This window comes from Babylonia areolata, chromosome 26, assembly GCF_041734735.1.
Source record: "Babylonia areolata isolate BAREFJ2019XMU chromosome 26, ASM4173473v1, whole genome shotgun sequence".
NCBI classification, from domain to species: domain Eukaryota; kingdom Metazoa; phylum Mollusca; class Gastropoda; order Neogastropoda; family Buccinidae; genus Babylonia; species Babylonia areolata.
Window position 1 is genome coordinate 31,049,206 of NC_134901.1, and position 64,350 is coordinate 31,113,555.

At 44.5% G+C, this 64,350-nt stretch overlaps 1 protein-coding gene across 8 annotated transcripts; it reads right to left on the minus strand.

Annotated features, from left to right (window-relative positions):
* Positions 1 to 5,394: 5,394 nt before the first annotated feature.
* LOC143300639 (transient receptor potential cation channel subfamily A member 1-like) lies at positions 5,395 to 32,858 on the minus strand. 8 transcript variants are annotated; one of them, XM_076614446.1, is made up of 7 exons: positions 32,749 to 32,831; positions 31,646 to 31,757; positions 21,006 to 21,156; positions 18,752 to 18,957; positions 15,919 to 16,002; positions 14,139 to 15,197; positions 5,395 to 9,875 (listed from the first exon to the last, which is right to left on the minus strand). In XM_076614446.1, the coding sequence occupies exons 3-7, from the start codon at positions 21,112 to 21,114 to the stop codon at positions 9,417 to 9,419; spliced, it is 1,917 nt and encodes a 638-aa protein (XP_076470561.1). In that variant the 5' UTR covers positions 21,115 to 21,156; positions 31,646 to 31,757; positions 32,749 to 32,831; the 3' UTR covers positions 5,395 to 9,416. The 8 variants fall into 8 exon arrangements, with proteins under 8 accessions (XP_076470561.1, XP_076470558.1, XP_076470560.1 ...); XM_076614443.1 differs by having other exon boundaries at positions 32,668 to 32,825; XM_076614445.1 differs by having other exon boundaries at positions 31,631 to 31,757; positions 32,668 to 32,825.
* Between the last annotated feature and the right edge of the window lie 31,492 nt (positions 32,859 to 64,350).

Consider the following 64,350-nt stretch of genomic DNA (forward strand, 5'->3'; position numbering starts at 1 on the left):
AAGGGGCAAGGGACAGACCAAATGGGAGGGCAGAGAACTGGAACACTCTGTCCCTCCACACGAACCTCAGGTACCGGCGGAATGCCGGGTGGATGAGGATATGGAAATAAGCATCTTTCAGATCGATGGACGTCGCCCAATCTCCCCGTTGCATGGTCTCCCGAATCTGTGCCTGTGTGTCCATCTTGAATTTCATCTTGGGGAGGAATCTGTTGAGGGGGGACAAGTCCAGGACTGGTCTCCACCCTCCGGAGACTTTTGGAATCACGAACAACCGGCCGTAAAAACCGGGGCCCGGGTCCGAGAGTTGAGATATCGCCCCTATGAGGAGTAGGTGCGATATCTCTTTCTCTAAGACGCTCTCCTGCTCCATCGAGCTGGGCACATAAGGAGGAGGAGTGGATCTTAGAGGGGGGCGGTCCCCCACCCAAGGGAGCATGTACCCCGACTCTAGCACCGACACAATCCAGTCGTTGAGTCCCAGAGCACGCCACTGATGCGCGTGCCGGGACAAGTTTCCTACTTGGAGGGGCTGAACGACTGGCGGTGCTGAATCGGGGCCCAGTCATTGGGGGTGCTGCCTTCTGGCCTTGGGCATGGCCGGACGGCTTGGACGGCCATGAGGTGGTTTGTTCCTCTGCCGCTGATTCTGAGCACGCCGCTTTGGCTTAGGAGGCGAGGTATATGGAGGAGCCCTGGTGGCGGGTCTCTTCAAAGGCATAGAACCCTGGCGCCCCTGGGAGGATTGGGCTAAATATGAGGCCACCTCCCGGTTTGTCTCTGCCCTGTGGCTGACAAAATGCGGCGCATACTGGCCGAAGAGGGAGTGCTGCTGTGCTGGGATGGACCGCAGAGCAGCCCTCTCCTCTACTGGAATGTTAGAGAGGCGGAGAACAGCATCCCGCCGCGCTAGCACCGTATTGAAGTGAAGGCTGGTAGCTGCGTCTGCAGCTGCCGTGAGACCAGATGCTACTCGATTGCCAAAAGTGTTTAACCTCGGGTCTGAGAAGAGGCCAGGCAGGCCAGAGGAAGGAGAATCCGTGTCCTGATGAACTGGACGTCGTTCCCACAGCTCATTGGCTCTGTGGAGGAACGCGTCAAAGAAGGTATAAGCCGTGGACACCTCGAGGAGGCAGCGGCGGGCCAGTTTGTCCCACTCTGCAAATGTCTTAAAGGGAAGAGTAGCTGAGGTGGGGAAGGTGGTGCGCTGTGAGACCAACATCCTGTCCTGCGCGGAGGGCTCTGCTTCCCTGTAGGCAGGGTGGTCCTGTGTGTACCAGGACCACACTCCTCCCTTGGAGGGATCTTTAAGGAACTTGCCTGGGGCAAAAGCGCCCGGGGCAGAGAGTGACTCCCTGCCTGGAGGAGGGATGGAAGCAGCACCCCTGACGGTGCGGGCTGGCTTATTAAGCCACTCCTGAGCCATTTCTGGCACTCTGAGTCGCCTTGTGGTTCTGGAGTTAGAGTCACCTGACCGTAGGAGGGTTAAGGGTGACAAAGTTGCCTGAGGGACTGATTCAGCATGTGTGACCCTATTGGGGAGGGTCAGTTCGAGCTCGGCAAAGTCCGAGTTTGGTTCAGGCTGGTCCCTAGGGAGGCGTGGGCTCCATCTGTTGCACTGGGATGGGGGCGAAGAGTGCTCATCTGCTTGTTCGTCCTCATCCGAAGACAGGGGCTGTCCTTCTTGTTCACAGTCCATCCCCTGCTGGGTGCCATCCCAAGTGGATGTAGCCACGGGGGCGTCCTGTGGGCTGTGGTCAGCCCAGCGGGATGAGCTGGGGCGATCCCGAGCAGGGACCCTGGTCTCCTCTGTTATGTCCTTGACACCTGAAGAGGGTGGGGAGTGTGTGGACCGTAGGTCCAACCATGCTTGGGATGGTGGGTGCCACACCTTCTCAGAGAGAGCGTCCCTGGACGCCAAAGGGACCCACGAGTGCTGTGAGGGGACGAACACCCACTCATCTCCTTTTAGGACCGAGGGCTGGGTAGGTGGGAACAGCAGGCTCCCACAGGCTGAGCGGGGTCCCTCAGCTGCCGTCGGTCCTGAAAAGGAAGCCGTAGTGACCGTGGCGGTCACCTGCGTGCTGACAGAGGACCGATTCGAGGCTGTAGTGTTAACACTGGTCGAGGAGCTCGACCTGCCCAACGAAGAGTCAATCCCTCTTGTCGGGGCTGTGTGTGTCACTCTGTGGTCTGTGCTGGGTTGGGTCCGGTGGGGAGCGGACCAGGGGTTAGTCCCTGGTCCTCCCGGGAACCCAGCATGCACCATAGGTGCACCCCAGTACGGGTAGAATGGGGGATACCACCCGTGGGCACCAGCCATCCCGTGACCCCAGCCCCAAGGGTCACTGGTGCCTTGACCTCGTTGAAGGGAAAAACCTGGCCAAGTCGGAGGGAGGTCAGGTCCGACTTGGGTGTCAGACAGGCCGAAAGGCCGGCGGTCTGACTGCCCGGAACCGCCTGACACGCGCGGGACTCCCCCAGCAGGGGAGACCGGCCGGATAGCGGGGAGACCTGCAGAGCAGGTTGCCACGCGCCCAGAATCCCCTCCCGTGGGGAGACTGGGGTGGCTTGGCCCGGGGTGGGCTAAGTGGAGGTCCCCCCCCGGAACCAACTGTTTTTCTCCCCCAGGAGGAGGTGGGGGAGGGGGGTCGACCGAGAAGGGAGGAGGGGAAACAGCACTGGGGCCCCTGAGGGCCGTCTCCGTGTGGGGACCCGGGTAACGGCGGGGGGCGGCCTCCCCTTGGGAGTCCGCACCCAGCCGCGAGTTCCCACCACCAAGAGAGGACGTGCTACTCCCCCTTCCACCCGCCTCGCGCTGGGACACTTCGGGAGGTGACGCTCGAATCCCTTTCCCCCCGGTCCCCTTCATGACCGTTTTATCGGGACGAGCGTCCCCTCCGCGATCAGCGTCTGCAGACGCATCGCCGCGGTCCCTATCGGGAGAAATCATGAGCTCCAGGCCTGGGAGAGTCTCTTGGCGAGTATCTCTGCCAGCATCATGATCCCTGCCTTCGTAGGATGGCAAACGAGGCATGGTACCGCGCGTAAGCACCCAGCGAACAATACGATCCCCAACAGAGAAAGGAAAGACAGGATCGACTCAGAGGTAGAAAAATACGAAGAAATCGAGGGGGCCGAGTCGAAACGAGTACACAGAATGTAAGCACAATACACATGCAAGCCGCATATAACAAAATAAGGCCAAATGAAAACGCTTAATAGCCAAAAAAAGCGTTAGACGAGACAGAGCGAAAACCTGACAAGATGGCGTGGAGAGCCTTGGCCAAAGGAATGATTCAGCGCTTATAGCTGTTAGAGGCGTTTGATTGGCTAAGAGCGGGCCAGACTAAGAGGGGCGTCTTTTCACTGTTAGCCGCGCGAAATTTGGCCAAACAGAGCAAACCATAGGCCTAGTTTGCATCAGTTTGACATGGTACAGTATATGACACCAAATATGCATGTTAAAGATCCTGTAATCCATGTCAGCGTTCGGTGGGTTATGGAAACAAGTACATACCCAGCATGCACACCGTCGAAAACAGAGTATGGCTGCCTACATGGCAGTGTAAAAATGGTGATACACGTAAAAGCCCTCTCGTGTACATACAAGTGAATGTGGGAGTTGCAGCTCACCAATGAAGAAGAATTTCTCTCCCAAACCTTCACCCCTGCCCCTTTTCTCCATCAGTGACTATATTATATCTATTAATATAATAATGATGATAATAATAATAATAATAATAATATTAATGTACATTTATATAGTGCCCTTTCGATCTAAGGGCTCAGGGCACTTTACATGAAAAAAAAAACAAAAACAAATTACATAAATCATTCATGACCACTTTCTCAACCCACCCCACCCCCTTCCCCCAACTCTCCCTTTCCCACTCTTCATACATCCAAAGTGAGCCGACATGGGTGGTGCTGGAGAACAAGGAAGCAGAGGGTGCTTATAGATAGGTTTTAAAAAGATGAGTTTTTAGTGATAAGCGAAAAGCAGAAATAGAATCCGATGCACAGACATGATGAGGAAGGTTGTTCCAGATGTGAGGAGCAGCAAAGAAGAAAGAATGTTCACCATAGGTTCTTGTATTGACACGAAGTTTCAAAAGGTAACAGTCAAGGAAGAGCGGAGATCTGTTACGGAAGTGTAAACACTGATAAGGTCAGAAAGATATGTAGGTCCTGTGGAGTGGAAAGCAGAATAGCAGAGACACGCAACTTTGTATTTAATTCTCATTTCAATGGGGAGCCAATGTAGAGTGAGGAGAAATGTGGTAAGTACACGGGACTCTGAGAGTCAGATGGGCAGCATTGTTTTGGAGTTTTTAAATTTGCTGAAGAATATTATGTGAACAGCGTATGAGAAGAGAATTATTGTAGTCGATTCATGACAGCACAAAAGCAGAAATAAGATTTTTAGTAGTTTCAGCAGAAAGGTACTGACAGATAAGAGTTGATGCAACAAAGTTCACAATTGACTATGCATTATCAGATTTACTACCTAAGCATGCATGCTGAGGTTTGAGTCAAGAATGACTCCAAGGTTCCTTGCTTTTTTAGAAAACTGAACTGTGGCATCACCAACTACAATACAGGCAGGAAAAGAAGTAGATGTGGGCATTCTTGCAGAGGAAATAATCATAGCTTCAGTTATTTTGTTTCTGGACATCTTATATTAGACACTTTAATGGTCAATTTATTTTTCCATTTGAGTTTGTATAATTAACTTTTCTATTATCATCACGATCATTATTGTTGTTATTATAACTATCTCTTTTTTTTCTTTTTTTCTGATTGCACATTTTTCTTTTCTTTTTTCATTCATTAATTTGTTTAGCTGCTGTTATCATCATCATTATACTGCTTCTGCAGGCAGCTGTACACATAGACAAGTGCTGATAGATAAATATTTTATGTTGAAAGGAAAACTTCTCAGTGTGTGTGTGTGTGTTTCACTATGTCTGTTGAAAGGTCTGTCAATCTCTCTCCCCTGTGTCTGTCTACCTGTCTCTCTGTTTCTCTCTCTCAGGATATTAGGGCGCGGGGGTCTGAGTTAGACTGGCTGTGTGTCAAATGTATAACATTAACAAGAGATTTTAAATCTAAATTTTACAATAATTTTCTTAACTCATTTAGCTCTCAACGCCACACCAACTAATGCTATAAGCATGATTCATTGCAATGGTCCAGTGTTTCCCATAAAGATCAAATGTAAGGTTCCCAGGGATGTTTTTTTGTTGTTTTTTTTGGGTTTTTTTAGGGGTTGGGGTTTCAGGGGACGGGGGGGTCCTTCCAGGATTTTAAAGGGTCCCCATATCAAATTAAAAAATAAGAACAAAAAACTTACAATCACACACACACAAAACAACCCCACAAGACAATGCCTTGTCAAATTGAAGATTTTTCTTGCTCTCAATCTGTCAGCCTGTTCTTGGTTTCCACTGTACATGAACTTTCATTTTATCTCATTGTGAACTGTCACTTTATCTCAACTAGTCTCTCTGTTCAAATAGAATTATAAACTTCACTGTCACTTGCTTTCATTCATGAAGCCTTTCTGCTGCTTTTAACCCTTTCGCTGCCAGGAAAATAAGATTTAAGTGAAATCTATTTGCCAGGGTTTTTTCACAAAAAACGGGTATAAATTTTCAAAAAATTCTGTGCTCTTTGTTATTGGAGAAAGACCCATAAAAGTATATATTTTCTGAAAGGGAAATGAATAAAGAATACAAAACACATGATGTTTTCCCATTTTATGCATTTTAAGTGACATGCTGTTGTTTTGAAATCAGTGTTTTGTTTTTTGTCACATTTTCAACTTGTTCATTACAAACATTAGTCTGGTAATTTGCACAAAAATATCATTTTCTGGACAAATGGATATCTGCACACACAAAATCATACTAGAACAACCACAATATAAAAAAAATGAAAAAGAAATAGATGCATTGTGACTTCTGCAAGTGATAATATGGATGTGAGGCCACGCCCCCTCAGTCTCCACCCCCCTCCTCTTCACCCCTCTCACACTGTCACTTCATCCAGTTATCATCAGACCGCGTTGGCTGAGTGCCAAGAAAATAGCTCATATGGTGTCCTGCTAAAAATTCGGTGACCTGTCGTCTGCTAGAGTTGAACAGCCGCATCACTCACTGATAGTTGTATCTTGGCCACTCTCTTGATTGCTCCCTTTATTTTCTATCAAATCGTCCTATAAATGTTCACCAGTCTCCTCCTTCGAATTTATGCTCCAATTCTTTCTGAGCATCAGCTAAAGAAAGTAATCTTGGTTGATTTAGTTCGCCACGAGCGCATGTCTTGAGCACGGAGTCAGTCCGACATTTTGTTGAGCGAGCGAGGAGAGGAGCCAGGCAAAGACTGCGGCCAGTAACCCAACCAAAACGTTCAAATAAAGGACTGCCTTATGACGCAGATGGTGTTTCTAGCTATGAATAGAATCCAGAAAGATTCCCCAAGCTAAAGCTACCAGCATTTTTGTCAACGAACTGAATGCAAAGCAGGGAAAAATCAGAATATTTCGATGACGAGTTATCTCGTCATTGTGGCAGCGAAGCATACATGCTTGCCATGACAAGTTATCTCGTCATGCAGGCAGCCTAGGGGTTAATTAGTCAAGACAACTGGTTTTTGGAAACATGCGTGAGTGGCTTCAGAACATTTTACAGAAAATCTATATGACAGAAACAAATAAATTGGAACAGCTTACTTCCAAAGATGAAATATTTCCTATCATGAGCAAATTGGATAAAAGTACAAATGAAGCTGGGAGGGGTGATGGGACAACACTACAAACTGTCAGCCCAATATATTAAGTACTCTCTCTCTCACATACACACACACAAAATGCATAGAATAATATGGTTAAGCATCATTTACCTACTTTGCATCAGTACAGGTTTGTGTGTGTGTGTGGAAAGGGAGATTGAGGGACAAGAGGGGAGGGGAAGGGGTATAAGGTTATGTCATTTGCATGCTATGATGATTTTATTTGTTTGGGTTCATTCAATGACTGCACAGGCATGTGTGTGTTTGAGAGAGACAGACAGAGACAAAGACAGAGATGAAATAAACTGAACATGCATTTGACAGCGGTAGAAGCTAAATTTAACCCTATCTTACTCTCAATGTAAAAAGATAATTACAGACTAAAAATACAACATAATAAAAGGCAGCAATATATCAAGAATTTAATCATGCATGGACAGGCTGCCACACTGACAGAGTTGTCATTAATTGAGTAATGCTACTGACAATGGCGCCACTGATATGCAGTGATACAATAAGTAGTGCTATCAACGTGTAGTGCTACTGAACATAGTGGTAATGGCACATAGCACTATTGACATGTGGCACTATTGAATGCAGTGATAACAGTTATGCAGTGCTACTGACACATAGTGCTGACACATAGCACTTTTAAATGACACATTGTGATCCCAACACACACCCTCAACTGAGCAACATAATCTAAATTGAAAACAAAGGCCATACTTAGCTGTGCTGGGCCTTTGTGGCATCCAACTGGATAACTTTGAGCTTACCTCACCACTAACTAGTCATTCCATAAATCTAGCTCCTTCCAATCAATGAACTGTGCATTGAGTTTCTTTATCCCTCAGGTTGCCAGTATCTAATAACAGCCATCCTAAGATTATTTATTTTTTAATCATGTTGTTTCATATGCTGGTGTTTTTACTGTTGGAGAGTTAATGTTACACCTTTCTTTCCACTGTCCCTCAGAACTCCCAGTTTATTCAAGAGTAACACAGTTATAGTGTTTTTAGTCAAGCTATAATCATAATGTGTTTAGTCTTCTTACAAAAAGATGACTTAATAAAACAAAAGAAACAACTTGAGCTGTCTTCATATGTCCCTAGCCTGAGTGTGAATCCTTTTACACCTACATCTATTACCCCTATTCCTCTATATCGCTACTCAACCTAATACTTTTCAAATACACCCAGTCTAAACCACTACATAAATAAAGGAATATTCAACAAAACGTTATAGCAAATGAGAATGAAGTGGTAAATATCCCCAAGAAGAATTCAAGCACTGTCACATGGGCATTTTGTGTGTAGATTGTGTGAAGTGATGGCTTAGTGGTAACCCTTCTGCCTTGGAAGTGAGAGAATCTGGGTGCATGAGTTCAAATCCCACCCTAAGCAATATTTCTGTCCCTCCACTAGACCTTGAGTGGTGGTCTGAATGCTAGTCACTCAGGTTAGATGATCAACTTAAGTCCCATGTGTAGCATGCAATCAATGCATGTGAAAAGATCCACAGCAATGAAAGGGTTGTCCTAGCAAAATTCTGTAGAAAAATCCACTGTGCAGGCAGAAAAAATGGTGATGTTGCATATTGTAGAAACATATTCTCACCAGGGAGAGCAGCCCAAATTCCATACATGGAAATCTGTTGTGAGAAAAAGTAGTATAAGACAATATGATAATGTCTGTGTAGTATTCTCCTGTGATGATCACTGGCTTAGTTGGATTAATATCAGTTTCTTGGTTAAAATTGTAACGTACATGTCACATTCTGGTAATTATAATACTATTCTTATACTTTCCTGTCAGACTTACTATGGCATAGTGCAACATGACAACTGAATCATCTCAGTCACACTTTGTCAAAGTACACAGATATTAAGGAATGTCATTTAATGTCAGTGTTTGGGCTTCACACAAATGCATCATTTAATTATGTTTGTGTCAATACCAAACCCAGGATAGTCTTTGCACTATGTATGCCCATTTACTATCCTTATGAGTTATTGGTGTTGCACTTATGACATTTATTTGTTTGCATCTTTTATTTTAAGGCATTGTCTTCTTATCCTTGTTACTTTTGAAGTGACTATTCAAAATAAAACAACAGAAATAACTTGTCAGGGCTGTATGTTAATCCATATTCCTCTACATCACTTTACCTAAGCCTATTCTAAACCCCTTGTATAAACCATTACATAAAAAATAAATATAAATAAAAGCATGGAGGGACAAATGGAGGGAGGAACATGAGAAAACCATTCCATAATCATTAGAACTGCAACATCCATTCCAAAAGCAATACATAAATGAATACATAAAAAATGAGGAGGGATTGAGGGAAGGAGGAACATCACAAAAGAATTCCACAATCATTTAAATAAATAATGAATGGAATTATTCAAATGCATATAAATGGACGGAACTCCTCAATTCAAATCCCTATAACTTCAAAAAGAATTTTTAAGTGATGTTCCATGCACATGAGTGTATTTGTGCCATCATGTAGGTGTATGTCTGTGTGTGTATGCATGTGAACAAATGTGTGTGTGAGAATAACATGTATGTCCATGTACATAGATTCAATAAGAGTTACAGTAAGGGATCAGTCTCAGCCTACAAACTGTCTTTGTAGAAGAGTTTGCCAATCATCTTTTCCGGCAAGGGAAGGCCCAACATTAAAGCAAAGGGTGGATCCCCATGTCGAAACACTTGTCGCACTGCCTCTAGACTCAGCTGCTCAAGGGACTGTGTATTACAAACCTTGTCTTTCAAAAGCTCAAACAACTCTTTGTCATTTCTCACAATGTACGGGATGTTATCATCATCATCATCATCATCACTGTCATCATCATCACTTTCATCCAAGTCTTGGTGATGGATAGCTGGAGAAGTGTGGAGATCAGCTACATCAGTTGAGTTGAAAAGGTATTCCTCCTTGGAGACATCACAGCCTGCATTCACCAAGAAAACAGCAAAGTCCCTCATTTCTGCCTCCAAAGCTTCTCTAAGAGGACTCGCCTTCCCCTCCTCCTCCTCCCACTCTTCAGCTTCGTACCTGAAGTTGCTGTCGCCCTGCACAGAGAGTGAGTCAGAATCAATGTAAAACTCTTCTTCTGAAATATGGGATAATCTCAATGGAAAAGGACTCTGACTCAGATGTATATCCAGGTCATAAACCCATCTGAACAGTCAACTTATTTGTATTGTTACAAAAGCACTTCTCAAAAAAGCATGAGATCTGCCAGAGAAAAGTGCTCTCCCAGTGAATTCTGAGGACTCAGGAGTAAACAGAACATTAATTCAAGACACAAAAAAACTAAAGACATACAAAAAAAAGAAAGCAAAATGTCTTGTGATGGACAAAATTGAGGATTCTGAATCTGGACTCATTTTTCCATTAATTCTTATTGCATATAACTAGCTGGGCATTTCAAAGTTGAAATAACATACAAAACAGTCTATATTTCCACCTCCATAGGTAATCCATGTAGAGTGGTGGCCTAGTTTTAACACATCTGCATAGGAAGCAAGAGAATCTGAATATACTGGTGATACTTCAATACTTGCCATGATTTTCTCCCTCTCAGACCTTCAGTGGTGGCCTGGATGCTAGTCATTGAGATGAGATGATAAACAGACCTCATGTGTAGCATATACTTTTTCCCTTCTTTTCGTCTCTACTGCCCCACCATCCACACAGTTCCTGAGGCATTATTCCCACTCTGATCATTCTTAGTCCTCCATAAACAGCCACACCCAGGTTCATCTGTCGCAGTCTCAGTGCGTGTAGCCCACAAGGAACTACTGATGTTAAGTCGACAAGAGGTCACACACCAGAGAAGACCCTGTACTACTGCCAAGTAACTTCAGTGTTGTTCAGCAGTGCCTGTTCTGATTTAACAAACACAGGACACCACCTACTAACTCTCTACTGAAGACAATAATAGCTCAGTCACGGAGCCAGACTGAGTGAGCATCCCCCCAGAGTGGAAACTGCCATGACGACCCTCAAAAAGCTCCCCATGAATCTGCCAACTCTGAAGACCTTAACCCGGAGAGCGCGATGAGCCACGATCGTGGCTTTCCTGGTAAAGTGCGATGGGCCACGATCGTGGCTCTGTTTACATAAGGTCTGACATCATACGGCTATACTCGGCAGCCTTCGTAAAACTGCCTCGTTCTGGTGTTACTGCCTCCCTGCTTGTGTTTGCACAAACTTTGACCGAGTTTATAAGTCCAGATCTTCGTATTTTTTGTAAACAATGAGTGACACTGAAGTTGACAAAGCTCAGGAAATGAGTGACCTTGTCACTAGTGATGATTCGTTTGCTGACAGGGATTCTGGTGAAAACGGCTTTGTTATTTTGACACTTGGACATGCTGGCTTGCTTGTTGTTCATTCAGTTTTGTGTCTCCAGCCACAAAAACTGGGGGGTGGGTGATGGGGGTGGGGAGGGGTGGTAAAGTGGGTTAGGCATGGATCTATTGCGATTTCTTGACCAAATCAAGCTAGAAAACTGGAAATTATTTTATTTAAAGCATTCTTGCTGCTTTTGAAAGCAAGAATGCTGCTTTTGAAAGCAACATGAGCTAAAAGAAAACATTTATTTCTGTTTTTGCCTGTGATTGCATAAAGTATTGTAGATGTGCGTGTGCATGGCGTCGGTGGGTGTGTCTCAAATAAATAATACAATGCTTATAATTTTATTGTTTCAGTTATATTCATATCATGATTCTGCAGCCAGAACATTTTTTGTACAGTTTAATTCCAATTTTGAGATTTTGACTCTGTAAAAGATGTGAAAATACCTATAAACATTGTGGTTGACGTTTTTGGAAAACAAGTGTGCAAAATTTGTTAATTATATCCTATGGAATATCTCCAACTACATACAAGGTACAGCCTTTTTCTTACTTTTATCTGATTCTTCATTCACTCTACATTCCAAAAATGTATAGGTTTACCTATTTATTCTTACTGATAAGCATACAAATGCCCCAAATCAGAGCACAGGTAGCGGAGGCAAACTATCCCTTTGTTTTAAGCATGATTTTTGTAAGTATGTTTTATTATATCCAGCACTTTGAGGGTTAACAAATCTCACTCCAAGCACTGAAGTGGAGGAGGATCAAAACTGAGGTAACCATAAAGCATGGCATGAAAGGCCACAAAACTTCAGACAATCATATATATATATATATATATAACTGATGATGAAGGAGGAGAAGGATGGCGATGCTGCTATGGAAGTCCATTTTAGGTGTGGGACTAGTTGACAAGGATGTAACCTATGCTTCCTTTCATAATGATATATCAGTGGTGTACCACGCACTCAGCACATGTCAAAGAACCCACAGCAACACGAGAGATGGCAAAACTTCACAGTGAAATCCATCGTAATATACATGTGTCACACACACACATATTTGTGCGTGTGTGTTTGTGTGTGTGTGTGTGTGTGTGTGTGTGTGTAAGCAACTGAAGCCTGAAAACTAAGGCAGATCTCAGTCGGCTCTATCCAGGTAGCTGCCTGTTATACAAATGACTCCCATGTTTGTAAGTATTTGGAGCTTGGTCCCTGACCATTACCAAGGACAGGATCACAACTCAAGAAGACAGGTAAGTGGACAACTGTCCTTACAACAAAAAACATGTTCAGTCAACAAAAAAGGTCAATCACATACTCAGAAGCCTGTACAGTCAAACTTTGTGACACCTAAGTGCTTTCCCCTTCAGACTAAAATCTGCTGTGCATACCGTTTTGCCTCCTTTACAAACAAGCCAATCATCTGGTCAGTGACACAAAATTTTTTTTTTAAATCTCAAACACGTTTACCATACTCTGCAGTTACATTAGCCCTGGGTTTCATGTCTTCTTCTTCTTCTTCTTCTTTGCGTTCGACAGCTACGCAGTCAGGGTCGAAGTCCGAGGGATGCCACTAACTCGGACGTCTGGTGAAGATCGGCTGCCGTCCCCCAAAGCTTGGTGTTGAGGTCAGCACCCCCAGGCCAGGACTGCTGCTGCATCTTCTCATACAAGGGGCAGTCTTGGAGAATATGGGACGGGGTCTGGTCAGCCTGGCCGCAATTACATAGGGATGTGGCTGCCACTCCAATCCTCTTCAGGTGTGCTCGGAGGCCGCAGTGTCCTGTGCGAAGGTGGTAGATGGTAGTCTGGTGTCTTCTCTCCAGTGTCCTGATGGGGTCTTGGTGTGCCTGGTAGCCTCCGTTCAGGGTGACCCAGCCTCTTCGGAATCTGGGGTTTCATGTAAAATCCAGAAATACAGGCTGTTGTCCATTCCGCAGCAGTGCTCAATGAAAGCATCAGCTCACTGACGTCCATGGCCATGCCCTTTTCCATGCGCTCTGAATGACCATTGACCTCTTGCCTACACCACTTCTCTCCATTTCAAGAGAGATTCATCTCCATTGTCATCCCTATCCATAATCATTTGTGCAACCTGCATTTTTAATCAAATCATTATGAAAAACAAAGGGCTCTTCCTCCTCATGTAGAAGATAATTATGAATATTATTTTCATAAACAGATACATCAAGCAAACTATAAACTGCATTCAGTCTTTTTGTGTTCACAGAACCAAACTCAGATGAAAGAAAAGTAGTAGTGGATGAGTGCCACGTGTGGGTGGCTTTACTGCACTGGGAAAGCACTTCCTCTGCATCATCAGCTGTTGGCTAATAGGCATGGAATGGGGTAAAGCATTTTGTTTTTTGGTTTTTTTCTTTATAAAAAAAAACAACATCTATGCACCCAGATCATCCTTCGCATAAGAAAATCTGCTAGGGTCTACAAAGACATAAATTGCTACATATGCCAGTTGCCAACTGATGCAAGTTTGTTTGCCCCTTAAATCTTGAATACATACAATGTTATGCTTGGGCAGGCAATCTATTACTCTACCACTTTCATTAGTTTTAATTCGTAACTTGTGAATTTTAAGTATGAATTCAAACAAATAAGTGCATGCTGCACATGGGTCCTCAACTTATCATCTCATCTCAATGACTAGCATCCAGACCACTACTCAAGGTCCAGTGGAGGGGGATAAATTACTGGGGAGTGTGGGATTCAAACCAGTGCACTCAGATTCTCTAACTTCCCAGGCAGATGCATTACCTCAATGCCATCACTCCGCATCAATTCAGATGCTACAATTTTTTCACACCCTTAAACCCCAAGTTCAGGTGAACTGCGATCACATTCACTTTAAATTCTCCATCATATGCAATTTTGTTTCAATTCCATATGATGACAGGCCAGAAATTATGATGCATGTTGTTCACACATTACAGCATTAACACACAAAACATACCTTTGAATGAGCACCATTAATATCAGCACCTGCTGCCAAAAGCAGCTTAGCCATTTGGATATGCCCCGTCCTGGCAGCGATGGCTAAAGGTAAAGCATTCAACTCCCCAGGTACATTGGGATCAGCGCCATGCTCCAGCAAGACACGGACCACATCCAGATTCTCCCAGCACAAAGCTTCATGCAGTGCCTGGTTTCCATGGTGACTGGACTGATGAAGAGAGCAGCCATGTTCCAAGAGCCTGGTGGTAATTTCGGCAGCATGTTTGGTACATCTGCACACCTCATGAAGAAGAAACTGGCCCCCTAATCCGAGGCCTTTATCAAGCACATCAGGGCTCCTGTTCAAGATATACAAGGCAATGTCTCCTGCCCCACTCAGCAAGGCCACATGCAGCACTGAGCGTCCAAGCTCATCACAACTGTTGATGTCAGCACCAAACTCACATAGAGCTGCCACCATCTGCATGTTACCTATTGATACAGCAATATGCAGTGGCGTCAGGGAACTTTCCCGTGAGTGTACACCCAACACGGAGCGGTGCTGTAGCGGCATATAGCCTGCTGTGCTGGGAGGAGCTCCCTTCTTCAGAAGGTGGACCACTAACTCTGTATTATCAGCAGCACAGGCCAGTAACAGAGCAGTTTGACCACGGTTATTCTGCAGATCTACAGCTGCCCCCAAAGCCATCAAACATTGTGTCATTTTATCATGTTTCTCCCTCACTGCCAGATGCAAGGCTGTGTCCCCTGTGTATTTCACACGTTGATTCAACTCTCGCTTGAGTCCCACAGATGTAGAAATGGGACCAGGTGTTGACGAGGAGTTTTGCTTCTTTGTGAGTTGTAATTCACGCAGTGTTTCCTCTGTCCTGATGGGAGTTGGGTAGAGGAGACTGAGACTGTGGCAATTGCCCAAAGTGGCAACAATGTGTAGTGGGGCATGACCTGCTAGGTTCTTGAGGAAGCGGAAACCTTCACAGCGAGCCAGGATCATTGTGATGTCATGTTGTCCATGCAGCAAGGCCACATGCAGGGCTGAGTTGCCTATGCTGTTGCTCTTGACATACACAGACATGTGCACAATTATCATATATTCACATGGTGCAACTGTAAATGCACAGATACAAATGTATGTACAATACTATTACAATTTCTATTGTACCAATTCTTTAATATTCAAGTCTTATAACCAGCCTCTTTTGCTTGTTTGTCTGGCCTGCATCTCCCTCATATGCACATAACATGTACCCATATACTCCACAATTTCTCCCATGCACATAGATCTGTAGATAAATGACAGTAGATGATAGTCAGTCATGTCTGACTATGACCATCAGAACAGCAGAGAAGGCAACTCCTGTCCCAACTATCTGGGCTAGAATTTGATTATAATGGAAAGTGTCTTGCCCAAGTTACATCCCCACTCTCTTGGCCAAGAGGGTTTTAAGACAGTCGGCATTCCAAAAGGCCAACCAGCCCCCAAGTCTGCAGCACTAGGAGCCAGTGCAATCTTGTCTCCTAGTTTGAGAGTCATAGTCCTTCACAAAAGACTAAGCTGTAAAGGACTTCCCACTGCAATGGAGAAACCATTGACCATACTGCTCTCACTTTGCTGTTGGTCCAACAGAAAGCTTATGTCAATCTGTGATATAAGCTGAGCATTCACTGTTCAACACGCACACACATGGACAGGAACCTATGTTGTATGATTTTTATTTCATATAATGTTTGTTATTCAATAAAGTGGAAAGAAAAGGGCAACAATCACACAGCCTTACCTGTGTGATTTTACATCGAGCATCCTGCACCAAGGTTTCCACAACTTTGCTCAGACTTGCCATCACTGCGCTGCACAATGGTGGCTGACACATACACACACAAAATTAAAGATGTTTTTATCCAATTAATACCTTTCGGTCATGGATAAAGAAAGTAAATGGGGATTCAAACCAATGAAACAGCGCAACAGAATATGGTTAACACAAACAGAAATTACAAAAGCATTCAGTCTTGGTTGAGAGCTCACTTTCAAATCAAGACTGATTTATACATTTATAAACACAATCTTTACTTAATCATTGTGATAAATGTATCAAGCATACGCAGGCACACACAGAGACGCTAACCCCTGTCAAGTGTTTGTAGGGTATAGGGTCAATCAGGAAATTTGGTTGGAACATTTTTAATTTGGTAGAGACACTCAGACTCCAAGCCACATCACCAAACGTACATTTCATCTACAATGCCTACAATGAGCATGTGAGTTCCCCAAAATGGAGGGCACGATGCATGGACATTTTTCAGTGTATGTTTGGCGAAACTTCAGATCTTTACAGCTGACACATCTGTGGCACTATGTCGCTTCTCTGGTCTTTGTTTGTCTTGTTTCTCACAATCGGAATCCAAGGCTGAATTTCTCTGTTTCCAGCCGCTTGTTCCTTCCTTGCACTCAACAGCTTAATCCACCAGGCACAGATGCTATTTGACCGAGATGCAACTTGACTCAGTCACATTCGCTCTTGTTTGGGCTAACGATCAAGCTGATCAGTCCACTCAATGCCGTTTCAATGTAAACACGCACGTGATTAGCTGAGCATCATCACTGAGACCAAGGTTATCAGTGACTGCCCTGGCCTCGTGACCGATAGGGTTAGAGCGTCTGGGTAATGTTACAACAGCAAAACATGTAACCATGCTATGTAGTTGAAAATGAACTCATCAGAACAATTCTGACATTTGTGAAATATTGGAACAAACTGTGATCGATCGTAACAAAATAAGGCAAAATCATACAGCTGGCATCTCTGCATACATGCACCTTTTCATTCCCATCTACATCCATTTTGGGCTAACAGTAACACTATGATAATTAAAATAATTATAGTTAAATAGTATCACTGACATTGGAACATTACTTTAAACAAAAGCTGCTCCACCATCTGATTTTAAAACAGTCATTTCTGAATTGGAAGCTTGTGTAGCTGATGTAAAAACATGGATGGACAAAAACAAGCTAACGCTCAATGAAGACAAAACCAAACTCTTAGCCGTAGGAGACCTAACTCATCTTAAGGCAGCAGAAAAGGACCCAGTTACGTTTGGCCCTGCTTCAGTAGCATTTCAAACATCAGCCAAATACCTGGGTGTATATCTCGATAAAACCTTGACTATGAACGACCAAATTTCATTCTTGTGTCGCTCATGTAATTTTCATCTCCGAAGGCTAGCCTCAGTCAGACCCTACATAACAGAGAAAAATATGGCTCAGTTGGTTTCCTCATTTGTCCTGTCCAGACTGGATTACTGCAATTCCACTCTTGCAGGTTTACCATCTTCCTCCGCCAACAGATTACAGAAAATTCAGAACAATGCTGCACGACTGGTTCTCGCCAAAAAGAAATCTGATCATATTACGCCTCTACTGAATCATTTACACTGGCTTCCAAGTGAGTCCCGCATTCACTAAAAGTTAGCAACACTCGCCTTCAAACATTTTGACAAGTCTCTTCCATTGTATCTCTCCTCTCTGTTGGAAACATATGAACCGCACAGAACATTAAGATCCAGTTCTGAAAAGCTGCTTAAAGTTCCAAGGACTAATCTGAAATGCGCTGGAAATCGGTCTTTCAGAGCTCAGGTTCCCCAAGTGTGGAACTCTCTACCTTCATCTCTTAGAAATTCCTCTGATCTACATTCCTTTAAGTCAGATCTGAAAACTTACCTTTTCCGTAAGCATTTTTGTTCTGGGCGGAATGGTTAAACCAAGGTATGCTTGTTGGCAAGTATCTTTGTGCTAGTATTTTTAGTCCTGTTTCAATGCATTGTGTATTTTATGTAGTTTCGGTCTTAGATGTGATGTCATTTTTTCTATCTGGTTATTTTTAATGGGCGTGTGTGTGTGTGTGTGTGTGTGTGTGTGTGTGTGTATGCGCGCGCGCACGCGTGCGTGCATGCATGTGTTTGTGAGGTTACAATGCTCTGGTACACGTGTGTAAGTGTGTAGGCATGTTAGCATGTCCGAACAGAATTCTATGTTAGAAAATAAGAAATATTTTAATTCTTAAGCAATTTTGTTTTTAGTGCAGTTGATGTTTAATGTCAGTGTGTGTGTCTGTAAGGGAGGGACATTTATATATTTCTGTGTGTGTGTGTGTGTGTGTGTGTGTTTGTGCGTGCGTGTGTGTGTGCGTGCGTGTGTGTGGGTGTGTGTGTGTGTGTGTGTGTTCTATAAAATGCATTTTGTTTTAATCTAAACCTTATCTATTTCGTAACTTTTATAATCTTTTGTGCGCTTTTGCATTCATATGAACACACTGGATGTTTTCCATTGTCAGATAGCGGTTGATATGTTTTTTTAAGGCATGTTTATAGTCAACTATGATGTAAGGCGCTTTGAGCAGCATTGGTGCTGGATATCGTGCCATAGAAAAACTATGTATTATTATTATCATTATTATTAAAAATTTAATAATAGTCATCTTTTTTCAGTATCAGCAACATTGCATGTACTTCACACTGACATGTTTATAATTTTCAAAGCTGAAAATGATCTGATAATTTACAATGATGCCACCCACCAAACCACCCTAACCATGTCCACTCCCTCCTCACCAGTTGGGACACAGGATCCAAGACATTGACATCACAAGAGGGCACCGCAATCAACAGCAGAGCAATGTCAGACAGACCTCGGCTGATGGCCAAAGACAAAGGGTAACTGCCATCAAAGTCTTGGCAGTTCACATCACAGCCCAGCTGCAGAAGCAGTGAGACAGTGTTCACCTTTCCTGTCTGTATGGCTTGACATAATGCTGTCCCTGAGAACACAACAAAGCAAAAGAAATCTTATACTGTATGGTGCTCATTGAAGATGAAATACCAAATAGTCATATGGATATGCAGTATGGATAGCTATAAGCTGTTTCAAACCAACTCACTGGCAAAAGCAAAGAGCTGTTACTGCTAAAAGACATTCCTCCTCAGGATCTTCATGATGCTTCCTGTACACATTTTACTGATAAAATCACTAACACCCAACAAGAACTGGACACACGTCCACCAGAGGATCAGTCTGATGATTTTAAAAGGGTTTTAATGACATGCTTTAGAACAGTCTCTGAAAAGGCTGTAACAGATTTTATTCTTTACTCTCCAAATAAGAACTGTGATTTGGATAAATTACCAACCTTTTAAAAATATGTCTGGATAATCCTCTCCCCTTTATCACCAGTATTATAAACTACTCTTTAAGAGTCAGGCACTGTTGATGATTCTCTCAAATTCGCTAATGTCATCCCACTTTTGAAAAAGCAAAATCTGGACATGAATCAACTAAAGAACTATAGACCCGTGTCTAATCTTTTATTCACTTCTAAAATTAGTGAGCAAGTTGTGTTACAGCAGTTACAGGAACATCTTGATAAAAACAGTCTACTCAAAATCTGTCAGTCAGCCTATGGAAAAAAACAGCACAGAAACAGCCCTTCTTTCTGTTACAGACAGTCTTCTCTCAAATGCAGGCAAAAAACTTACATCCACTGTGGCATTCCTAGATCTGTCAGCAGCACTTGATACAAGTGACCACCAAATTCTTATCAACCATCTAAGCACTACCTTTGGCATTCGATCTACTGCTTTAAAATGGTTTTCATTGTATCTTTAAAACCGTCAGCTCTGCTTAAATAATTCATACTATTTCTAAGGTTATCCCTCTTGTATTTGGTGTCCCTCAGGGATCAGTTCTTGGACCTATTTTATTCACTTTATATACTCAGCCTTTGTCTGAGATCACCAAAAGGCATTCATTTAATTACCATAAATAAGCTGATGACACCTAGTTACAAAAAGCCACTCCACCATCTAAATTCAAAACAGTCATTAGTGAGATGGAAGCCTGTGTGGCTGATGTAAAGGTATGGATGGACAGAAATAAGCTAAAACATAACAAAGAGAAAACCGAGCTTTTAGCTGTAGGAGACCGAGCTCGTCTCAATGAAATTAAAAAAAAGGGCCCAGTCACTTTCGACAATGCTACAGTTTCATTTCAAACATCAGCTAAACACCTAGATGTTTATATTGATGAACCCTTGACCATGGCTGACCACATTTCATCCCTGTGTCACTCATGTAATTTCCATCTACGCAGACTAGCCTCAGTCAGACCATACTAAGACAGAAAAACATGGCTCAGTTGGTGTCTGTTCACCAAATGGAGACTTTCTATGCTAGAGATATTTTAATACTTATATAATCCTGGTTTCATGCAGTTGATATTTAATGTGCATGGGAATGTGAGTGCATGAGTGCATGTCTGTGTGTGTGTGTGGGGGGGGGGGTGCATGTATGTGTGTGTGTGTGCGTACGTGTCCACGCGCATGTGTGTGTGTGTGTGTGTGTGTGTGTGTGTGTGTGTGTGTGTGTGCATGCATGCTCGCATGTGTGTGTATGTGTGTGTGTGTGTGTGTTTATGAAATGTGTGTTTTATGGAACATATTTCAATCTAAGCATTATTTACTTGATATTTTCATTGTTTGAAGGATAATGCTTTTTAATTCTCAATTGTGAATGCACTGGATTGACAAAGAACTGTTGTAATATTTTTATGTTATGTTTATATCTATATTTTTATGTTATGTTTATATCTATCAAGATGATGTAAGGCACTTTGAGCAGCATTAGTACTGGATATCATGCCATAGAAAACTTATGAATTAATATTGTTATTATGCCATTTGTTCTCATGCACACAAATCAATACACACAATGCAGATCAAGCAGTATGCACATATAGCTTTTAAAATGTTAAGGTATTTTTTTTAGAGTCCATATAAACTCCATATAAACACCAACTGCAGTATGTCCTCACCTCGCATGCCCCAAACATAATCCACATCAGCCCCTGCTGTCACTGCAGCCTGTATACCATTACTGTCATCATTCTGAACGGCTATGTGCAGTCGGCGAATCAGATCCATTCCCTTTTATTTGTTTTTCTTTATCTGCCTCAGTACTGTCATCTGCAAACAAAGAACTGAAAATCAAATCTGCACATACATCCTTTTGGCTCACTGATGAAAAATAGAAAGCTTTATTCACTTCTGCTACACTAATTGTCGAATGCATGGACCATTGGATCTTGTGTATACTTTAGCTTACAATTTTCTGAAGTTTTTTTTTTCAGAATGACTACCAAAGCAGTAGTAGTTTACTGCTTTCACATTAATTACTAATTAAATTACAGCTCATTCACATGCCTGAGTAAAAAGTTACCATCACACTAAACTTGCAAAAGTAACTTTTTAGTAATTCAGAAGTACTGTATTTTTAAAAAAAAGGTCAGATAAACAGTCCTTCCCTTCCAGATTCAGCAAGTGAAACCTGCTTCCAGTTACATCAACATTCATGTCTCTGTGGAAGCCATCAAATCCTGGATATTTAGACACCCTTCCTCTTTCCCTACCCACAGACATGCCCTTCCCATTCTTCCCAAGTGCAACCCTTACCCAAACACACTCACTGGACTTCTGATCATCTGAAATTGTCACGCCCTATAAGACAGCAGACTAGAAACCCCCACCCAACCCATCACTAACACCCTGACAACACAAACACAGACTAAAATAATTAAAGTTCACATACATTTATTCAATCACACACAAACTTTGACTGATAAAGAATAACCATAATCCCAGCTACAGTAATTGAAACACTCAAATAATGAGTGAATAGATACATCAACTCAAAACCACCACAGAACTTGAAGAAACAAGCGTCCAGCGAAAACCGGTTCAGAGAATGTTCTCAGTGTGCACACTCAGGACGGCTGATGAACAAAAGAAAGAAACAAACAATCTGCACAACACTGAAGAGGAAAAAAAACAATGACATGGACGACGAAGACTGAAGAAAACGAAGATGATTAAGCTAGATTGAATGTAGGATTGAACAGGCAGGTCAACAACTTGAAACAAAATGGCATCCTTCGCGTTCGCATGGAATATGAGCATGCACTTTGAATATGTATAAATATGTGTACGCAATTGACCTTTGTTTCGCAGTATCTAGGCTAGTTCACTCCGACTAGCAAAGTGTTCCCTGGGGATAAACCCCAACTGGTACAGCTCCAGCCCATCATTTACTGCACTTTGATCCATGATCCCTGCACTAAGAATGAAAAATTATTAAAATATTACTTAACTCCTTTTTTTCTTTCTTTTTGACTCACTTGTGTAAATAAATTGAGTCTATGTTTTAACCCAGTGTTTGGTTGTCTCTGTGTGTGTGTGTGTGTCTGTGGTAAACTTTAACATTGCCATTTTCTCTGCAAATACCTTGTCAGATGACACCAAATTAGGCATAAAAATAGGAAAAATTCAGTTCTTTCCAGTCATCTTGTTTAAAACAATATTGCACCTCTGGGATGGGCACAAAAAAATTTAAAAAATGAAGCCTAATTATATGCAAACTGCATTTACTGTTATATTTATATTTTTTGTATTCTCTAAACTTGGCACTTTGATCTGATATTCTGACACAACAACAAGAGCAGTCATTATTATCATTTTTTGTTCAAACAGGAACTTCTTTTGCTAAGCATGGAAGTTTTATTTATTTTGCAAGCATTTTGGTGCAGATAGTAAAAAAGGGAAATTGATCTGTAGTTAATGCTAGGGGAATTAATTTGCTTTAAACTGATCTTTCTCATCTTAAACATTACATTTTGAAATTATACTCAATACATAAAAAGCTTGTGTGTTTTACTCTCAGTGTACAGGGCTTTCACAATGTTCATTCACCCAAGTAGTCTTTTTCAGAAAATACTAAAATCAATACGACGAGTGGACTTTACAGATCTGTTGGCTGAGCCCGGAAGGTCATGGGCAAAAATCAGTTGCGTACACATATTTATATATATTCAAAGCACGTGCTCATATTCTTCGCGAACGCGAATGACGCCATTTTGTTTCAAGTTGCTGACCTGCCCATTCAATCCTATATTCAATGGACAATACACGATAACATGTGATGGAAAGTTGGAGAAGGAGACCGTTAAATATTTATTCAGAGAAAGATTTGTGAACGCCTCATCACTTAATGGATTATGCCCCAAACTGCCATAAAAATATCCACAGAATCAGTCAGAATTCACAGTTAAAAATTGTAAACCATGTGAGTTAATACCCTCGAACTGATCACGATGAAACGAAAAAATTTCCAGTCTTGACTTTTCTCAAAATGAAGTCCTTTTCACTTCTTACGACATTTAGAAGTACTTGTACTTGGCTCTACATGTTATTAGTTTAACAAAAAGGAGGAGTTTGTATTATACTCCATGTTTGGTGATACATATACTTACCATGTCAAACTGATGCAAACTAGGCCTATGGTTTGCTCTGTTTGGCCAAATTTTGCGCGGCTAACAGTGAAAAGACGCCCCTCTTTGTCTGGCCCGCTCTTTGCCAATCAAATGCCTCTAACAGCTATAAGCGCTGAATCATTCCGTGGCCATGAACGAAAATGCCCCATGAGAACCACGGCGGAGACGCGGGGACGGACGGGCGGGCATTCGAGTTTGACATGGTAAGTATCTCATCTCATCTCATCTATCCCTTGACCCGTGGGTGGGTCGTTGGGGCACCATGGATGACTGCCTGGTCAGCTCGCGCCACCTGCCTCGGTCCTCAGCGGCCCTTTGAGTTGTGGCAAATGGCAGGCCCGTCCACTCTTTGATGTTGTCCTCCCACCGCTTTCTCTGTCTGCCTCTCTTCCTCCTTCCTTGTACGGTACCCTGCAGGACGGTCTTGGCTAGGCCATCTGATCGTGTGACGTGTCCATACCAGCGGAGCTTGCGTTCCTTCACTGTGGTTAGCAGGTCTTTGAATGGGCCAATGGCGTTTTGGACTCTTCTTTTCACTTCCTCATTTGTGATGTGGTCTTTGTATGTAATGTTCGGGATCTTGCGGAAGCATCTCATATCCAGGGCCTGGATTCTTCTCTGGAGTTCTGCAGTGAGGGTCCAGGATTCGCAAGCGTATAGAAATATTGAGAAGATGAGGGAGCGCATTAGTATATGTATCACCAAACATGGAGTATAATACAAACTCCTCCTTTTGGTGTCATATACTGTACCATGTCAAACTGATGCAGAATTTAAAGCAAATGGAGGAGGGCAACGCCTACTGGTTCGTATGGGGAGCCCTTGTAACTGAGACGGCAGTGTTAGCCGCGACAAAGGAAATCCCCTTGGAACCGTCAGCCCTGGTCATATGGAAATCCCTGAGGTAGAAGTTGATGAACGGATTCTCAGACCGCCAGAAGGCTGCCTCCAAGACATGCTGCAGTGGCACCGAGTGCTGGAAAGCAGCCGAAGTAGCTATGGCCCGCACTTCGTGTGTTCTGGGATTAAGACAACTGATATCCTTGTGTGCATGAGAGTAGGCTGTACGAATGACTTGGGAAACCCAGCGGGAAATGGTGCCTGCAGCGATGTCTTTCTTGTAATTCTCATTGAGGGAGATGAGAAGGCGCCTCTGAGAAGAACGCCTATGGCGAGACCTATCCCAATAGTATTTGAGACACCGAACGGGGCAGAGATGCCTATCTTCATCATCTTGGGCAAGAATATCAGACAAAGGTCTGACCCTCAGAGAGGGGGAAGGGACCTCGGGGTCTTGGTTCTTAGCCAGAAACTCTGGAAGGAAACGAAGAGTGAGGGAACCATCTCTGTGGAATGCTAGATCTTGTGGCATTCCACTAAGACCATGAATCTCACTTCTACGACGGCCAGTGGCCAGCAACAGAAGGAAAGTGGTCTTGAGAGTGAGCAGGTCAAAAGGAATAGTCCCCAATGGCTCAAAGGGCTGTTTTTGAATGAAATCCAGCACCAGGAACAAGTCCCAGAGGGGCACTCTTCTGGGATTCCTAGCTTCCTTCAGAGAGGCGCCCCTAGCCACCTCTCTGAGCAGGAAATCAGCTTCAAAAGCGGGACCACCTAGCTGTTTGATAGTGGTACAGATGGCAGACCTGTACCCTCGCACAGAACTAGCAGACAGGTTGAGAACCGAGGAGCAGTGAGCCAGAAAGTTGGCCAGCTGCATGCTCGTAGGGTTAGTAGAGGGAATGTTCTGAGCTGCACACCAACGCAGCCATTTCTTCCAGTGAAAGTCATACAAAGTCTCTGTTCCCTCCCTCCTGGCTTTGGAGACTATGGAGAGGAGGTCGGAGGAGGCACCCCCCTTGGTCAGCGCGGCCGACACAGAGGCTGACCGAGGGGTGGAAGACTTCAATGGTGATGCTGACAGTTCCGACTGCACAGCAGCCATGCGTGCAGGTGGAGCAGTTGAGGATTGGAGTGAGGAATGCCCGAATGAGGCTGCCTCAGCAGATGAGGTTTGGTTTCCAGTTCCAGGGGTGGAACATGTGTCAGGGACTGAAGGACCGGAAACCAGGGCTGGGCTGGCCATTTCGGCGCAATGAGGATCAGCTGCGGGCGTTCCAACCTGGCTTTCCGTATCACCTTGGACAGTATTGGAAAGGGAGGAAACACATAGGCAATCAGACTGCTCCAGTCTAGAGAGAGAGCATCCACTGCCCATGCTTCTGGGTCGGCGACCGGAGAGACGTAAGTGGGAAGTCTCTTGTTGAACCTTGTCGCAAACAGGTCCACCATCGGCCGGAACCACTGTTCCCACACCCCTTGCAGGGTGTCCTTGTCCAGGGTCCACTCTGTGTGTATGACACTCCTGGACCTGCTGAGAGCATCTGCCAAAATGTTGTCTTTCCCTGCTATGTGTCTCGCTGAAAGTGCAATGCCCTTGCTGTGGCACCAACGGAGGAGAGCCTCGGTCCGCAGAGAGAGGTCTGCCGAGTGCGCTCCCCCCCACCCCCCCCTTTGTTCACGTAACATGCGACTGTTGTATTGTCCGTGAACAAGCGGATGGTCTTGCCAGTGGCCTCCCCCATGAAGTGCAGGAGAGCCCTGCAAACTGCCTCCAGTTCCAGAACACTGATGTGGCATAGGCGCTCCTCCGGGGACCAAGTCCCTGCTGCATGGAGTGAGTCCATGTGGGCTCCCCAGCCCAGGGGAGAGGCGTCTGTGAATAGTGCCACCTGAAGAGTAGGTGGGGCTATGGGCACCCCCTGTGTCAGAAGAGGGGTGGTTAACCACTCTGATGTCACCTCGAGGAACCACTCGCCCAGACATATCAGGGTATCCCATGGCTGAGTGCTCTGGGACCACCGTAGCCTGAGTGCCCTCTGAAGAGGGCGCTTGAGAACCCTGCCCAGAGGGATGAGAGGTGCCATGGACTCCATCATGCCCAGGAGGGAAGAAAGTGTCCGCGCTGTTGCTTGGGAGGAACTGCGCAAGTGGTTGAGGAGGCCTGCCAGACGGTCCCACCGATCTGGCGTCGGCGAGACTATCATAGACTAAGAAGTCGAAGGACTGACTCGGGGACAGATCGCATTTCTCCTGGTTCGTGATGAAGCCCAGTTGGGAGCACAGGTCTAGAAGTCTGGCTGTATGACTCTGGCACAGGGCCTGTGACTGGGCCAGAATAAGCCAGTCGTCCAGGTACACACAGAGCCGAATGGACTCCGACCGGACGATGGACACCAATTCCCACACCACCTTGGTAAACAGGAAAGGGGCAAGGGACAGACCAAATGGGAGGACCGAGAACTGGAACACCTTGTCCCTCCACACGAACCTCAGGTACCGACGGGATGCCGGGTGGATGAGGATATGGAAATAAGCATCTTTCAGATCGATGGACGTAGCCCAATTGCCCCGTTGCATGTTCTCCCGAATCTGTGCCTGTGTGTCCATCTTGAATTTCATTTTGGGGAGGAATCTGTTGAGAGGGGACAAGTCCAGGACTGGTCTCCACCCTCCTGAGACCTTTGGAATCATGAACAAGCGGCCGTAAAAACCGGGGCCCGGGTCCGAGAGTTGAGATATCGGCCCTATGAGGAGTAGGTGCGATATCTCTTTCTCTAAGACGCTCTCCTGCTCCATTGAGCTGGGCACATAAGGAGGAGGAGTGGATCTTAGAGGGGGGCGGTCCCCCACCCAAGGGAGCATGTACCCCGACTCTAGCACCGATACAATCCAGTCGTTGAGTCCCAGAGCACGCCACTGATGAGCATGCCGGGACAAGTTTCCTACTTGGAGGGGCTGAACGACTGGCGGTGCTGAATCGGGGCCCAGTCATTGGGGGTGCTGCCTTCTGGCCTTGGGCATGGCCGGTCGGCTTGGACGGACATGAGGTGGTTTGTTCCTCTGCCGCTGATTCTGCGCATGCCGCTTTGACTTAGGAGGCGTGGTATATGGAGGAGCCCTGGTGGCGGGTCTCTTCAATGGCACAGAACCCTGGCGCCCCTGGGAGGAGTGGGCTAAATATGAGGCCACCTCCCTGTTTGTCTCTGCCCTGTGGCTGACAAAAAGCGGCGCATACTGGCCGAAGAGGGAGTGCTGCTGTGCTGGGATGGACCGCAGGGCAGCCCTCTCCTCTACTGGAATGTTAGAGAGGCGGAGAAAAGGCATCACGCCGCGCTAGCACAGTATTGAAGTGAAGGCTGGTAGCTGCGTCTGCAGCTGCCGTGAGACCAGACACTACCCGATTGCCAAAAGTGTTTCACCTCAGGTCTGAGAAGAGGCCAGGCGGGACAGAGGAATGAGACTCCGTGTCCTGATGAACTGGACGTCGTTCCCACAGCTCATTGGCTCTGTGGAGGAACGCGTCAAAGAAGGTATAAGCCGTGGAAACCTCGAGGAGGCAGCGGCAGGCCAGTTTGTCCCACTCTGCTAATGTCTTAAAGGGAAGAGTAGCTGAGGTGGGGAAGGTGGTGCGCTGTGAGACCAACATCCTGTCCTGCGCGGAGGGCTCTGCTTCCCTGTAGGCAGGGTGGTCCTGTGTGTACCAGGACCACACTCCTCCCTTGGAGGGATCTTTAAGGAACTTGCCTGGGGCAAAAGTGCCCGGGGCAGAGAGAGACTCCCTGCCTGGAGGAGGGATGGAAGCAGCACCCCTGACGGTGCGGGCTGGCTTATTAAGCCATTCCTGAGCCATTTCTGGCACTCTGAGTCGCCTTGTGGTTCTGGAGTTAGAGTCACATGACCGAAGGAGGGTTAAGGGTGACAAAGTTGCCTGAGGGACTGATTCGGCATGCGTGACCCTATTGGGGAGGGTCAGTTCAAGCTCGGCAAAGTCCGAGTTTGGTTCAGGCTGGTCCCTAGGGAGGCGTGGGCTCCATCTGTCCCCCTGGGATGGGGGCGAAGAGTGCTCATCCGCTTGTTCGTCCTCATCCGAAGACAGGGGCTCCCCCTCTTGTTCACAGTCCATCCCCTGCTGGGTGCCATCCCAAGTGGATGTAGCCACGGGGGCGTCCTGTGGGCTGTGGTCAGCCCAGCGGGATGAGCTGGGGCGATCCCGAGCAGGGACCCTGGTCTCCGCTGTTATGTCCTTGACACCTGAAGAGGGTGGGGAGTGTGTGGACCGTAGGTCCAACCATGCTTGGGATGGTGGGTGCCACACCTTCTCAGAGTGGGCGTCCCTGGACGGCAGAGGGACCACGAGTGCTGTGAGGGGACAAACACCCACTCATCTCCTTTTAGGACCGAGGGCTGGGTGGGTGGGAACGGCAGGCTCCCTCAGCCGCCGTCGGTCCTGAAAAGGAAGCCGTAGAGACCGTGGAGGTCACCTGCATGTTGACAGAGGACCAATTTGAGGCTGTAGTAGTAATATTCATCGAGGAGCTTGACCTGCCCGACAAGAAGTCAATCCCTGTTGATCTGTGCTGGGTTGGGTCCGGTGGGGAGCGGACAAGGGGTTGGTCCCTGGTCCTCCCGGTAACCCAGCATGCACCATAGGTGCACCCCAGTACGGGTAGAATGGGGGATACCACCCGTGGGCACCAGCCATCCCGTGACCCCAACCCCAAGGGTCACTGGCGCCTTGACCTCGCTGAAGGGAAAAACCTGGCCAAGTCGGAGGGAGGTCAGGTCTGACTTGGGTGTCAGACACGCCGAAAGGCCGGCGGTCTGACTGCCCGGAACCGCCTGACACGCGCGGGACTCCCCCAGCAGGGGAGACCGGCCGGATAGCGGGAAGACCTGCAGAGCAGGTTGCCACGTGCCCCGAATCCCCTCCCGTGGAGAGACTGGGGTGGCTTGGCCCGGGGTGGGCAAAGTGGAGGTCCCCCCCCCGGAACCAAATGTTTTTCTCCCCCAGAAGGAGGTGGGGGAGGGGGGTCGACCAAGAAGGGAGGAGGGGGAACAGCACTGGGGCCCCTGAGGGCCGACTCCGTGTGGGGACCCGGGTAACGGCGGGGGGCGGCCTCCCCTTGGGAGTTCGCACCCAGCCGCGAGTCCCCACCACCAAGAGAGGACGTGCTACTCCCCCCTCCACCTGCCTCGCGCTGGGACACCTCGGGAGGCGACGCTCGTATCCCTTTCCCCCCCAGTCCCCTTCATGTCCGTTTTATTGGAACGAGCGTCCCCTCCGCGATCTGCGTCTGCAGACGCATCGCCGTGGTCCCTATCGGGAGAAATCATGAGCTCCGGCCTGGGAGAGTCTCTTGCCGAGTATCCCTCCCAGCATCATGATCCCTGCCTTTGTAGGATGGCATACGAGGCATGGTACCGCGCGTAGGCACCCAGCGACAATTCGATCCCCAACAGAGAAAGGAAAGACAGGATCGACTCAGAAGTAGAAAAATACGAACGAATCGAGGGGGCCGAGTCGAAACGAGTACACAGAATGTAAGAAAAATATACAGGCAAGCCGCATACAACAAAATAAGGCCAAATGAACATGCTTAATAGCCAAAAAAAGCGTTAGACGAGACAGAGCGAAAACCTGACAAGATGGCATGGAGAGCCTTGGCCAAAGGAATGATTCAGCGCTTATAGCTGTTAGTGGCGTTTGATTGGCTAAGAGCGGGCCAGACAAAGAGGGGCGTCTTTTTACTGTTAGCCGCGCGAAATTTGGCCAAACAGAGCAAACCATAGGCCTAGTTTGCATTAGTTTGACATGGTATAGTATATGACACCAAATACTAAATTTTCATATCAACTTTAAAACTATAAAACTAGAATGAACATAAAAGAGAAATTGAATCGACCGTGTCGTACTACATTCCCAGCGGGTGTAACTAAACTTGTACATCTATCTAGATCTAGTGAAAACTGCTAAATGTTGCACTGTGATTGCGGCGATAGCCATTAAAAAGAATTTTTTATTGCCCTTAAAGATTTTTTGAATGCCCAAGATACACCAGAATAATATGATTTAAACAGCGTTCTCACTGCGAATACCGCAATTGATTTATCGCCCTTTAAAAAAGTATTTCAAATGTTAAATTTTAGAACATCTGTTAAGGAGCCATGATAGTGTAATGGATAAGGCAGTTTCTTCTCACCCGAACACGTGGGGTTCGAATCTGGTTAGGACTTTTTTTTTCTTTTTTTTTTCTTTTAACCCGAAGCTTTATAATAACAAATACAGAACACATTTTAACGATTAGATTTTTTTTTTTTTAAGTGTATCACAAGTGAGTCTTGAAGGCCTTGCCTCTCTTGTTGTTGTTTGTTTCGTCTGTTGCTTACAACATTAATCTCTTGTCCAGTTCAGTTGTTGACTGAACCTGTATTACTTCTTTTAAAATATTATCATGAATGAATAATGAATAATATAGATACTTATACAGCGCCTACCCTCAGTCAGAGACCAAGCTCTAAGCACTTTACAAACATGGGTCATTTGCACAACAGGCTGCCTACTTGGGTAAAGCCAAATGACAGCTGCCACTGGGTGCTCATCATTCATTTCCTGTGTCATTCAGTTAGCTTAAAGTCACACACGCATATACATTCAGGCATATAACATTTTATGTGTATGACCATTCATTTATTTACCCCACCATAAATGCAGCCATACTCCTTTTTCAGGGGTGTGCATGCTTGAAATGTTCTTGTTTCCATAACCCATCGAACGCTGACATGAATTACAGGATCTTTAACATGCATATATATTTGATCATCTGCGTGTGTATTGCAAAGAAAGGGAGTTCAGACACTAGCACTACTAGGTCTGCACATATGCTGACCTGGGAGATAAGAAAAATCCCCACCCTTTACCCAACAGGTGCTGTTACCAAGATTCAAACCCGGGACCCTCTGACTGAAAGTCCAATGCTTTAACCACTCAGCTATTGCACCCATCAGCTGTGAGTTGCTTTATTTTAAATATAATTGAACAGAATTTGTGGGTCTTGGGTTCAAATCCCACTTATAGCACTGGTTGGTTAAGCCATAAGGGTCTATGAAGATTTTTCCTGTTCCCAAGGTCAACAAATGTTCAGACCTGTTGGTGTTTGAACCCCCTTCAAGTTCAAGTGTACACATGCAGAAGAATAAGAACAAGTACATACATGAAAGATCCTCAACCTGTAACTTGTGTAAGTGGCCTAAGGAAACACAGAAATAAATACCCAGCATGCACCAACCACAACAAGAATCAGCAGCAAGTTGGTGTTGGTTGAGTGGTGTTGGAATAAGACAGTCACCAAGTTCTAACGTCTCCGGTGTTGACAGTGTCACTGGTAAGAACATGGACATCTACAGAACATACAAGAACTGAAGGATCATCATGATTCATATGCTGACCTGAGAGATCGGAAAAATCCCCACCCTTTACCCAACAGGTGCCATTACCGAGATTCGAACCTGGGACCCTCTGATTAAAAGTCCTACGCTTTAAGTTTAACCACTCAGCTATTGCACCCCTCAGCTGTGAGTTGCACATTAATGCTACAGTAAAAATTAAAAAAAAGCAAATAGAATAGCAGGCATGATCACCCATTTTATCCAGTATAAAAATAAAGATGTCATGGTGCCATTATTCAAATCATTAGGAAGACCAATACTGGAATATGGTAATGTGGTATGGTCCCCTTACCTTAGAAAACATATTGCCTTGATTGAAAATTTACAGAGAAGATTTACCAAACAAATTACAGGGATAGGTAGTATGTCCTGTAAAGAGAGACTAACTAGTTTGAAACTCACAAGCCTGGAATATCACAGGTTAAGGGGTGATATGATTGAGACATATAAGATTCTCCATGGACTGGACATAATGTTAAAAGCACTCCACAAAACGTTTTCACTCAAAAGGACAGTGATCACACCAGGGGACACCCACTAAAACTAATGAAGACATTCATCAAATCAAACCTTTTTTCACACTTTTTTACTAACAGGGTTGTTAACTTCTGGAATAATCTGCCCAGTAACATTGTCACTGCAGGAATACTAAACAGTTTTAAGAATTTATCAGATAAACACTGGAATGATAATGGATTCCAAGTTCATTTCTCCATAGTATCCTAGCCATAACATTAGTAATTGCGCACTCTCACATAAAGTTTTAAAAAATATTTTAAAAAAATAAAAAGATCAGGCAAAAGCCTAAAACTTAGTAAAAGCCGTAACACTTGATATGATATGATAAATTAAAAGAACTTACAATAAGGGTCGTCATAAATAATTCAAACTAAGTTCTGGTCTCCAAATCAAGAAAGAAATGATGGTGATGTGAAAATCTTGCCTGAGAAAAGACACGAGTAACACCTGTTTATGTTTTCTCAAATTCACAGTGCATTCGGTTAGCCTAAACTCCTCAGCTGCGTCACAATATTACAAGGGAGACTACCCACGGACGTAAATAGGTTCGTGGAGACCACCGCCTTCTGAAAGGGAAAAAACATCTTTTCACTCTATTTAAACCAATCACACAATTTGTTGCGTGGCGGTGGCAGTGGAGCTGGTATTGTTGGAACAATAATATTGATAATGGCAACTGTGACAACTGTGATCATCTCTCAGGGCACAGAACAAGTATGTTGATTTCCATAAAAAAATTTAAAAAACAACAAAAAAAACCCTCTTCTTCTTCTTCTTCTTTTTCTTCCATCGTAGTGACCGCAGTCATCATCATTGTTGACTATTCTGTCACTTTGAGGGGAGGTCGGATGCGCACTGGAAAAAAGAAAAAAAGAAAAAAAAAATCTGGGCTACTGCGGGAGACTGGAGTCCCGTGACACAAACGTGTCAATGGTCTTGGCATCCACGACTTCCTGGGGGAGGTCGTTCCAGTCTTTGACTGGTCCGTCAGTGGTCAGTACTGAGCATCCCATGTAGAGATTGTATTCAAGCAATTTAATCCACTGAGCCAATACAAGGAGTGAAAGCGAAGTAAAAGAAAATCATTTGATTTGAAAGAAAACCTACACAAAACATATTTAATTCAGGAAAACACAACGAAGAAGCAGCATTCGTAACTGAAGAAGCCGCGGAGATGAGATCATCCGGTATAGTTTTAGCCGCAAACCAGTTCCCAGTTTTGCCTTTATAGTTCCACTGTGCATCTTTTAGATCCAGTCCTTGAAAAAAAAAAAATCTCGAGACAGCTGTTGTCTCAATACATCCCACAACGGTCATCTGGAAACAAATCCATCTAAAAACAATTCTAATCATTAGGCTTACAGGATACGTCCCATAACGGTCATCTGGAAACAATTTTAATCATTATATAGGCTTACAGGAAAGGGGGTCAAAGCACGACGCAGATAGTCGATCAGTACTATGCACGGCATGTTGTGCTGAGTGTCGTTGATTAATTCTTGACTGGTGCAGAAAGGAACTGATTTTTAATGATGCCTATCTCAATGTCCTACCCTGTATCGCTACAGAATTCGATCACTGCGCGCGTGCACGCGCGCGCGCGCGCGCGCACACACACACACACACACACACACACCGCACACACGTGTCACTGATCTCGGTAGTCCCACATATGTCACTCTCTCCACCGGCTCTCTAAGCTCTCTCTCTCTCTCTCGGCGGCGTTTTTGAAGTGTCTGTGAGCTAATATGCAAGTTTGTGATTTTAAAATGTTGAACTGAATAACAGTTTAAAAACAAACAAAAGACATTCCATTGCAATAAACATCTAAGGGTGAAACAAACCGGCATATGTGCTTTAACAAAACTTTTATGTTCACCTGCGTCTTCAATAAAATAACCAATATTCGGACTCATTTCTACGTCGGACGATTGCTATATATAACCATTCCCTTACCACGGGGATGTTAAATAGCCTGTCCCGTATTACGACGATATGAGATAAGATTTTCCAGATATGGTACATGTGAAATAACCTGTCCCTTACCACGATGATGTGAAATAACCTATTGCATGTGAAATATCCTTTCGCATATGTCATTGATGTTAATTAACTTGTCCATTACCACAGTGTTGTTAAATAAACTGTCCCGTAAACCGAGGATGTGAAATAAGCTTTGGAACATGTTTTAATTGTGTCCTTTCCCTTACAACAGGGATCTGAAATAAAATTCACTGTATACCGAGGGTGTAAAATAAGAAATATGCATTCTCGAAGATATTGCATGTCTTTCCATATGCCATGGAGTCCATTACCACACGGTTGTGAAAAAAACTGTCCCCTAAACCGAGGATGTGAAATAAGCTTTGGAACATGTTTTAGTTGTGTCCTTTCCCTTACAACAGGGATCTGAAATAAAATTCCCTGTATACCGAGGGTGTGAAACAAGCTTGGGCATATATCTCGGTCGTGTCATAACATTTCCAGTACCATGCGGATGTTAAATAACCTGTCCCGTATTACGATGATATGAAGTAAGACTTTCCATACAGGGTACATGTGAAATAGTCTTTCCCTTACCACGATGATTTGAAATAATCAGTGATATGAAATCAGCTGTCTCGATAATATTGCACATGAAATATCCTTTCCCATATGCCAAGGATGTTAATTAACTTGTCCATTACCACATGGATGTGAAGTAAACTGTTCCGTAAACCGAGGATGTGAAATAAGCTTTGGTACACGTTCTGCTTGTTAGATGACCTTTCACATACAACAGGGATATGAGATAACCTTCCCCGTATACCGAAGCTGTGAATCAAGCTCTGATATATATTCCAGTTGTGTCATAACCTTTTCCTTACCATGTGGATGTCAGATAACCTGTCCTATATTACTACGATAAGGCTTCCCAGATAGAGTGCATGTGAAATAACCTTTCACTTACAACGATGATGTGAAATAACCTGTCCTATATACCACAGGGATATGAAATCAGCTTTCTCGAACATATTCATGTGAAATATTCTTTCCCATACGCCGTGGATGTTAGATAACTCGTCCTCACAGCCTGAGGGATGTGAAATAAACAGCTCTTGCACATATTCCAGTTGTGTCATAACCTTTCTCTTACTATGGGGATGTTAGATAACCTGTCCCGTATGAAGATTTTCCAGTCAGGGGAGATGTGAAATGGACTGTCCATTACCCTGATGATTTGAAAAAACCTGTCCTATATACCACAGGGATATGAAATAAGCTTTCTCGAACATATTGCATGTGAAATATGCTTTCCCTTATGCCATTCATGTTGTCCATTACCACAGGGTTGTGAAATAAACTCCCCCGTAAGCCGAGGATGTGAAATAAGCTTTGGAACACGTTTTATTTGTTTCCTTTCCCTTACAACAGGGATCTGAAATAAAATTCCCCGTATATAGAGGCTGTCAATCAAGCTCTGGCATATATTCCGGTTGTGTCATAACCATTCCCTTACCATGGGGATGTTAGATAACCTGTCCCTTATTAGTACGATATGAAATAAGACCTTCTGGATAGGGTACATGTGAAATAGCCTTTCCCTTACCATGATGATTTGAACTATCCTGTATATCACAGGGATATGAAATCAGCTGTCTCGATAATATTGCACATGAAATATCCTTTCCCATATGCCATTGATGTTAATTAACTTGTCCATTACCACAGGGATGTGAAATAAACTGTCCCGTAAACCGTTTTAGTTGTCAGGTGTCTTTTCCCTTACAACAGGGATCTGAAATAACCTTCCCCGTATACCGAGGCATTGAATCAATGAAATAAGCTTTCTCGGACATATTGGATGTGAAATATTCTTTCCCATATGCCATCTGTGTTAGAGAACTTGTCCACTATCACAAGGATGTGAAATAAACTGTTCCGTAAACTGAGGATGTGAAATAAGCTTTGGCACACGTTCTAATTGTGAGGTGTCCTTTCCCTTACAACAGGGATGTGAAATAACCTTCTTCGTATAACCTGTCTTAGATTACGACGATATGATGTAAGACTGTCCAGATAGTGTACATAAGAAATAGCCTTTCCCTTTCCACGATGATGTGAAATAACCTATTGCATGTGAAATATCCTTTCGCATATGTCATTGATGTTAATTAACTTGCCTATTACCACAGTTTTGTTAAATAAACTGTCCCGTAAACCGAGGATGTGAAATAAGCTTTGGAACATGTTTTAATTGTGTCCTTTCCCTTACAGCAGGGATCTGAAATAAAATTCCCTGTATACCAAGGGTGTGAAACAAGCTTGGGCATATATCTCGGTCGTGTCATAACATTTCCAGTACCATGCGGATGTTAAATAACCTGTCCCGTATTACGATGATATGAAGTAAGACTTTCCATAAATGGTACATGTGAAATAGTCTTTCTCTTACCACGATGATTTGAAATAATCAGTGATATGAAATCAGCTGTCTCGATAATATTGCACATGAAATATCCTTTCCCATATGCCATTAACTTGTCCATTACCACAGGGATGTGAAATAAACTGTCCCGTAAACCGTTTTAGTTGTCAGGTGTCTTTTCCCTTACAACAGGGATCTGAAATAACCTTCCCCGTATACCGAGGCATTGTATCAATGAAATAAGCTTTCTCGGACATATTGGATGTGAAATATTCTTTCCCATATGCCATCTGTGTTAGAGAACTTGTCCACTATCACAAGGATGTGAAATAAACTGTTCCGTAAACTGAGGATGTGAAATAAGCTTTGGCACACGTTCTAATTGTGAGGTGTCCTTTCCCTTACAACAGGGATGTGAAATAACCTTCTTCGTATAACCTGTCCTAGATTACGACGATATGATGTAAGACTGTCCAGATAGTGTACATAAGAAATAGCCTTTCCCTTTCCACGATGATGTGAAATAACCTATTGCATGTGAAATATCCTTTCGCATATGTCATTGATGTTAATTAACTTGCCTATTACCACAGTGTTGTTAAATAAACTGTCCCGTAAACCGAGGATGTGAAATAAGCTTTGGAACATGTTTAATTGTGTCCTTTCCCTTACAACAGGGATCTGAAATAAAATTCACCGTATACCGAGGGTGTAAAATAAGAAATATGCATTCTCGAAGATATTGCATGTCTTTCCATATGCCATGGAGTCCATTACCACACGGTTGTGAAAAAAACTGTCCCCTAAACCGAGGATGTGAAATAAGCTTTGGAACATGTTTTAATTGTGTCCTTTCCCTTACAACAGGGATCTGAAATAAAATTCACTGTATACCGAGGGTGTGAAACAAGCTTGGGCATATATCTCGGTCGTGTCATAACATTTCCAGTACCATGCGGATGTTAAATAACCTGTCCCGTATTACGATGATATGAAGTAAGACTTTCCATACAGGGTACATGTGAAATAGTCTTTCCCTTACCACGATGATTTGAAATAATCAGTGATATGAAATCAGCTGTCTCGATAATATTGCACATGAAATATCCTTTCCCATATGCCAAGGATGTTAATTAACTTGTCCATTACCACATGGATGTGAAGTAAACTGTTCCGTAAACCGAGGATGTGAAATAAGCTTTGGTACACGTTCTGCTTGTTAGATGACCTTTCACATACAACAGGAATATGAGATAACCTTCCCCGTATACCGAAGCTGTGAATCAAGCTCTGATATATATTCCAGTTGTGTCATAACCTTTTCCTTACCATGTGGATGTCAGATAACCTGTCCTATATTACTACGATAAGGCTTCCCAGATAGAGTGCATGTGAAATAACCTTTCACTTACAACGATGATGTGAAATAACCTGTCCTATATACCACAGGGATATGAAATCAGCTTTCTCGAACATATTCATGTGAAATATTCTTTCCCATACGCCGTGGATGTTAGATAACTCGTCCTCACAGCCTGAGGGATGTGAAATAAACAGCTCTTGCACATATTCCAGTTGTGTCATAACCTTTCTCTTACTATGGGGATGTTAGATAACCTGTCCCGTATGAAGATTTTCCAGTCAGGGGAGATGTGAAATGGACTGTCCATTACCCTGATGATTTGAAAAAACCTGTCCTATATACCACAGGGATATGAAATAAGCTTTCTCGAACATATTGCATGTGAAATATGCTTTCCCTTATGCCATTCATGTTGTCCATTACCACAGGGTTGTGAAATAAACTCCCCCGTAAGCCGAGGATGTGAAATAAGCTTTGGAACACGTTTTATTTGTTTCCTTTCCCTTACAACAGGGATCTGAAACAAAATTCCCCGTATATAGAGGCTGTCAATCAAGCTCTGGCATATATTCCGGTTGTGTCATAACCATTCCCTTACCATGGGGATGTTAGATAACCTGTCCCTTATTAGTACGATATGAAATAAGACCTTCTGGATAGGGTACATGTGAAATAGCCTTTCCCTTACCATGATGATTTGAACTATCCTGTATATCACAGGGATATGAAATCAGCTGTCTCGATAATATTGCACATGAAATATCCTTTCCCATATGCCATTGATGTTAATTAACTTGTCCATTACCACAGGGATGTGAAATAAACTGTCCCGTAAACCGTTTTAGTTGTCAGGTGTCTTTTCCCTTACAACAGGGATCTGAAATAACCTTCCCCGTATACCGAGGCATTGAATCAATGAAATAAGCTTTCTCGGACATATTGGATGTGAAATATTCTTTCCCATATGCCATCTGTGTTAGAGAACTTGTCCACTATCACAAGGATGTGAAATAAACTGTTCCGTAAACTGAGGATGTGAAATAAGCTTTGGCACACGTTCTAATTGTGAGGTGTCCTTTCCCTTACAACAGGGATGTGAAATAACCTTCTTCGTATAACCTGTCTTAGATTACGACGATATGATGTAAGACTGTCCAGATAGTGTACATAAGAAATAGCCTTTCCCTTTCCACGATGATGTGAAATAACCTATTGCATGTGAAATATCCTTTCGCATATGTCATTGATGTTAATTAACTTGCCTATTACCACAGTTTTGTGAAATAAACTGTCCCGTAAACCGAGGATGTGAAATAAGCTTTGGAACATGTTTTAATTGTGTCCTTTCCCTTACAGCAGGGATCTGAAATAAAATTCCCTGTATACCAAGGGTGTGAAACAAGCTTGGGCATATATCTCGGTCGTGTCATAACATTTCCAGTACCATGCGGATGTTAAATAACCTGTCCCGTATTACGATGATATGAAGTAAGACTTTCCATAAATGGTACATGTGAAATAGTCTTTCTCTTACCACGATGATTTGAAATAATCAGTGATATGAAATCAGCTGTCTCGATAATATTGCACATGAAATATCCTTTCCCATATGCCATTACCACAGGGATGTGAAATAAACTGTCCCGTAAACCGTTTTAGTTGTCAGGTGTCTTTTCCCTTACAACAGGGATCTGAAATAACCTTCCCCGTATACCGAGGCATTGTATCAATGAAATAAGCTTTCTCGGACATATTGGATGTGAAATATTCTTTCCCATATGCCATCTGTGTTAGAGAACTTGTCCACTATCACAAGGATGTGAAATAAACTGTTCCGTAAACTGAGGATGTGAAATAAGCTTTGGCACACGTTCTAATTGTGAGGTGTCCTTTCCCTTACAACAGGGATGTGAAATAACCTTCTTCGTATAACCTGTCCTAGATTACGACGATATGATGTAAGACTGTCCAGATAGTGTACATAAGAAATAGCCTTTCCCTTTCCACGATGATGTGAAATAACCTATTGCATGTGAAATATCCTTTCGCATATGTCATTGATGTTAATTAACTTGTCCATTACCACAGTGTTGTTAAATAAACTGTCCCGTAAACCGAGGATGTGAAATAAGCTTTGGAACATGTTTAATTGTGTCCTTTCCCTTACAACAGGGATCTGAAATAAAATTCACCGTATACCGAGGGTGTAAAATAAGAAATATGCATTCTCGAAGATATTGCATGTCTTTCCATATGCCATGGAGTCCATTACCACACGGTTGTGAAAAAAACTGTCCCCTAAACCGAGGATGTGAAATAAGCTTTGGAACATGTTTTAATTGTGTCCTTTCCCTTACAACAGGGATCTGAAATAAAATTCCCTGTATACCGAGGGTGTGAAACAAGCTTGGGCATATATCTCGGTCGTGTCATAACATTTCCAGTACCATGCGGATGTTAAATAACCTGTCCCGTATTACGATGATATGAAGTAAGACTTTCCATACAGGGTACATGTGAAATAGTCTTTCCCTTACCACGATGATTTGAAATAATCAGTGATATGAAATCAGCTGTCTCGATAATATTGCACATGAAATATCCTTTCCCATATGCCATTGATGTTAATTAACTTGTCCATTACCACAGGGATGTGAAATAAACTGTCCCGTAAACCGTTTTAGTTGTCAGGTGTCTTTTCCCTTACAACAGGGATCTGAAATAACCTTCCCCGTATACCGAGGCATTGAATCAATGAAATAAGCTTTCTCGGACATATTGGATGTGAAATATTCTTTCCCATATGCCATCTGTGTTAGAGAACTTGTCCACTATCACAAGGATGTGAAATAAACTGTTCCGTAAACTGAGGATGTGAAATAAGCTTTGGCACACGTTCTAATTGTGAGGTGTCCTTTCCCTTACAACAGGGATGTGAAATAACCTTCTTCGTATAACCTGTCTTAGATTACGACGATATGATGTAAGACTGTCCAGATAGTGTACATAAGAAATAGCCTTTCCCTTTCCACGATGATGTGAAATAACCTATTGCATGTGAAATATCCTTTCGCATATGTCATTGATGTTAATTAACTTGCCTATTACCACAGTTTTGTGAAATAAACTGTCCCGTAAACCGAGGATGTGAAATAAGCTTTGGAACATGTTTTAATTGTGTCCTTTCCCTTACAGCAGGGATCTGAAATAAAATTCCCTGTATACCAAGGGTGTGAAACAAGCTTGGGCATATATCTCGGTCGTGTCATAACATTTCCAGTACCATGCGGATGTTAAATAACCTGTCCCGTATTACGATGATATGAAGTAAGACTTTCCATAAATGGTACATGTGAAATAGTCTTTCTCTTACCACGATGATTTGAAATCAGCTGTCTCGATAATATTGCACATGAAATATCCTTTCCCATATGCCAAGGATGTTAATTAACTTCTCCATTACCACATGGATGTGAGATAAACTGTTCCGTAAACCGAGGATGTGAAATAAGCTTTGGTACACGTTCTGCTTGTGAGATGACCTTTCCCATACAACAGGGATATGAGATAACCTTCCCCGTATACCAAAGCTGTGAATCAAGCTCTGGTATATATTCCGGTTGTGTAGTCCAGGACAGATACAAAAATGGTCAAAATGTCTGCAACAAAACCGTTCTTTTCACGATAAAATAGAATAAATCATACTGATCACGCTGATATAAACTTGACCGCTGTAGGTGGGCAGGAACATGATTAGATTTTGATTTTTGATAATAATTTCTCACACATTTGGCCATGAGACAGCGCCTTACAAAGATCTGCAAGGCATGAGCAAGGAAACAAAATTTTAAATTTCATCTATTATATATACTAAATTGGTAGAAAACGCAAGTTTGCTTTTATGGATGTTTTACAATTTCTTACCAGTCCTGACATTTCATAAAGAATGACATCGAAGGCAGCACGGGATCATTTAGTTCGCAGGAACAATTATGTTGACATTTCACGCAATGCACAACTTGGAAATACTTCATACTCTGCTTATTAACGTGTACTATATGATATGATATATGATAATCTAGGTTTGTTTCAATGAACATTGTCGGAGCACTGTCCAGACAATTAATTCAGAAAGCATGGAAGGCAGATGATGGCATAATCGACCAACATCATGTCTTGATGTAAAAAGAACGGTATGATTATATATATTTTTCTTTGCAAATGTGACTCACGAACCCTGGCGCAGTAGACACGTCGGTTTAGCATGGGAAGGAAAATGTATCTGGCTGGAGTATGAAGGTATGAAGGTGGCAAAATGAAGTGCATCAGATAGTCATGAAGAGCAAAGACTGCCTGGAAAACGAAAATGGGTCAGTCTCCAGAACTTTGTTGGAAATGGAGGTCTCTCAGTCTGATTCAGTATAAACATGTGTTTACAATGATTATTCAAATGTTTCACATGTTATCAGGATTGCAATTCATTAGAGAAACAATCTGCAACAATTTTGTGAGAATATGGTTTGTTCTTGTGTCTTAAATGTGTTGAAAATTATTAAAAACATCCAAAATTTCGGCGCCATTTTGTGACATGGCAATGTGTCTAAACCTGAAATGGTCAGAAACAAATAAGTACAATCCTGATTAAAATCCAGTAAATACAGACCTGATCTATATTCATTCGTTGTGATAATGAAACATTGATAATCATTAAAAATGGTACATTAAGTTTGAAATATTACGCAAAAAGACTCGCGTGACAGACGTAAACAACCCGTTCCTCCTGACGCATTTTTATTCATTCAAAGGCAAGCACATTCTTGAATACACTACACGTTCTTTACTTGCAACAGGTGGTCAAAACATCTACCTTCTGCAGCACATACACTCATTTTCTGAGAAAAAAAAAGTCTATTCAACTATTTAAATGCAATCGACGTCGCATGTTAATTTTCAGTTCTGCTTTTCTGTGTTACTTCTGTGCATGTAAAAATATACATGTAAAGAAAATTAGAACTGTTTCCACATAAATCATGTGGATTCATCGCGGGAAAGCGTAAATCGGTTTGACAAACACCCTTCAATCAGATTCAGAGAATATGTTGTTTCCGACAGCGTGTGAGATGTACATATGTTACACGGACATCTCCGATATGTTCATTCGCACCCCGTGGTTGCTATATTTAAAAAAAAAACACACAACAAAGCTGTGTATGTTAATTTCGTCGTTGTTATGGTTTGTTTGCGCATTTATCTCTGAGGTAACCAGTAACTGGTGTAAGATTTCGAACCAAGTCAACGCATGTAGTTCAGTAAGAGTTTTCAGTGGAAGACTTGTTGCATCAAAAGTTCCAGACAACAAAGTTCAAAGTAGAAAATCACCCCCTTAAATTACCTTGAATTTGGCTTTTCCTGTCTGGTGAAGTTTTATCACGAAATGTAGCTTATAAGTTCATAAGACAGACGAAGTGTGGAACGAAACACGGGAGAATTGATGTGAAAATGGAGTGCCTGCAGTGTTTCTGAAAAATAAAATCATCCAGGGTGGGGGAGTTAGTTTAGGTATTTTGGGTTCCATGTCATAAGGTTTTAGGTAATCATTAATAAAATACATAATTTTGCAAGGCTTTGTTTGGATGCATTGCATTGGCTAAGGATCGCATAATAGATTCATTACTATCATTATAAATCCAGTAATTCAAACATCTGCGTCGGGAAACTTGGATTCAATAGGTAACTTGGATTCAATGTTACACGTGTTACAAAAAAGGTTTACATAATCATTGATAAAATTTATGATCCATTGTTATCATTATGGTTATTATTTATATCCCACGCTAAATCGACGTCTACTGCGCCAGTGTTCGTGAGTCACATTTGCAAATACCGGTTCATTTCCAAAGAAAAATATGTATTTCATACCGTTCTTTTCACATCAAGACATGATGTTCAATTTTGCCATCATCTTTCCATACTTTCCCAGTTTATTGTCTGGACAGAGCGCCGATAATGTTCATTGAAACCGAACCGGGTTAACACATATTTAGATATTTATATTCTACACGTTAATAAGCGGAGCATGGAGTATATCCGGTCGAAGTTGTGCATTGCGTAAAATATCAACAAAATTGTACTTACGAAATAAATGATCCCGTGCTGCCTTCGTAAATTCACCTTTGCAGTCGGTATAATACCGATTTCATTCTTTATGATATATGTCATGAATGGTAGGAAACTGGAAAACATTCATAAAAGCGGATTTGCCACTTTAGTATAAAATACATGAAATTGAAAATGTTTGTTTCCTTTTGACCCGAAAGAGCTCTGTTCCTAGCTTACTGTTCAGAATCAGTTGTCTGCCGCAGTGACCTGCTCACAGATCAGCATCAGCGCGGCGGCAGCAGTCAGTCACATGTGCTGTACCGCGCTGAACGCTTTCCTCTAGCGACCTCAACAGAGGAGCATGATACAGTGGTAGGCAGGTTCCGCTGCGCGGACGAAATAGTCTAGTAATTCTGTTAGAAAAAGTGGCCGAACCTCAAAAAAATTGCAAGAAAACGTTTTTTTGGCTCTACGTGTTCAGAATTTTTCGCTCTATCACCCGTAAAAAATCGAAGATAATCGAACATCAGATAAGATCATGCTACCTTTGAACAGAACATCATGTATCTAATCTTGTCAAGGGTGGACGCTGTCTTCCTATCATACAAAGACAAGAGCGTCTGCTCAGCAGCAGCAACAATCTCATCTTTCTCTAAGTTCTTCAGAAATGTCTCTGCCAGTTCACAAAGTCGTTCTGAGCTGAGGAATTTCTGGAAACCTGTCCGTTTGCCAGTTCCAAAAGCTCGGGACGTTGTGTCACAACCTATGGCTGAATGGATGACAGGTAAGATATGACATAAGCTGCTAAGTGAACTCTGAAACTGCTTGATGTTCCAGCACCTGAACGGCTTTCTGCTTTTCTTAAGAAAGACTTCCTCTGAATCACTTTTGAAATCACAGACCAAAAGGACTAAAAGATCTGTGTCATTGTCAACAACCACTGTCTCTTTGCCTTTTGCACTTTCCTGAACCTCAGCAACAATCATGCAGTCAGCATCTCCTTCAGAACAGAAAGTCACGCATCCGTTGTTCCGCAGCTTACAAGAAAGCAAGTCAATAAAACGTTGCTTGTTTTTATGATTGGCCAGAAACAGGTCTTTCCCGATATGCAGGGTCATGTCTGGTGTAAACTGAACCTCAGTGGACGACTTTCCCTCAGTTCTGCATATATATGTGACGTCTTTTGTGTTTGGGCCACTTGTATAGCCATCACAGGCTTCTTGTACTTCTGTCGCACATGTCTGACTAAGTTTCAATGATGGAAATGTAAGCTGAGCCACAAGACCAGGGATTTTTTTGAGAAGTGCCTCTCCTTGCAGAACAAACGCACGTGACCAAGAAAGGCACTCTCTGGCATGGGTTTGGAAACTCTCTTCCAGATCTCATCAGCAAGAAGGGCTTTATTTCCTTGACGAAGAAAAATAGGACTTAGAAAGAGATGATGGGTGACTCGACAGCTCATATCTGAACACCTCACACTTGTCCTCGTATTTAGTGCTTGCAGCTGAAACCAGGCGCTGAAACAGAAGTTGAGGTTCGATAGCCACCACTTCTGCGTCGATCTTGACAGTGTTTATGGAGGCCATCGTAACAGCCTGTTCTGACCTAAAGGTGTATTCCATCTTCAAGATTTTATTTCCCACTTAGTTTGCCTTGTGTGCATCCACCTTGGTGTTTCAACCATACCCGTGGCTGTATTCTTCAGAACAGGACCAGCAATGAAAGGATCTCTCTCTTCCAGGAGAGCAAGGATGACCATCATGTCATGACCATCCTGCCTCTTTCTGGCAATGCTGAATGGACGTATTGATGTCAGCACAAGTGGGCATTGATAGAAGCCATGCTGCACGTTGGGATTCTGACATTCCACGATCACGTGTCATCCTCCCTGTTGATTTGATGCTTCTTATCAACACTTGCTCAATAAAAGATTGACAGAAAGACCAGCCAAGTAGCGATCACTTCTGCGGAAAACATGATGACCTTGAAATTTGTTGTACACGTCAGGGTTGGTTTGTTCAAGTTGCACCATATCTTGCAGGTACAGCTGGATTGACTTTGTGTACAGACTGTAACCAGCTGAAGCAAGAAGAGGTATCATCTCCTGCAATGTACTCAGGTGAAGATGCCAGTTTCCCGTCCTCTCTGCTTTCAGAAAACATCGTAAAATATCTGAGATGCATGTATTGCAACCACGAGGCAGCTGTGGGGTATTGTTTTAGCTCCTCCTTCTTTGCATCCAACTTGTCAGAAATTCTGGAGATAAGATGCGTGTTTGCCTCAAGGTCATGAGCTACAAGTTTGCCCTCCATGAGAGAAATTATACAAAGCCAGTCCATGATCAAGATCCTCGGTGAAGTCCGTGTGACCAGTAGTATTTGATTTGAAAGTGTCAGTTGAATTTTGAAGTTCATTTTGAACTTGTTGGCAGCTTGACTCCACGTGTTTTAGCAGTCACGAGTGCGTTTAAGCAAAGAGTCCACTAAAATGTCCCCTTGCTGCTCGTGTCACTGCTTTTCCTTGCATCATGTGCATGCCACGTTTGGAGAGAAGGGCAGTTCCAGAACCTTTAATCACTGCCCTCCATCAACCGTCCAATGCAGCCTCAGAAGCTCATTTCAGCATGGAAAGCACCAAGCGCAGCACCATCGCCTTCATATAAATGGCAGGAGGCTCATTAGCAAGATGTCCTTGGCTTTCCACCAGTGTGGTTGATCCAGAGTCAGGACAGGTGTTGAGTTGTGTCGTGTGACCTCTTTTGTGATGAAATGCATGGTAGAGTAGTGACAGGCCATATCACTTGGACTGAAGTCGATTATGGGCAGGAAACCAGAGATGCCACAGTGACTGCCCATGTGAACAGCTTGCATCATACCTGACCAACCAGGCCTCTCTCTCTGTCCGTCTGTCTGTCTCTCTTCTGTTGCAACATTCTGTTTATACACAGATATGCATTGTGCGTTAAAATCATACTGACTAGCTTTTCAGTTGATGAAATTCGTTTGTTCTCTGCATATACATTTATGTAATACCTTGTTTTTCTTATTGCCTTTCCGCAAGTTCTTTTTTTTTCATAAAATGGGGGTAGTACATAAGAAAAGTCTTCCTGTGCTTGTTCTTTTCCTTCAGTAAACAAGATTCCTTCTGTTAGTTCTCTCTCTCTCTCTCTCTCTCTCTCTCTCTCTCTCTCTCTCTCTCTCTCTCTCTCTCTTCTTTCTCTTCTTCTTCTACTTCTTCTCAGCTCCGTCCCTCTCCTTCCTAACCCCTCCCTCGCCCTTCCGCCTTCCTAGCATGCGCGCGCGCGCGCGCACACACACACACACACACACACACACACACACACACACACACACTTTCACAGTCAGTAGTTAAATGGAGATAAACAACAACCAAACAAAAAAACACCAAACAAAAGAAAACAATAAAAGCTAAGCCTTGAAGACAGTGCTTAAGGAAATAAACAAACGAATACATATGAAATAAACACTGATGGGAACGAAAACCCACAAACTTACTAAAAAAAAAAAGTTATTATCACCTTTGCAGCCCTTTTCTGATAGTACGGAAAATGTTTTGTCAACACTGCAGGGGTGTTTGCAAATCACACATGTGTCTTGATGTTAGTCCATTTCCATTTTGCAAAGAAATCTCAAAAAAGAAAATCTTTAAATTTTCAGCGAAATAAACTTTATTAAGCGCATGGTTTACCATACTCCATACTTCACACATGCGAACACGGAGGAATCGCGCGAACCTGTCTACCCCAATGCCACTACCATGCAGTCTGTGTTAGCACACTTTAAGATCATGATAACTGTGATTACATTTTAGTAACAGTCTAATTTGACTGTTGTAAGTACACTTGCTTTTTCGGAAACATTACTTAACAATGAAGCAATGCAAAATCAAGTATGATATTCAGTTCGCTCAACAGAGAAGCATAAGATACAGTGGTAGGCAGGTTCCGCTGCGCGGACGAAATGCCGGAGAAGCGTAGTACTTAACAGGCCCATCCCCGTTGTGGCATCCTTGACAAGGTGTCAGTGACGTGACCCAGTTGAGAGTTTCAGACTCAAATATGGTGTTCCGTTCGCGCCATCTCCTTGTGTTTATTTTTCTTTATTTAATTTTCCTGCTCCTTATCTGACATTCGATTTTCTTCGATTTTTTACAGGTGATAGTGTGAAAAATTCTGAATACATAGCCAAAAAAAAACTTTTCTTGCAATTAAAAATTTTTATTTTATTTTTTTTTTAGGTATTTTCGTAATTTTCTTAGACTATATTTGAAAAGCCTTATTTCATATCGTCGTAATACGGAACAGGTTATCTAACATCCACACGGTAATGGACGGAAACCATCAGCATTGCCAGAAAGAGGCAGGATGGTCACGACATGATGGTCATCCTTGCTCTCCTGGAAAAGAGAGATCCCTTCATTACTGGTCCTGTTCTGAAGAATACAGCCACAGGTATAGTTGCAAACACCAAGGTGGATACACACAAGGCAAACTAAATGGGAAATACAATCTTGATGAAGATTGAAGGCCACAAAGCCACGGAATACGCCTTTAGGTCAGAACAGGCTGTTACGATGGCCTCCATAAACACTGTCAAGATCGACGCAGAAGTGGTGGCTATCGAACCTCAACTTCTGTTTCAGCGCCTGGTTTCAACTGCAGGCAGTAAATACAAGGACAAGAGTGAGGTTTTCAGATATGAGCTGTCGAGTCACCCATTATCTCTTTCTAAGTCTTCTATTTTTCTTCGTCAAGGAAATAAAGCCCTTCTTGCTGATGAAATCTGGAAGAGAGTTTCCAAACCCATGCCAGAGAGTGCCTTTCTTGGTGACGTGCAGTTTGTTCTGCATGGAGAGGCACTTCTCAAAACAATCCCTGGTCTCGTGGCTCAAATTACATTTCCATCATTGAAACTTAGTCAGACATGTGCGACAGAAGTACAAGAAGCCTGTGATGGCTATACAAGTGGCCCAAACACAAAAGACGTCACATATATATGCAGAACTGAGGGAAAGTCGTCCACTGAGGTTCAGTTTACACCAGACATGACCCTGCATATCGGGAAAGACCTGTTTCTGGCCAATCATAAAAACAAGCAACGTTTTATTGACTTGCTTTCTTGTAAGCTGCGGAACAACGGATGCGTGGCTTTCTGTTCTGAAGGAGATGCTGACTGCATGATTGTTGCTGAGGTTCAGGAAAGTGCAAAAGGCAAAGAGACAGTGGTTGTTGACGATGACACAGATCTTTTAGTCCTTTTGGTCTGCCATTTCAATAGTGATTCAGAGGAAGTCTTTCTCAAGAAAAGCAGAAAGCCGTTCAGGTGCTTTCAGGTGCATCAAGCAGTTTCAGAGTTCACTTAGCAGCTTATGTCATATCTTGCCTGTCATCCATGTAGCCATAGGTTGTGACACAACGTCCCGAGCTTTTGGAACTGGCAAACGGACAGGTTTCCAGAAATTTCTGAGCTCAGAACGACTTTGTGAACTGGCAGAGACATTAATTTTCTGAAGAACTCAGAGAAAGATGAGATTGTTGCAGCTGCTGAGCAGATGCTCTTGTCTTTGTATGATAGGAAGACAGCGTCCACCCTTGACAAGATTAGATACATGATGTTCTGTTCAAAGGTAGCGTCTGGGACAACATTCATACAAGTTCACTCTCTGCCCCCAACGTCCTCCGCTACCAAATACCACAGTTTTAGGACATATCTGCAAGTCCAACAGTGGACGGAATGACACACTTGTGCCGGGACAATTGGGCTGGAAGATTGTTGACAACCAGATGGTGCCGCCTTGCACAGCACACTTGCCTCCTGCTCCTTCCAAGCTTCTGTGCATTATCCGCTGTGACTGCGAGTGTGACTGTGACAAAAAGGTGTACCTGCAGAAAACAAGGTTTTGACTGCTCGCCAGCATGTGGAGAGTGTCATGGAATACATTATTTGAACTCAGCGCAGGTCACAAACGCTGAAGAACAACACTGAGAGGGAAGCCTTTGTGAGGATGGACGTTATTAGTCCAGTAATTCTATGATAAAAAGTGGTCTAATCCCAAAATAATCGCAATATGTTGGGTTTTTTTTCAGACTTGCATCTATACTTATTGGTAAAGAATGTCTGCAAAATGTAAGTGTATATTTTAAAAATGCAACCATAAGACGCATAAAGACAGCTTTGTGTGAATAAGCCGCTCTGCTTATTCACGCTAACAATTTGCACAGACTGTCAGGATTGATGTTCTTCTTGTGTGGTTTGATTTCTTTTGATACTGTACTTATTACTGCTGAAAAGAGGACCAGCTTAAGGTCAAATGGAGACCAGGTCACGATCAAACATAGGATTATATTAACTCACTCAGTACGGCCAGTCCTCTCTTCTCCTCTACACAGACCCCTCGGATGTCCAGTGGGTGTCTGAATGACCCAACCTTTAGCTTCCATCGTCAGAATTGTGGTATTCTTTGTCAACGTTCACCTCTTCAGTGTAAGAGCCTTCCGCTTGCAATATTTTGATGATGGTAATTGGGGTGAAACGCTGTTAACGTCGTCTGTTTCGCCGTTCGTATGGAGAGAGTTAATTGGATTTATATATATATATATATATATAGACCATCATCATCATCATCATCATGGCCTGGCTTCGCTGACGAAGATCTAGGAAGGGCGTTGTCCACGTCTGATGCAGGCACGCTCATGGCTGACAAGGCCAATGCCGGAAAAGCAGAGTCGGCCGCAGCGGTTGCAAGGGAAAGTCGCGGCTGCAGCGTCGTGGTTCTTCCTCCTTCTGCGTTTGTCCTCAAGGCTGGCCCTGCGGTTGTTTTCGAAGGAGGAGACAGCTTGGTGGATGGTGCGTCGCCAGGTCTCTCGATCAGCGGCTACTGCGGACCACTGGCGATGGTCAATGTGACGGGCACCGAGAGCTTTCTTCAAGGAGTCTTTGTATCTCTTGGATGCTCCTCTGTCACGGTGGCCAGTGGACAGTTCGCCATACAGCGCGATCTTGGGCAGGCGGTGGTCCTCCATCCTGGACACGTGCCCTGCCCAATGTAGCTGGGTCTTTAGCAGCACTGCCTCGATGCTGATAGTCTTTGCCTGCTCCAGGACCTCGACATTTGTGATGTAGTCACTCCAGTGGATGCTGAGGATGGTGCGAAGGCAGTGCTGGTGAAAGCGATCAAGCAGTCGTATGTGGTGCCGGTAGGTGACCCAGGTTTCGGAGCCATACAACAGGGTGGGCAGTACAACAGCTCTGTACACGCTGATCTTTGTGTCTTTCTTCAGGTGTTTGTTGTTCCACACTCTCTTGTACAGCCTGCCGAATGCACTGTTTGCCTTTGCAAGTCTGTTGTCGATCTCCTTGTCGATCTTGGCGTCAGACGAGATGGTGCAGCCTAGGTAGCTGAACTGGTGGACCAACTTCAGCTCTGTCTCACCGATGTTGATGTGAGGAGCGTGGAATTCTTCCCGTGGGGCAGGCTGGTGGAGAACTTCCGTCTTTTTCAGACTGACTTCTAGGCCGAAGAGCTGTGCAGCCTCTGCGAAGCAGGACGTTATACGCTGCAGGGCCGCTTCTGTATGGGCGACGAGGGCAGCATCGTCGGCAAACAGAAGCTCTCTGATGAGTTGCTCCAGTGTCTTGGTGTGGGCCTGTAGCCGCCTCAGGTTGAATAGGCTGCCATCAGTGCGGTATCTGATATATATATATAGAGAGAGCGATATATATATATATATATCTGACATAAATGAATCCATTAGAATAGTCATACTCATGTATGAATTCCACGTTTCCAGGTCACAGTGGACAAAACATCTACATGAATGACACATTTTGCGCGCGCATGTGTGTGAATGTGCACATATCCACATTTGGTGATAATTTGCTTTCAAATTCAAAATAATGTTTTGCCTCTCTCTCTCTCTTTCTTACACACACACACACACACACACACACTCACACACACACACACACACACAGAGTTGTTTGAAATACCCCCACGACAGAAGATAATAAAAATAGATAAAATGAAACAAACAAGACAGTTCATAATTAGATAAATAAATGAATAAACAAAAATAAACTGAATGATAAATGTGTAACTAACAAACTAAAAATAAAACAAATACATAAGTAAATTCATAAATACATAAATAGAAAAAACAAACAAAATAAATCGATGTTTTCAGGACCCAGACAATGGCTTGTCGCCACTTCAGATTACACAAGTGCCTAGATGACCGCCCGTTTCCATTTTACATACAATTACTTAAGAAAGTTGAATATTGTAATTTCTTCAGTAAAATATTTTTTTAACCATACTTCAACACCACATTTTGCGAAGGCAACATGTGAACCTTTCTTCAACGCCACTTTCGTGCTGTCTGTCTAGATGCAAATTAGGAACAAGATAACTGATTCAATTGACAGGTATAAGTATGTTTTATTATTCCGGAATCACTAATTGCCAACAAATCAACGTAAAACATTCACTGCACGGAGTCAGAAAGCGCGGGGAGGAAACAGGCCTGACCGTAGAGCCCGATTTGACAAGGCGCGAATGACAAGCTGCGGCAGCAAAAAAAGTATGGTGTGCTTTTTCTTCCATCTCAGCCTATTTATTTTTCTTTATTTAATTTTCCTGATCTTATCTGATGTTCGATTATCTTCGATTTTTTACGGGTGATAGAGCGAAAAATTCTGAACACGTAGAGCCACAAAAACGTTTTCTTGCAATTTTTTTTTAGGTTCGGCCACTTTTTCTCACAGAATTACTAGACTAATATGGTACATGTGAAATAGTCTTTCATTTACCATCATGATGTGAAATAAACTGTTCCGTAAAATGAAGTTGTGAAATAAACTTCTGTACACGTTGTCCTTGTGAGATGGCCTTTTCCTTACAACAGGGATATGAAATTACCTTCCCCGTATACCGAGGGTATTGTTGCATAACCTTTCCCTTTCCAAGGGGATGCCGTATTACGACGATATGAAGTAAGACTTTCCAGATAGTGTATCAACTCTCCTGTATACCACAGGGATATGAAATCAGCTTTATCGAACATATTGCATTTGAAATATCCTCTCCCATATACTATGGCTTTTAATTAACTTGTCTATTACCTCAAGGAAACCGGTTGTGTCATAACCTTTTCCTTACCATGGGGATGTTTGATAAAATGTCCCGTATATATGAAGCAAGACTTTCCAAGACAGGGTACATGTCAGGTCAGGTCATTAGATCTGCTACTGGTAACCTGTAATCCAGTACAACCTGTTCAGGGTCGGGTTGCCGACGACTAAACCGGCACTTCCACTACTACCTTCTGGGACTGGTGAGGCGGGTGGCTAGACACCCTTATGGAGATCCATAAAAGGGCGTCAGCTCAGGAGAGCCACCGACGGCCATCTAGCTCCACTGTGCTGTGTGCATGCCACACGCAGTTGGCCCCCGGGGTGTGTCTACCCATGTATGCGAAGTCTGGATCCGGCAGAATCTGCGGAAGAAACCTATCGGTTCAACGGAGAGGAAGGCGGTTACAGCAACGCACTGTGGAGTGCAGAGAGCAAGATGAGACACCGAAAGGATATCTTGGTCATCCACTGCATCCGTGCTCATCCTCCAGTCGTCTCGACTTAGTCTTGCCACTGGAAATTGGTGGACCCGGACGAGAGAGTGAGGTCGACGTTGCGCAACTCCTCTTCACTTTAAACAAACTCATCGCGCAAGTCATCAGTCATCCAAAATGACCTTTCATCCTTCATCATTTCATCACCCCCAAGTCCTGTGGCGACAGGCGAGCGACGAAACGACAGGTGTGGGTACACTGGCAGTCGCAGCCGCAGACCTGCACGTAGGCGGCTCAGGCCATAGGGTCGTTCTTCATCGACAGGAGCAGCGATGGAGCTCGGCAGCCGTCTGAGCGTCTGAGCAGCCCTCTTTAGGAATGCACTGCTCACCTCCCTGGCATGAGGAAGGGGCTAGAAAAGATGCCCTAAAAATTGCCTGCTCCATATCACCCTGGCCAGCATACCGCGGCTGGCGGGGACCCTACATCAGCGGTCGAAACAAAGAGAAAGAAAAGAAAAAAACAAGGATCGTTCCTCTCACCATTGGTGCTTGGAACATAAGGACTCTCCTGGACAGAGATAACGCGGACAGACCCCAAAGGAGAACAGCACTAGTTGCATCCGAACTCGCCAGATACAACATCGACATCGCAGCCTTGAGTGAGAGAGACTCGGCTTGCAGGCGAAGGCGAGCTCTGTGAACGTGGATCTGGTTACACCTTCTTCTGGAGTGGACGAGGAAGCGAAGAGCGACGTGAGGCTGGCGTTGGTTTTGCAGTAAAAACAGCACTTGTCAGCAAGCTAGCTGGAATCCCAAAGGGAGTCAACGATAGGCTTATGACCATGAAACTCCCACTGGCATCTGGCCAGAAGCACCTCACCATTGTCAGTGCCTACGCCCCAACCATGACCAACCCGGATGAAGTGAAGGCGAAGTTCTACGAGGACCTTCACTCTGTCATTGCTGCCATCCCTAAAGCAGACAAGCTCATCATTCTTGGGGACTTCAATGCTAGAGTTGGCTCTGACTACATCTCCTGGGATGGAGTGATTGGAAAGCATGGTGTGGGCCACTGCAACCCAAATGGATTGCTTTTGCTTCAGACCTGTGCAGAGCACGAACTGCTGATAACCAACACAGTTTTCTGCCTCCCTACCCGTAACAGGACGTCATGGATGCACCCTCGCTCAAAGCATTGGCATCTCATCGATTATGTCATCGTCAGGAAAAGGGATAGGCAAGATGTACGTGTAACAAAGACCATGTGCGGCGCCGAGTGTTGGACAGACCATCGCCTTGTAGTCTCGAAGCTGAATATTCGAATCCAGCCCAAGAGACGCCCCCAAGGCCAGAAGGCTCCAAAACGGCTCAACATCGCTAAGCTGAAAAGCATCACCATCAAACAGTCCTTTGTGGAGCTGCTGGAAGATCGTCTGGAATCCGCCTCTCTGGACAACCAGAATGTGGAGTCTGACTGGAGGACCCTGCGTGAGCTGATCTATAGTACAGCTTCAGAGACCCTGGGACCCATGACCAGAAAGCACAAAGACTGGTTTGATGAAAACTGTGATGAGAAACGCCGTCTGCATCAAGCCCACCTGAGCAACCCAAAGTCAAAAAAGGATGCATACAATGACATCCGCAGGACTGTTCAGCAAAAGTTACGCCAGATGCAGGATAAGTGGCTGAGTGACAAAGCTGATGAGATCCAGGGATATGCTGACAGGCACGATATGAAGAGGTTCTATGATGCCTTAAAAGAAGTCTACGGCCCCACATCCTCAGGATCACCCCCCCCCCTCCTCAGTGCAGATGGGAATACCTTGATCACCGAGAAGGAGAACATTCTCGAACGATGGGCTGAGCACTTCAACAGTGTCTTAAATCGCCCTTCCTCCATAAATGATGAAGCCATAGACCGTCTCCCACAAGTCCCCACCAACGAAGCACTGGACGATCCGCCAACACTTCTTGAGACCCAGAAAGCAATCCGTCTGCTATCCAGTGGCAAAGCACCTGGCTCAGACTCCATACCAGCAGAGGTCTACAAGGATGGAGGCACTGTGCTGACTGAGAAGCTCCATCAGCTGTACTCACTCATGTGGAAAGAAGAGACGATCCCCCAGGATTTCAAAGATGCATCTATCATTCACTTGTACAAGCGAAAGGGGAACCGGCAAGCCTGTGATAACCATCGGGGCATTTCCTTGCTCTCCATCGCAGGCAAGATACTTGCCAGGATCCTACTTAACCGCCTCACAGCACACCTTGACCAAGGTCATTTGCCTGAGAGCCAATGTGGATTCCGGAAAGAGCGCGGAACCACTGACATGGTGTTTGCTGCAAGGCAGCTGCAAGAGAAATGTCAGGAGCAAAATGCTGGTCTGTTCTCCACCTATGTCGACCTCACTAAGGCCTTCGACACCATGAGTAGAGAGGGACTGTGGAAGATCATGGCCAAGTACGGATGCCCTCGGAAATTTATTTCCTTGGTCAGCCAGTTCCATGAAGGCATGCAGGCTCGAGTCCAGGACAATGGTGAAACATCTGCTCCTTTTGCTGTCACAAATGGTGTCAAGCAAGGCTGCGTCCTGGCTCCAACGCTGTTCAGCCTCATGTTCTCTGCAATGCTTACTGATGCCTTCAGAGATGGCGATGTTGGAATCGGCCTAAAGTACCGAACAGATGGCAAGCTGTTTAACCTCAGAAGGCTTCAAGCAAAAACGAAGGTCATGACAGAGACTTTTTGTTTGCTGATGATTGTGCCCTCAACGCTGGATCTGAAGCTGACATGCAACTCAGCGTCGACAAGTTTGCCACTGCCAGCAGGAACTTCAGCCTTACCATCAGCACGAGGAAAACTGAAGTTCTCCATCAGCCAGCCCCAGGGAAACCCTACGTTGAGCCCAACATCACAGTCAACGGTCAGAGACTCAGTGCGGTGGAGCGGTTCACATACCTTGGCAGCACACTGTCACGAAATGTGACAATCGACGATGAAGTGAACGTCAGGATTGCAAGAGCAAGCGCAGCTTTTGGTAGACTCAATGCAAATGTCTGGAACAGAAGAGGCATTAGTCTTGGGACCAAGCTAAAGGTCTACAGAGCAGTAGTTCTCCCCACACTACTGTACGCCTGCGAAACTTCGACAGTGTACCAACGACATGCCAAGAAGCTGAACCACTTCCACACAACATGCCTCAGGAAGCTACTGAACATCAAGTGGCAAGACAAGACCCCTGACACAGAGGTGCTCGCAAAAGCCACCCTTCCCAGCATCTTCACCATCCTGATGCAGTCCCAGCTTCACTGGGCTGGACACGTGGCGCGCATGCCAGACCATCGGCTGCCCAAAAGGCTCTTCTATGGCAAGCTGCAACAAGGGAAGAGATCACACGGAGGTCAGAAGAAGCGCTTCAGAGATACTCTGAAAGTCTCTCTGAAAGCGTTTGATATCAACCCTGACTCCTGGGAGGAATCTGCAGTGGACCGTGACAAATGGCGCGCTGCTGTGCACAAAGGCGCCAGGTTGTGCGAGGCCAACAGGACTGCTGCAGCTGTTGAGAAGAGGCAGGCCAGAAAGTCACGGGCAAACAAGCTCCCTGACAATGATATGCCTGTCTTTGTCTGCCCCAACTGTCAGCGAACATTTCTTGCGCAGATTGGACTATTCAGCCATCTGCGCACTCACAGATAGATTCATGAGCATCCTTCCCCCCACCCCACCACCACCCTCCCCCCATCCCCCATCTGGATGACAACGATGGTCATCATCAATCTCGATGGACACACCACCACATGTGAAATAGCCTTTCCCTTTCAAGAGGGGTCTGAAATAACCTTCCGAGGGTGTGAAACAAGCTCTGGTATATATTCCATTGTTTCATAACCATTCCCTTACCATATATGGGGATATTAGATAACCTGTCCCGCATTACGACGGCAAGACTTTCCAGATAGGGTACAAGTGAAATAGCCTTTTCCTTACCACGATGATTTGAAATAACCTGTCCTGTATACCACAGGGATATAGCTTTCTCGAACACATTGCATGTGTACTGTCCTTTCCCATATGCCATGGATGTTACATAATTTGTCCATTACCACATGGATGTGAAATAGCTTGTCCCTTAAACGGATGATCTTTGGTACACGTTCTGGTGTGAGATGACCTTTCCTTTACAAGAGAGATCTGAAATAAACTTTCCAAGGATATGAAAAAAACTTGTCCGTTACCATAAGGATGTGAAATAAACTGTCGCATACACCGATGATGTGAAATAAGCTTTGGTACTCGTTCTGGTTGTGAGATGGCCGAATTAAAGGGGATAAAACGCCCAGCGAAGGGGCAAAAACCCACTAGTGTCCGTCTTGCTCCAACACCTTGTAGGCGTTTTGCCTGGAGTTGGGGCACCCATATCTCAAATATAACAAATAGGGCAACTGAACAAGACCTTAGGGTTTCTCAGGCGGAACCTAAGAGTGGGCTCCATCAACATCAAAGAAATAGCCTACAAAGCCCTAGTTCGCCCCACTCTAGAATATGCCTCAGCTGTCTGGGACCCCCACACCACCAAAAACATCGACAGCATTGAAAAAGTCCAACGCCGTGCAGCTCGATGGGTTGTGTACCGCCACCGTCACACCTCAAGTGTCGACTCAATGCTGACATCTACAGTGGTCCACCCTAGCAAACATGTCAGGTCAGGGGCATAGCCCTTGTTACTGGTACCATGTCCAGTACTACCTGCCACATGTGATGTCTCCCAACGACGGACCAGGCGGAGGAGGAAACCTTTCCCAACGGCTGTGAAGGCGGAAGAGGATAACCAAAGGGCAGGGGGAGCTCTTATCCTTGGCTGGAAGTCTTTCTTGGAGACGGAACTCCGAAGAAAAAACCTGCACCTGCCCCGTCCTACACGCGGCAGTATCTGCACCTGTGGGACTGAGGCGAGAGAGTGGGGAAGGGACTGTACAACTGTTCACAAAAAAGAAGTCACCAGGCAACCAGGCTAATGTCGGAACGACGAGCTAGCCCTTCAACACCCAGCTTTCCCAAGCCCTGTGGCGATGGAGAAGTGGTAACGGGGACAGGCAGAGGATGCTGCTGGCAGTTTCTAGTCACGACTCTGCACGCAGGCGGCTGTGGGGTGATGGTAGTCCGCCGTAGACTGGGGCAGATGCGGCGCCCTTATCCTCCCACAGTGTCAGAGCAGCCCTTTTTAGGGACAGCACTGCTCTCCCCACATGGGGAAGTGGAAATAAAAGGATCCCTAAATGAAACCTGTCTCACCTAGTATCTGTTGTTGGACATCCAACACTAGCGGTCGAAAACAACAGAAGAAAAGAACCAGGAGTCATGCCCTGACTGGGTGCCTTGAATGTTCCCACCCTTTTAGACAGAGACGACAGACCAGAAAGGCGCACAGCGCTCATTGCTAGAATGCTTGATCGCTTACAGGTGTCCACCCTCCCACATAGACATAGCAGCCCTGAGCGAAACCAGGTTTGCGGGTGGAACCCAGCTGGAGGAAGTTGGAGGGGGCTACACCTTCTACTGTAATGGGAAGCCAGATGACACCCCAAGAACCTCAGGCGTGGGCTTTGCCATATGAACCAAACTTGCACGACAGCTTAAAGGTCTTCCACGTGGATCGCTTCTCCACAGATCGCTTCTCCACAGTCATCAGCTGCTATGCCCCGACGATGACCAACCCTGATGACATCAAAGAAGCTTTCTACGCGGAGCTCAGCCGCACCATTTCAGCGGTAGACAGAAAGGACAGGCTGATCATCCTTGGGGATTTCAATGCCCGCGTTGGCGTGGACTTCTCCTCGTGGCCAAAAGTCCTAGGACAGCACGGCACTGGCAAGTGCAACTCCAACGGACTGCTTTTGCTCTGGCTCTGTGCGCAGCATGGATTGACCATCACCAACACCCTCTTCCAACAAGCGGACAGGTACAAGAACACATGGATGCATCCCCACTCCAAGCAATGGCACATGCTGGACTATGTTGGTCGCCGGGACCATCGCCAGGTGCGCAGCAAGATGAACATCAGACTTGCACGTAAGCTCCAACCAGCCAGGCAGAAACCCCCTAGGAAGCTGAACATCCACCGACTCCCTATCACCAATTACTGCAGCAGCAAATCCAAGCAGCTCTCCAATAATTTTCCTGTATCGACTGATGTAGAAGAGGTATGGAGCACTTTAGAGATGCTGTGTACACAGCAGCAGCTGACACACTCGGCTTTGTACAGAGGAGCCACAAAGACTGGTTTGACGAGAACGACCCTGGAATCACCAAGCTCCTGGGCACACTGTATATACGGTATCAGTATCACATAGACTGCCAGAGGAAGGAGGACCAGTTCTTGCAAACCAGGCAACTCGTCTACATGTGAAATATCCTTTCCCATATACAATTAATGTTAATTAACTATTACCATAGGAATGTGAAATAAATTTTTCCGAAAATCGAGGATGTGAAATAAGCTTTGGTACACGTTCTGGTTGTGAGATGGCCTTTCCCCTACAACAGGGATCTGAAACAACCTTCCCTGTATACCGAGGGCATATATTCCGGTTGTGTCATAACCTTTCCCATACCATGGGGATGTTAGATAACCTGTCCCGGATTACGATGATATGAAACAAGACTTTCCAGACTGGGTATATGTGAAATAGCCTTTCCCTTACCACGATGATTTGAAATGAACTATCCTGTATATCACAGTGATATGAAATCATTTTTCTCGAAAATATTGCATGTGAAATATCCTTTCCCATATCCCATTACCACAGGGATGTGAAATAAGCTGTCCCGTACACAGAGGATGTGAAATAAGCTTTGGTACTCGTTCTGGTTCTGAGATCACCTTTCCCTTACAAGAGGAATCTGAAAGAAACGTACCCGTATACAGAGGGTGTGAAACATGCTCTGGCATATATTCCGGTTGTGTCATAACCTTTCTCTTACCATGGGGATGTTAGATAACCTGTCCCGTATTGCAACAATATGAAGATTTTCCAGTCAGGGGAGATGTGAAATGGACTGTCCATTACCCTGATGATTTGAAAAAACCTGTCCTATATACCACAGGGATATGAAATCAGCTTTCTCGAACATATTGCATGTGAAATATGCTTTCCCTTAAGCCATTGATGTTAATTAACTTGTCCATTACCGCAGGGTTGTGAAATAAACTGTCCCGTAAACCGAGGATGTGAAATAAGCTTTGGAACACGTTTTATTTGTGTCCTTACCCTTAAAACAGGGATCAGAAATAAAAATTCCCCGTATCAATCAAGCTCTGGCATATATTCCGGTTGTGTCATAACCATGCCCTTACATAACCTGTCCCTTATTACTACAATATGAAATAAGACTACATGTGAAAAATCCTTTTCCATATACAATTGATGTTAATTAACTTGTCTATTACCATAAGAATGTGAAATAAATTTTTCCGAAAATCGAGGATGTGAAATAAGCTTTGGTACTCGTTCTGGTTCTGAGATCACCTTTCCCTTACAAGAGGAATCTGAAAGAATCATCCCCGTATACCGAGGGTGTGAAACATGCTCTGGCATATATTCTGGTTGTGTCATACCCTTTCCTTTCCCATGGGTATGTTAGATAACCTGTCCCGTGTTACGACGATATCAAGTAGGACTTTCCACATAGGGTACATTTGAAATAACCTGTCCTGTATAATACCAAAGGGATATCAAATCAGCTTTCTCGCACATACTACATGTGTACCAACCTCTCCATTACAACAGGGATCTGAAATAACCTACCCAGGCAGAAACCCCCCAGGAAGCTGAGCATCCACCAACTCCCTATCACCAAGGACGTGCTGCAGCAGTAAATCCAAGCAGCTCTCCAATAATTTTCCTGTATCAACTGATGTAGAAGAGGTATGGAGCACCTTTAGAGATGCTGTGTACACAGCAGCAGCTGACACACTCGGCTTTGTACAGAGAAGCCATAAAGACTGGTTTGACGAGAACGACTCTGGAATCTCCAAGCTCCTGGGCACACTGTATATACGGCATCAGGATCACATTTACCAAAGGGATATCAAATCAGCTTTCTCGCACATACTACATGTGTACCAACCTCTCCATTACAACAGGGATCTGAAATAACCTACCCAGGCAGAAACCCCCTAGGAAGCTGAACATCCACCGACTCCCTATCACCAAGGACGTGCTGCAGCAGTAAATCCAAGCAGCTCTCCAATAATTTTCCTGTATCGACTGATGTAGAAGAGGTATGGAGCACCTTTAGAGATGCTGTGTACACAGCAGCAGCTGACACACTCGGCTTTGTACAGAGGAGCCATAAAGACTGGTTTGACGAGAACGACTCTGGAAACTCCAAGCTCCTGGGCACACTGTATATACGGCATCAGGATCACATTTCCGATAAAGACTGCCAGAGGAAGAAGGACCAGTTCTTGCAAACCAGGCATCTCGTACAGAAGAGGCTATGTGAGATGAAGAACACCTGGTGGGAGAGAAAGTCCGAAGAGCTTCAGTGCGCTGCTGATGCTCACGACATGAAGACCTTCCATGATGGTCTCCGAGCTGTGTATGGGCCGAGACTCACAAGATCAACTCCTGTCCGAACCTTGGACCAGTCCACCCTCCTGACAGACAAGAAAGACATCCTTGCCCACTGGGCAGAGCACTTCAACACCCTCCTCAACAGGGACTCGTTCATATCTGACGAGGTAATTGCAGCCCTACCACAGCTACCAGTCAATGACTCGCTAGCTGCCCCTCCCACCAAGGCCGAGACCCGGAAGGCCCTGAAGCTGACAAAGTCAGGAAAAGCACCAGGAGTGGATGGAATCCAGGCTGACATCTACAAGTATGGAGGCGAGGTGCTGACAGACGAGCTGACTGCCCTGTTCCAGTCTATCTGGGAGAGAGGGGAGGTCCCCCAGGATTTCAAGGATGCTTGAATTGTCCACATTTACAAACGGAAGGGAGATAAAACATCCTGCGATAACCACCGTGGAATCTCTCCTCTGCATCGCCGGCAAGATCTTCGCCCGCATCATAATAAACAGACTGGTTGACCATGTCTCCAACACAGTCATCCCTGAAGCACAGTGCGGCTTCCGCTCAGGCAGGGAACATGTTTTGCCGTACGCCAGATGCAAGAGAAGTGCCGTGAGCAGAACAAGGAGCTCCACATGGTCTTTGTAGACCGAAGGCCTTTGACACCGTGAACCGCCGTGGTCTGTGGAAGATCCTCCTAAAGTTGGCTGCCCAGAGAGCCTAATCCAGCTGATTGTGTCATTCCATGATGGCATGCAGGCGAGAGTACAGGAAAATACTGACATGTCGGATCCGTCCCCTGTGGTAAATGGAGTGAAGCAGGGCCGCGTCCTGGCACCCACACTGTTCTCCATTCTCTTCTCTGCCATGCTGATTGATGCCTTCCGAGACTGTGACCGGGGCATCTACATCCAGTTTCGCACAGGTGGCAAACGTTTCAACTTGCGGCGACTCCACGCCAGGTCCAGAGTGTTTGAGGCACTGTTGAGAGAATTTCTCTTTGCTGATGACTGCGCGTTTGCTGCACACACCCATGAGGACATGGAGTTCATTATGGACAGGTTCTCAACCTCCTGCAGGCGCTTTGGACTCACCATCAGCCTCAGCAAGACTGAGTCCATGTACCAACCGGCTAGCTCACAGAACGCCAGTGCCTCCCCCACACCTGCAGTCAAGATCGATGACACAGAGATCAAGTCAGTTGACAAGTTTTGCTACCTGGGCAGCACCCTATGCAGCAACGGAGCCCTTGATGCAGGCCAGCTCCGCCTTTGGCCCAGGCTGTGGAACAACAAAGGCATCAGGCTCAGCACCAAAATCAAAACCTACAGAGCTGTTGTGCTGACCACCTTGTTGTACCTCTGTGAAACATGGACGACGTATCGCCGTCACATTCAACAACTTGATCCTCGGCATAAAGTGGCAAGACAGGGTCTCCAACCTCCACTGAGGTCCTAAAGAGGAGCGGCCTACCCTGCATCAAAAGCCTGCTGATCCAGTGCCAGCTACACTGGACAGGACACGTTGTCCGCATGACAGACAGCAGGATCCCGAAGATGCTCTTGTATGGCAAGCTGAAGGAAGGCCACCGCGAACTTAGAAGACCCTGACTGAGCGCTTCAAGGACACCTTGAAGACAAAACTCGAAACCGGTGACATAGAAATCGCTTCCTGGGAAACTGATGCCCTTGACCGCTCTCGCTGGAGGATGCTGTGCTCTAGTGGCATATAGACGTTTGAAAATAAGAGAACGCTAGCCATTAAGGAGAAGCGTGAGCGAAGGAAGCAGGGCTCAACTTCTGGAGACGTTTTCCCTTGCAACACCTGTGGGAAGTCCTGCGCATCCAGAATCGACCTATTCTCCCATGTGATGACACACACCGACAGATAAGCCTGCCTGCCTACTCGTCCGTCGGTCCGACGGGAGACTCCATTACCCTAGCAGACAGAAGAAGAGCAGCAAGGCTGACCACCTTCAAATACAATCGTGA

Bases quoted from the DNA above. Each gene is read 5' to 3' on its own strand.
- LOC143300639 (XM_076614447.1), bottom strand. From the start codon at position 21,114: ATGGATCTGATTCGCCGACTGCACATAGCCGTTCAGAATGATGACAGT. The intron at 16,003-18,751 runs GTGAGGAGGGAG...TGTATGTGTCAG, and splicing joins TGGATCCTGTGTCCCAACTG to CCACCATTGTGCAGCGCAGT. The intron at 15,198-15,918 runs GTAAGGCTGTGT...GTGTATGTCAAG, and splicing joins CTCGATGTAAAATCACACAG to AGCAACAGCATAGGCAACTC.